This window comes from Miscanthus floridulus, chromosome 6, assembly GCF_019320115.1.
Source record: "Miscanthus floridulus cultivar M001 chromosome 6, ASM1932011v1, whole genome shotgun sequence".
Classification (NCBI taxonomy): Eukaryota; Viridiplantae; Streptophyta; class Magnoliopsida; order Poales; family Poaceae; genus Miscanthus; species Miscanthus floridulus.
Window position 1 is genome coordinate 25,443,437 of NC_089585.1, and position 72,089 is coordinate 25,515,525.

General features: G+C 44.2%; 1 protein-coding gene and 1 pseudogene across 1 annotated transcript; one reads left to right on the forward strand and one right to left on the reverse strand.

The window, feature by feature from the left end:
* Positions 1–26,295: 26,295 nt before the first annotated feature.
* Positions 26,296–32,989, reverse strand: LOC136461891 (homeobox-leucine zipper protein ROC5-like). The gene is made up of 9 exons (XM_066461251.1): positions 32,404–32,989; positions 32,037–32,278; positions 31,786–31,903; positions 30,910–31,632; positions 30,700–30,801; positions 30,352–30,579; positions 28,734–28,911; positions 28,103–28,476; positions 26,296–26,961 (listed from the first exon to the last, which is right to left on the reverse strand). Exons 1-9 carry the CDS (start codon positions 32,509–32,511, stop codon positions 26,608–26,610), a joined length of 2,427 nt encoding a protein of 808 aa, XP_066317348.1. The 5' UTR covers positions 32,512–32,989; the 3' UTR covers positions 26,296–26,607.
* LOC136460371 (uncharacterized) lies at positions 32,683–37,679 on the forward strand (annotated as a pseudogene).
* The last annotated feature ends 34,410 nt before the right edge of the window (positions 37,680–72,089 follow it).

The following is a 72,089-nucleotide window of genomic DNA, read 5'->3' on the forward strand; positions in this document are numbered from 1 at the left end:
AGCGACACCGGGGACTCCTCGCTCCTCGGTGCTCGGACCTCACCAGCTTCACCGGGGACTCCTCAGCGCTTGGACATCACCAGCTTCGCTAGGACTCCTCGGTGCTCGGACATCGCCGCCTACCCCGGGGACTCCTCGGTGCTCGGTCATTGCCAGCGATGCTGGGGACTCCTCGCTCCTCGGTGCTCGGTCATCGCCAGCGATGCCGTTGACTCCTCGCTCCTCGGTGCTCGGATATCACCAGCGACGCTGGGGACTCCTCGCTCCTCGGTGCTTGGTAATCACCAGCGCCGCCTATGACTCCTCGCTCTTTGGTGCTCGGTCATCGCCAGCGATGCTGGGTACTCCTCGCTCCTTAGTGCTCGGTCATCACCAGCGACGCCAGGGGCTCCTCGCTCCTCGGCGCTCGAACATCGCCAGCTTCATCGGGACTCCTCAGTGCTTGAACATCTCCACCTATGCCGAGGACTCCTTGGTGCTCAGTCATCGCCAGCGACGCCGGGGACTCCTTGCTCCTTAGTGCTTGGTCATCGCCAGTGACGCTACAGACTCCTCGCTCCTCGGTGCTCGGATATCACCAGCGACGCTGGGGACTCCTCGCTCCTCGGTGCTCGGTAATCTCTAGCGCCGCCTATGGCTCCTCGCTCCTCGGCACTCAGGCATCGCTGCCTATGTCGAGGACTCTTCGGTGCTCGGTCATCGCCAGTGACGTCGGGGACTCCTCGCTCCTCGGTGCTCGGTCATCGCCAGCGACACCGCGGACTCCTCGCTCCTCGGTGCTCGGATATCACCAGCGATGCCACGGACTCCTCGCTCCTCGATGCTCGGTAATCGCCAGTGCCGCCTACAACTCCTCGCTCTTCGATGCTCGGTCATTGCCAGCGATGCTGGGGACTACTCGCTTCTCGGTGCTCGGTCATCGCCAGCGACACCGGGGGCTCCTCGCTCCTTGGTGCTCGGTCATCGCCAGCGATGCTAGGGACTTCTCGCTTCTCGATGCTCAGACATTGCCGCCTACGCCAGGGACTCCTCGCTCCTCGGTGCTCAGTCATCGCCAGCGACGCCGGGGACTCCTCGCTCCTCGATGCTCAGAATCACCAGCGACGCTGGGGACTCCTCGCTCCTCGGTGCTCGGTCATCGCTAGCGACGCCGAGGACTCCTCGCTCCTCAGTGCTCGGACATCGCCAGCGACGCCGAGGACTCCTCGCTCCTCGGTGCTCGGACATCGCTAGCGACATTGGGGACTCCTCGCTCCTTGATGCTCGGACATCGCCAGCGATGCTAGGGACTCCTTGCTCCTTGGTGCTCGGACATCACCAGCGACACCGGGGACTCCTTGCTCCTCGGTGCTCGGCCATCGCCAGCGACGCTGAGGACTCCTCGGTGCTCCCTTGGTGGTCGAATCTTGCTACGTCTCGTCAATGTGCTATCAAGCTGCTCCATGCTATTTGGATCAGGGTGCTGATCTTGGGCAGCACGTCTGGGGTCTTGATACGCGCATGTCAGACGACGTCGGCAAGCTTTTAGACTTCTTTTCCTTTGACCCTGCTACAAGATTCATTCTTCATCTTCCAGCAGACTTGGGGACTAAGTGGGCACACTTCACCTTGCGGTGAATGTGCTTGCTTTTCATCTCGAGGCTACGCACGGGGACTGGCTGCCTGCTCAGCTGGTCTTCTACTTTCTGACCCTGGCACCACGTGACTACATCACCTACTGTCAAGCTCAGGGACTAGCTGTGGGGGTATGGCCCCTAAGACATGGGCCGCACCATCAGAGGTGGCCCAGCCCACAAGATCAAGACGTGCACAGCGCTACTCGGCGTGCACTGCAAGACATTGTATAGTACCAAATAGGAGACTTTACGTGTAACCCTGTCCCTCTAGACTATATAAGGAGAGGCAGGGGTCCCCTAGTGGACAAGCTACTTGGTCATCTAGATCAATACAATACACTAAAGACACATGATGTAGGGTATTACGTCGATCAGATGGCCCGAACCTGTCTAAATCGCTATCTCTGCGTCTTGTGTCACCATCCGGTTCCTGATTACGCGCACCCCCACCGACAAATCTACCATCGCGGGATACCCCTCGGTGGACTGCTGAGCATATTCTGTCGACACGACTCAATGCAAGTACTCTCTTCTCACCTTAGCCATGGTACCTCGGTCCTCAAACCATCGCTTGCTCTTCACCTTCGCTTAGTCCCTTGAAGCCCTTTCCTTGCTATCTTCACCTTATCAAGCCATACTCAAGTCACATCATATTAAGTATCTATTGAAAAACCATTTCTTCAATAGTATGATCCTTTCTTGAATATCTTCTAGATATGAATGTTGAGATCAATCAAGCTTTAGTTTGATTCACATAAAGACATATATGAATCAACACCAGCATGGTCAAGCCAATTCATGATTCCTTATATTCTCTTCATTTTGGCTTGACACTCCTAATACTCACTTAATTATCTATATACTTCTAGCTTGATCAAAGCAATGCAAAGTGAATTTCCAAATCTTTATCCATACAAGCAAACCAACATAGAGACCGACTTATATCCAATATGAGTTGTATCCTTTGTCATTTAAACCTTTGCTTGGTATTTCTTCACTTATGCATTCTTGACTCATTCTCCAATCCTTGATCAAAGCTAATCTACTATCAAACTCTTCTTGTTCATGCAAAGCAAGCCATTATTGAGACCAATCCAAAATCATCAACTCATGTCTCTTTTAACATTTGCCAAATATGCTTGCTTTCTCATAATACTATGATATTCCTCAACATAGAAGCTATTTCATCAACTCCATTTGCATTGTTGTCTTTCTCTTGAACTATATTGTTTCCGTGATCTTCCAACACAACCATACATAATTTTGGCCTTGATTTGAACATTATGTGGAATATCATCAAGTTTGCCTTCTTGTTGAACCTATATACACTTCTCATTCCACAGTCCACAAGTGTATGCAATAAACTCAATTTCCTGTTCAACACTTGGCAAACTTGTTAGACCTTTAATGGTGTTGTCATTCAATTTACCAAAACCCACTAAAGGGCTAGATGCACTTACAATCTCCCCATTTTTTGTGATTAATGACAACACAATTAAAGCTTACAAGAGATTGATAAATAATAAGATTTTGAATCCTATGATATAGTGACCTCCCCCTAAATGTGTGCATTGAAAGGAATTCAAATTTTGGCCTTAAATGCTAAATACACATATTCAAGATAAAGTGTGGGAACTCTCCTATATCTTAGCATCCGTGGGGTGCAAGGTGTCATCATGATAAATGTGATGCTCATGGCAGTTCATGCACTCAAGAAGTTTCTGAAGCTGTCATGTGAGGCACTTCTGCGAGTGAGCGCGACAATGCCGCACAGTGCAGTTAGAGAAGATAAACAACACATCCTTCAAGGTATGAACATCACACACTAGCATATATGGTCCTTATCAAGAGCACCAGTTTAAACTATCTTTGCACACACCACACAATAAAAATTAAAAAATCTTATATGCCTCCCTTTTACCCCTTTAAATCCTCATATTAATCTCTTTTCCTAAATCCTCATATCAAACTCTTTTCCTTACACTCTCTCCTAATATTTCTCCCCCTTTGGCATTAATCTCCAAAAAGGATCTCTCCACCAAAAGGAGGAAATAATGGTAGACAAATGAGGGCAAGAGGTAGGTAAAAGTTCAACATATAGGATTTCTCTCCTGAGTTTTCTATCAAACAAAGTATGCAACATGTTAAGTCAAGATTCATGAGAAGTCAGTATATTTGGCTCATACCTCACTTAGATGACACTTTTAACATGAGACTGACTCATGCCATCACCACAAGAGATATCAACCAAATATCTAAATAATTCTCTAATCGTCACCACAAGAACAAACTCATGGTGTGACTCAAAATATTGTATACACATGCACACACTAGCATGTAAGGGCCTAGATGCACAAAGGTAGTACAAGAATTCATGGAGCGATATACCTTTGTTCTAAGCCTCATAATCTCCACCGTGATCATGATATTTTGGATTTAGTGCTTTGATGGGCTTGGCATAATGCAAAAAGATTTCATTTGTGCCCATCTCTTTTAATCATGACCTTCATGAAGATTTCACAAAATTGTGCTTGATCTCGCTTGAAAGTCCATTGCTAGCTCTTCTTGTCATTTTGAGATACCAACTGAAGACATATTTCTTGATATACCGAATTAAAAGATTATCCACTAATAACAATTGAAATATGATCTTGACAGTTTTGACACCACTTGAAGGAGAGTCTTTACAAGTTCATGCCAATTAGAATAGATTCTTGTATCTCATAATGTCACCTAAGGAATGCTCATAAAGACAAGAGAGAGCATTAAATTGCACAAGCTAAAGTTTCACAACTAGTGATCATTTTGGATGTGGAAGGCATGTAGATCACTAATTGCAAAACCTCATAACATAGACTAAATTCCCCCTTTTGATAGTGCATACATATATATGTGGAAGGCAAGAACATATGCACTTTTGGTTAATTAAGTCCAAACAAGGGAATTTAAGCTATATTATGGAGAGTAGCTACACAAGAGATAAAATTGCAATCCAAATGAATATGAGAGATAACTTTACCAATTTGGATTGAGTCAATGTAGCATACCCATGAGAAACTCATTCTCACCAAGACACTACATAAATTCACTAGAAGAAAAAATTAGTCTCAAAAGACACAAGACATAGAATGGGCTCCCCCTTAATATGTGCATCAAGTACTCGAATTACTTTGTGAAGTGCACTTGAATCGGTTTAAGAGTCAAGAGGAGTTTATCCTATATCTTATTCAAGGCATGATAAATTTGCAACAATTAAAATTATGCCAAGGAAACATACCACCACCAAGGTAGATGGATCACCACATTGATATGACCATCATAAGTGAGACTTGATGATTTGGATAGCCATAGTTCTTCACTTGATGACTCATGGTGAATTAGAGCTCTTATGATCATCCAAGATTCATATTTGGTTCCTAGTTCTTTCTTTACCTAAAACAACTCATACAGAGAGCAAAGGTAAAATTCATGAATTTTGCAAATAGTGAACTAGGAGTAACCACTCTTTGTTGATAAGATCTTGGGTGATCAATGGGATGGATCATGTGCATATGATGAGCTCTAGAGAGGAGAAATGGCAATGAAAGCCCAGTCTTCAATTATTTTCTCCAACTCATTCAAATCTAGTTCCACTAAAGGAATGGGGCATTCGACAATAAACCAGGAGCACTTGGTTTATAAAGACCAAGACATCCTAGAATAACCTTTGGAACACCCAAGGATTCTATTGGAACCATCCATCCTCCTTTGATGTTCTTCTTTTTCTAATGTGTGTGAGACTATTCAATGTTAACTTTTGAAAGAAACCATTAGTCCCACAAGATATAGGCTTAACTCCCCCTCAATTTATGCATACAAGAGTACACAAAGTACACTCATGCACATCAATAATTATGAGGTCAAGGGAGAAGTTTACACTATATTCCAACTAATCTTAAACTCCTTTAATCTGCATGCAATCCAATTAGTTTCAACTGGTTTCAGTTGCTTCCAATTGATTTCAAAGAGTTCCGACTGATTGTAGTCCATTGCTGCTACTTGTAACTGTAGAAGTCAACTAGTTTCAATTAATTTCAGCTACTGTTTCTGAAAGCCTATAACTGATTTTTTCTAGTTCCAATCGGTTGCAATTACTTGCTGCTTCTTGTATTTTGATTGCAACTCTTTGGACCCTTGTGTGAGTCTTTCTCTTTCATTGCAACTCCTTTAGACCAAACTGATGCTTGTTATTTATACTGATTCTTCATGACCAACTTGAGAGCCAACTTAATCTTGTTGTTACAATGCAATCCAATACAGTGAGTTTTCAGATTCTGTCTTTCTTTAAGAAAAATTCATAAACCTCAGACCACTAGTCCAATATGCATGAAATTTGACTGAGATGTGCACCAATGAATCCTCTAGCTGCTGTGAAAATTTCAGCTCATTTGGACTCCATTTGGTCAGTCAAATTAATTTTCTACCAAAACTGCTGAGGTCTGAAACTGCAGTGCTGAAGCTGATAGAACTCAACTCACAACTGATGTTCTTCTCAATCAATCTTCAAGAAAATTGGGCAGCAACAAGTAATAGATGTGTGTAGCATGCTCACAAAGTTTTAGGTCAATTCATCAGTATTTGAACTTCCAAATCCATGCTTGAAGGCAGCCAACTCAGAATTTTAATTTTCTGGACAGATTTGATAATTCCCAATTCTTCTCTTCGTCTTGTCCAATCTTGAGGTGAATTTGGCTGAGAATACCCACAAGACTTTATTTCCATTCAGTTCTCTTATTGATACTTGTAGTCTTATGAATTCTTCCAATATAGCTTATCCAACTCAACCTCAAACTTGATTTCATCCCAACTGAGAATTTGGTCTCTTTGGCCTTTAGCAACCTCATCTTTCTTCAGGTGAAGAGTAATCATGGGCTTGTGATTTATTTAGTTAAATAGACACAACCTCTTTTTTATTTTCTATAAATAAGCTCAACACAAGAGGGCATTAGTAACACAAGCACTAGTTTCTCATTTAGTAACCTTTTATGTATGGAAGACAAATGGGTTACTAAAATAAAGAAACATCATAACATGAACTAAATCTCCCTTAAACCCTCATACATACTCCCTCCATACTGGTATTAGAAGTCGTTTAGGACATGATTGTGCATACCAAGGAGTCATTAATTAGGGGTAAGTTTTCCCTGTCTACCCCTATTTAATGCAATTGCGGTATGTTTCATATGAGAAACAAACCAACGGCGGACTGGCTAGGCCAGCGTGGTGGGATCAGGGACCATCGCGGTGCAGGTTTGATCCCCTACCGCATCATATTTTTTGCTTGTTTTTGTTTTGCATGTGTTTGCATGGCACTGTGCAGGACATGCATGCTGGTGCCTGGGCGCGTTTTTTCCCATTTTTCCATCGATGGCGCGCTTCGTTTTTTTTTGCGTTTCATTGAACGCGCGCTAGACGTTTTGCCACGCCAAGTTTTCCTTGTTTTCGCTGGACGCTCGGCTGCGACGACAATTGGGTTCCCGTTCGTATTTATACGCCCGGCTGGCTGCAAATTAAAAAGCACAAACAAAACACCCACACAAATGGCTAGCTCACTTGCTACCTTCGATCTAAACATGCCGTACTGGAAGCTGAAGAAGGCAACGCTAGGTTAGACCTCAACAAGCCTGTACTGGAGGATGATAATGACATCGGTAAGTTTGCTTCCTTGCTTCCTTGCTTTTCGATTGAGCCTGTACTAGAGGATGATAATGTTTTTTTTTGAAATAGAGCATGTTGCCGAGGCTAATGTTCAAGTGCACCACCGAAGGAAAGAGATGTCAGAAGATTTGAGAAAGCAAGTTTATCAAGCGTTGTTGGCTAGAAGCAATAACGGGATACTCCACAAGAAAGATACCCTAGATTATTGCTGATCGATTTGATCTACACCTTCAGACAGTTCAGCGCATATGGAGGAGAGGTAAAACACAACTTGCAAACTCCGTCCCAGTTGTGGTCTCTAGTTTAAAAAAGGGTAGAGTTGGTCGTAAGGCAATTCCTATTGATTTGGAAACCTTGCGTGACATTCCTCTGAAGGAGAGGATGACCATACAACATGTTTGTGCCAAACTAAACATTAGCAAATGGAAGGTGCAAAGGTATTTGAGAAGAGGTTTGTTAAGGCGCCATTCTAGTAGCATCAAGCCCTATCTCACTGAAGGTAATAAAAAGACTAGGTTAAAGTGGTGTATTGACATGATTGAGAGGGGGTTGAGTGGTGATCCACGGTTTAAGGATTTTTTTGACTTTGTCTTCATTGATGAAAAATGGTTCTACCTCACCCAAAAATCTAAAATGTATTACTTGCTCCCCGAAGAAGACGATCCACATAGGACTTGTAAGAACAAAAACTACATCCCTAGACTCATGTTTTTGTGTGTTAGTGCTCGGCCAAGGTTTAGAGATGGGGAGTGCATTTTTTATGGTAGAATTGCATGTTTTCCTCTTGTCACTTATGAACCGGCTCAAAGAAGTAATGCAATAACCGTCCGTGTCTGTGGAGATATGGTTATGAAGCCCATTACAAGTATCAAAAGAGATGTCATTAGAGAATTCATGATTAACCAAGTCTTGCCAGCTATTAGAGCCAAGTGGCCAAGAGAAGATGTGGGCAATCCTATTTTCATTCAACAAGACAATGCACCTTCACATTTAAAGTTGGATCATCCATTGTTTTGTGAGCATGCAAAGAGAGATGGTTTTGATATTCGGCTCATTTCTCAACCACCAAATTCTCCTGATTTCAACATTTTGGACTTGGGTTTTTTTCGAGCAATTCAAGCAATTCAATACAAAAAGAATGCAAAAACTATTCAAGACCTAGTTCCAGCCGTGCAACAGGTAGTGTTCACACATGATTGATCAAATTGTTCACACATTTTTCATCATTCCAACAACTAATTTCATCACTAATTTTTGTAGGCAATCATGGAGTATTGTCCACGTAAAGCAAACCGCATCTTTGTAACACTACAAACTGTTTTAATAGAAGCAATGAAGAAGAAAGGCAACAACAACTTCAAGATACCTCACATGAAAAAGGAGACATTAGAAAGACAAGGGCGCCTGCCAACTTCTATCCCGTGCCCACCATCCTTGCTAGATGAAGCTGACACTACACTTGCTGCATTGTAGAGAGAAAAAGCTACTAATTAGATATTGGAAGCTTTAGAACATTGCTGTGTTCTTCATTAGTAGAGACATTGTTGCTGTTATTTTCCTTGCAAGAATTAACTAATTAGAAGTAAAGCTTGTTATCTTACCGTTGCTGTGCCATCATCCTTCCTGGCAGCGAGCTCACGTTCGCACTTCTCGTCAAGCATCTTGAGCACCTATGGATCAAACTTGATATTGTTGCCATGCATCATGACTTTGTCTAGATCGGGGATGAAAACCTTACAGTCGAACTCATCGAGGCAGTAAAGCATGGCGAGGAGCATGTATTCCAAGTGCACGAGACCGCAGCAAGAGCATGGCTAGAAACGCGAGTGTGCACGATCCCACGCTTGGTGGTCCTCATGGATGAGATGACAGCGAGCACAAACAAAAGCGCCCGGCGGCAACGCGTGCTCCGACTCCAGCGCCATGGAGTCTGGCATGAACTTGAGGGACTCCGGCACCATCTCGGAGTCCAGCGGGGAGGAGTCATCCTTGGAAGCCACCTCCGACTCCAGCGGGACGGAGTCCTGTAGCTCGATGAGAAGATCTAGAGCCACAGACTTCGGCGCGATGACCATCGAGTCCGGCGACAAGGAGGCCACGACGAGCGGTGATTCCGAGTCCAGGGCGAGCGGCAAGTCAGAGTCCATGGAGAGGACGAAGAGAGGCGCGGTGTCTCGGCCGAAGAGAGGCAAAAGGCGAGGAAGGAAGGCGAGGCGTGCAGCATTAATTATGTTGGGGAACAAAGCATGCAGCGCGGCACAATTACTCCGTGTGTGGCGCAGCGCAAGTACGTAGGGGCAAAGAAGTCCAAGACCCATGCCTCACCACTCGGACGACTTCTAATCTGCTCTGGCTGATGGAGCGCAGGACGACTTCTAATATTAACCCAGAGGGAGTATTCTTTAGAGTGGAATGGAAATGTAAATGTGCATGGTTGGTCAATTAAGTCCAAAAGGGTAGATTTAAGCCATATTATGATGAGTGGCTAAAATAGATGAAACAATTCCAAATTAACTAGAGAGAATACATCACAATGTTTTGGATTAATAGCCTTCATTTGATAGGACACTTCATTTGAGAAACAGATTCTCATTTAGTGAGACTATACAGATCACTTAGAAAGAAAGATTAGTCTCACAACACTAGTCATAGAGTACATTCTCTTTTGGTAAGTGCTCTAAGTATTTGAATTTCTCACATAGCACTTTATTCATCTAAGAACTTGGGATTTCACTCTATGTCTAGATCATGGCAACAATAGAGTAATCAAATTGAACTATGCCAAGAAATACTTACAACCATTATAGCATGTAGATGCCCATAATATAAGAATGAGAATTTGGCAATCTACCATAAGAAGAGATTCCATCAAGTAGAGATTTCTTGAAATGTGAGTGATAAGTGCATCTACTTTACTTGAGCTTGATTCTTCATTCTTGTCCTTGAAATTCACTTGTATCCTCCAATGTAAGCCAAGTTTCCAAATCCTTCAAACCAACTCACAGTGTGCATGAATCAACATAAACTTGCTTCACTTTGAAATTCTTGGTTTGAAGTCCACCAAGGGAACTCAAGTCATCTATGTTGCTTGGTGTGGGTGATCAATTCAATTCCAACTATACTTTTCTTTCATTACCAACAACCAATGAATATCTCCAAGTGCTTCCTTTATCCACTCCTTTTCAATGTTTTGGTGAGCTCTTGGTTATGGCACTAGAGATTGGTCTTGAGTTGACCATCCATTTTCATCACATAGAAATGAATCACTTCCATCATGAGTTGAGCTTAGGAGTGTTACCCATGGGACAATCCATACTTAGATGTCACTTTCCTCGGCAAGTGTAGCAAATGCGGCGCTTGATCTTGTAAGACATCTTTTTATCTTGCTTCTTGTTTGCTACCTTGCTAATGAGCCTCTTTCTTGATGACACAAGGCTTTCACTTTTCTTGTTAGAACATGAACCAATTTCATGTCCCTTCTCATTGCAACCTTAACACTTTCTCTTGTCTTCTTCTTTGGAATAGTGGCTTGGTCATCAACCTTGTTGGAACACATAGAGGCATTGTGTCCCATGTTGGAACACTTGAGGCACTTGACATGAGCCATCTTCTTCTTCTCTTGAATCTTACTCATGTCTTTGTTTTCTTTCTTCAAGGAGCAATCTCTTACATGGTGACCCTCCTTCTTGCACCTGAAGTAAGTGATGAGAGTCTTCTTTGGTTGAAGTTGCACCTTGGTGGCCTTTGGGGCTTTGCTGTTCTACCCAGGTGTGGCACTGCCACATCCTAGAACCTCTACAGCCTTGAGCTGAACTGCTGCATTTTGGACAGATTGCACTTCTTCAAATTTCCCCTTGACTTTGGCACTGTCGAACTTGTGTCCTTATTGATGGGTCTTGATGCATGCTTCGGTTGATCCCTTCTCAAGCTTCTTCACCATGTATTTATGGTTATCTTGAGAAGGCTGTGCTTTGCACTTGCCCTTCCATTGAATCAAGTCTCTTCTTAGCCTCTCAACTTCTTCTTTGAGCTCTTTATTTTCTTTTGTAATGGAATCATCACAAATTTCTACAAGTACATGCTCAACGGAAGGTTGGCTTGCTTGATAGCAACAATTGTTAGCATATGATAAAATAAATGGAACTTGTGTACAGGTGCACTTGTGAGTGTGAGATTGGTATGATTTTACCATTATTACCACAACCTCATGAGCAATTTCTAGCATGAGATGAGAATCCATAAGCTTCTCATGAGAGCACAAAAGCTCATCATGATCTTCTTGTAAGATCTCATTCTTGCTAGTGAGCCTTTCCACCTTGTCCTTGAGCACATAATTCTCATCTTCTAATTTGGCAATACAAGATAGAGAGTTAATAATACGAGTTTGCTCAATTGACAAGTTCTCATACCTTTTGACCAAACTAGCATGAGAGCACTTAAGCTTTTCATGCTTTTTGGTCAATTTCTCTAAGCATTTGATCTTATTGATGAGAAACTCTTCTTGCTCGTGAAGTGTTTCTTCTTGCTCTTGAATTTCTCTATGAGTTTGAGCACCATCAACTTGTCTTTCTTGCTTAGACGTGCCAAGTGTTGATTGAACTCATCATCATCACTTTCATCTTCACTCTCACTCTCACTTTCACCTTCACTCTCACTCTCACTTGCCACAGTCTTCTCTTTCTTTGCCATGAAACCCAAATGAAGAGTGGCATAGAGAGTTGAGCTTCTTGGTGAGGTGGATTCATCATTTGGCCTCCACCGATCACAATCTTCTTCTTTCCTTCAAAATGTTAGTCTCACAAGAACAAGAGGAAGTAGAAGTACCACATGTAAAAATATTGTTCTCACCAACTATTACATTGCCTTTCGTTAGGTCATATGTTGGCGAGGAAGTGGATGTGGCATGATCACTTAGGCCTTTTGGGATAATCACTTGAGGCTCTTCATTTGTCGGTGAAGTTGAGCACTCCTCAAGTGGTTCCTCAAATGAGAGTGTCTTCTCATCATATTTGGACTTGCCATATCTTTCTTTGAGCGTGGTCCAAATGATATGAGCATCATCAAGTGGTTCACCATCTCCAAATATAACGGCATCAAAAACATCTTCACTCAAAGCACTAAATAAGACATTAGTAGCTTGAGCATTGTTTTGTAAGCATTTAACTTCCTCTTTAGATAAGATGGCCAAATCATCACTAGGAGATGAAAAGCTTACATCTACAATCCGCTCAATATGAGGACCCATGGCCCTAAAAACATCAAGCACACTAGCAGACCAAGATGCATAATTTAAACCATTTAAAAGTAGTTCTAGAGATACCTCCTCACTTGTCGACATCGTCTCTCAAGGCGGTTAAGCCCTAAATTGAGAGCCTAGCTTTGATACCAATTGAAAGAACCTTGATGTCACCTAGAGGGGGTGAATAGGCTTGTTTAAAATAAACTAGTAGCAGAAGTTAAATTCTAGGTGCGACATTGCTGCTCCCAAAGTGTGGCACTGCCGCACTGCGGCACTGCCTCACAAAAGTGTGGCACCGCCGTGCCTGCAGATAAGCTTGAACTACAATTCAAAAACTACCCAAGGAAAAGTAGATCGAGCAAATTACTGATGTTCCTGGGGTAGTGTAGAGCCTATTCCACCACCTGGATGTTGGCGGAAGTGCACGAGCAAGTAGATCAGGACCAAACCCTAGAATCACCACAAATACAAGTGTAGCAATGCAAATCACAAGAACACAAGTGAGACACCGATTTATTCCATGGTTCAGCTTGCCGCTAAGGCTTGCCTATGTCCACGTTGTTGAGGTTGCCACAAAGGTTTTGGGTCTCTTTCAACCCTTTCCTCGTTCTCAAGTCAAGAGAATGAACTCTTGAGATGAGGGGTGATGTCACTAGCTGTTTGGGGTTATTACAAACCTCTCGGGGCTACCATACAAGTTGGCAAGCTCCACCGGCGATGCTCTAGCTGGCTAGGAGCAAAGCTCCAAGAGTAATAAACACAACCGCCGACAAAAACATGAACCAAGTGCTCTAGGAGATGAAGAACAGTTGGAGCTGCTCTCTAATGCAGTTTGGAGGCTCAAACTCTCTTGGATTTGGAAGAGAATCAAAGAGAGAAGCTTGAGGGGCTCCAATGGTGAGTAAGGGAGAGAGAGCTGCTCTCTTCTGTTCTTGGACGAGCTGAATGAGTGGAGTGCTCCTCAGAGACGTTGAGGAGGAAGGGGAAAGGTATAAATACCCCCTAGCCCAAACAGTCACTTAAGTCGTGGCAGTGCCTCTCTTCAAGTGCGGTAGTGCCGCACCAGGCAAGACAATAGGGGTAAGAGTAAAGTGTTGGTTGTCTTTGCTATGAATCTAATGATGCATGTGTAAGTTTGAGCACTTGGTAGCATATGTTAGCTTAAGCATTGTGTCCCTTTTTATAGTACGACTTTTCATATACTCAAATTCAAAATATCAAAGAATTTAAACACCTTTGAGTTGATCACCACATCCTTTTTATAATAGGGGGCTCCACCATCGAATGTATTGTCCTCATTCCCATTATGCCTTAAGCATGTGACTTGAACCATTTTAACCACTTGAGTCTTCAATGTCTTCATATGCCATTTCTTCTCAATATCACTTCATAAGGGGTTGCAATCATCTTTATCTTATCTATTCGAGCAAACACACCTTGAGCATGTGACTTGAACCATTTCCATACATATGAGTTCACCTCAATGGCTTCAAGTCACTTTCACTAATGATTTGATCCTCAACACAATATGACTCCTCATAGCTTGATTAGTTCCTCGACTCAATGCAAGTACTCTCTTCTTCACCTTAGCCATGGTACCTCGGTCCTCAAGCTATCGCTTGTCCTTCACCTTTGCTTAGTCCCTCGAAGCTCTTTCCTTGCTATCTTCACCTTGTCAAGCCATACTCAAGTCATATCATATTAAGTATCCATTGAAAAACCATTTCTTCAATAGTATGATCCTTTCTTGAATATCTTCTAGATATGAATGTTGAGATCAATAAAGCTTTAATTTGATTCACATAAAGACATATATGAATCAACATCAATATGGTCAAGCCAATTCACGATTCCTTATATCTTCTTCATTTTGGCTTGACACTCATAATACTCACTTCAATATCTATCTTCATACTTCTAGGTTGATCAAAGCAATGCAAAGTGATTTTTAAAATCTTTATCCATACAAGCAAACCAATGTAGAGAACATCTTATATCCATTATACATTGTCTCCTTTGTCATTTCACTTTTGCTTAACATTTTCTTACTTATACACTCTTGATTCATTATTCAATCCTTGATCAAAGCTAGTCCACTATCCAACTCTTCTTGTTCATGCAAAGCAAGCCATTACAGAGACCAATCCAAAATCATCAACTCATGTCTCATTTGCCATTTGCCAAATATGTTTACTTTCACATGATGCTATGATATCCCACAACATGAAAGTTATTTCGTTGATTCCATTTGTATTGTTGTCTTTTGCTTGAACTAGATTGTTTCCACAATCTTTCAATACAACAATATACAATTTAATGGTGTTGTCATTCAGTTCACTAAAACCCACTAAAGGGCTAGATGCACTTACATTAATTTTTATAGTAGTCATCAATTTTTCTTTTATGCATGCTACTAACATATCTGCTAATATATTATGATATTAATTTATACATCTAGGTTGTATATAATAACTTATGTACACAAGTTATATAGAATAACTTATGTACACAAGTTGCGTTTGATAACTTTTTTTTTAGATAAGTTGTGTTTTATAACTTTTGTGTTTTCAAGTTTTGGTTATAAGTTATATGTTATAAGTTACATGCTATAAGTTAGTTTGCTACTAGAAAAAAAAATTCAAAGCATATGCAAGTGGAGATCTAGTTTTGTTCGTCTCATCACGTAGAACACAGCAGTGCAGACGGAATTAGAAATAGATACACCATCCAGAAGTTATATCATTTTAAAATAAATATTTTGTGCGGGCCCCAACAGACCTGTGCAGGCACTTGAAAATGAGCAGCGCAGCACTAATTAACCAAAATAGGGAAAGAGGTGGAAATTATTATTTTTCTCCAAAATGGAATTAAAACCTGTTAGAATTTCGTTCTCTCTTTTTTTCAGATCAATGAGCGTTCACGAATTAGGGGGCCTCGCTTCTCCGTTTCGGGCCAGGAAATCAACACGGGCCAGCTTGGCTCAGGTCATTTTAGTGTCTGGCCGTCTGGGCCCAGGGTTTCAATTTTTCTGGGGCCAATTTAAGGTTGGTTCGGCTTCGGCGGCTGACTTGCTTCTCACTTCTGTACCATGTTTCGGCTAGGCACTGCCGCGCACTGAGTCACGCAGTGTGTCTTAAAAAACCTCCCATATTGTGGGAGCCATCTCTGCAGCTGTCACCTGTGTTAGTGTCACCTTCTGGCCATGTCACACTATTGTGATAGAAAAGCAAAAGCACTGTCAACCTGTTGTGCTCGAAGTAAACTGGCAAGTGGTAGCGTGGCATGTAGGAAATGTTCAGCAGCCTTTCATGTCATGTGCTTCTAGTGGAGTACAGTTTCCTGGCCATGCAGCTTGCACGAGCACATGACATGTTTGAGTGAGTGACGTAGGTGGCCGCCGTCATGGTTGTTGCATTGGCTGTCGGCAACCCTGGAGCACGTTGGTTCCGACAGTGAATACGTGTTTCGGAGTCGGGGTCACCAACAGAAATCACGTTGCTTCGTTCTTCCAAGGTCTCTCGCGAGACTTCTGTATTCCAATTCCAAAAGGACTAGCAGTGGTACATTCGGTTCATGCTACAACAGTCAAGTCCTAAGGACAGCCAGGCTTGTTTAGTTGACGAAATTTTTGGCGAAATGATATTGTAGCACTTTCGTTGTTATTTGACAACTAGTATTCAATCATAGTCTAATTAGGCCTAAAAGATTCGTCTCGTGAATTTTATCTAAAATGTGTAATTAGTTTTATTTTTTATTTATATTTAATGCTTCATGCATACATCCAAAGATTGAATATGACGAAAAATCTTGAAAAATTTTGGAAACTAAACACTACCCAAATTACTCGTTGACGCCGTCGCCTCCTTTTCCTTTGGACAGCCGGACCGGAGACAACTGGTGCAGATGACAAACAAAGGCCTTTCAGGCTTTCAGCTGTACCGTCTGTACGTACAGACTGGCTCCGTAGACATAATGACCCTTGACCCGTCACCATCACCGAAACGGCCAAGTGGCGCATGCAACGAAGAGCTGGCATCTGCTGAAAACGAACTGCTTGGTGTTTTACGCCCCGAAACAAATGCGGCGCTGTCATACTGGATGCCCGCCAAGACGAGCAACTGTACATTTTACCGAACAGCAGCTGTACATTTCATGTTGTGAGAGCCCGCCAAGAAGAGCAGCAAAATCGACCAAATTAGCAAGTTAATTACTCGAACCATTTTACTGAACACTACAGGTATATGCAACAAAACAGTAATAAATACTTCAAATAAGGTCTTTGTCTACCATGCATGGGATTTTTTTTTTTGGCAAGGATTAGCTCACTAACATATCAAAGAACATATCAGTCTTATGTTTTCTACACAAATGCTAGGACGTGTGACTTTCCATTAAGGTAGAAAAAGAGACATACAAAGAATTCAAAATAAGGGCGAGGCAATGGCAAGCCTCTAGACTACATCACAAAATGAGGAAAAGCCCTAGAAGGCTGAGAGACCTCTCATGAACACAAGGAAACACTGAGCCAAGGAAACAAAATTACAACGGATTGTTAATGTTGTGAAACAGTGAGGCGAGCAGGCACCTGCACACCAATAGACACCTCTCCACCGGTGATCTCATCTACGGACAGTTAGGATTAGTAGTAGATTAGCAGTTAACACCGTCACCAAAGGGACATGTCCTTTGGGTGGGCAAAGGTTGCGTCCGTACGACACAACCCTTCATATGTATATAATCTTATGAGATCAATGAAAACAGTGATGGTTGTTCCCAGAAATCATTCCATTTACTTTCAACATGTTATCAGCACTTTTGCTCTACTGGACAAGAGGAAGAGAACGACGACGACAGAGGCACATGCCTCTGAACCCCCATCGGTAAGCATGGCAAGAATTGACTTACCGTCACATGTTGTTCGTCAACTGTTCTTCGCCCTTCGCCGCATCGGTGGAGTTCGCCGTGGCCCGATCTGCCACCACGGCCACCATGGACAACGCCGCAGCGTCTTCGAGCGCCTTGGGCCTCGTGTTCGCCGCAACAGTGCCCATGGTCATGGCCATGGTGCTTTTGGCCGCCTCTTTGACTCCGCTGTTCGTGGCTTCCGTTCCAATGCAATTCCTCGCCACCGATGGATTCCTGTTCATGGCCGCCATGCTTCTCCTCCGCATGATCTTCGTCTGCAGAGCCAGCCACCATCTCCTCGCCTTGGCTTGGATGGTGCCGGCCCCAGCAACGCTACGCCACCAGTCCAGGAAGGCCCGGCGCCACCAGTCCAGGAACCCCCGACGCCACCAGTCGTTGAAGCCCCGGCGCCGTCCGTTGATGAAGTGGTTGTCGAGCCCGTCGCTGTCCCCGCGTACATACTCAAGGAGCTAATGTCGCCAGCACCAGCACCGCCTCGCTACTGGTGTGACTTCTGCAAGGAGTACACGCTGATGCCACACACGCTAGAGTACAACTACACGCTGCCATCGCCCACACCGGTCGATCCGACCCAAGTGGTGGCTGATAGTGGCATGCCCGACGGCATCCACAATCCTTGGATCTTCAACACCGTCTCCACGCCGATGCTCCAGCAAGTGAAGACCGAGGACGAGGACATGGTGGCTGCCCCCGGCGTCGGCAACCTCTTCAACCCTGGTGGCACGCGCGCGGCCAGGACCAGTGTCCCGCTGTACAGCTTCTTCGACGCGGCCGGCCCCTCGGCTCCCCCTCCAACGGCTCCTCCTCCGCCCGTGACGCGCGTGGAGGCTGCGACCCGCATGAAGGAGCAGGCTCTTCCGGCGACTCCTCCAACTTCTGCTGAGGGCAGCGCCACCACGCCCCCCTTGATTCAACGCCTCCTTGGCTGCAGAGTGGCCGTCGTGGACAGGCGCCCGGGGATCCGCTGGGGGATTTGGAACCTGGCCGTGCTCGGCCTCCCATTGGCGGAGGTGCTCAACATGGCTAGCGGCGGCAGTGGCTTCTACTCCCCCGATGAGGGGGAGTCCTCCTCGAACTGAAGACTGGCAGCGGTGGTGTAGTGGAGGGCAACGACGAGGTGGTTTGCGGCGGCGGCGGTGGTCTTTGAGAAGACAGCGACGACGAGCGGTTAGGGTTGAAACCCTAACTGCCGTCCGAACCCTCTTTTATGCGTTGCGCGCACGGGATGGGCCGGCCCAAGGCCGGTGCCCTGGCCTCCCTCCCCTTCCCTGTGCCTGCCCGATTGGGCCAACCTGGGCCCAAAATCAAAAATGGGTTCAATCCCATTTCAATGGCCTGGCTGGCTCCTTATCTTCTTTTTATTTATTTTCAGCATTAATTCGTCAATGACTAAGTTAGTCTCTTATAATTATGTGCTGTAAAATTAAGTACTCTTATGTTTAGTCGCTGACTTTAACTATAGTTGTACTTGTGATATTTTATCATTGTAAAATATCCATTTATGATATTATTCAAAGTATTTGTCCCTGTATGTATGACAAATACAATAAATAATATCCTTGTTATTACAAGCATGATCTTGCAAATTATTTATTCATTAATCACTTTTGCAATCGATCATTTTATTTAAGCCCCTTTTATGCTTTTTGACTTTAAAGCACTACGCGTTTAAATAATGGATGCGACATTTTATGTATATTTTCTCATCAATTGTATAACGCGCATGTTCCCTATTTGTTTGTTGGCCATACATAAGGTAGCACCACTGTTGCTACTGCAGGATCTACACTAAGTAAACACTTAGTGACTATCCTCAACGTGCGTACCCAACATCACAAATGAGAACATTTGGTCTACATCTTTTCACAAAGATGACTACCATTAATTCGTATTCCTATTGGCCATACCCAAGGTAGCACCATAGTTGCTACTATGGGATCTACACTAAGTCCACAACTTAGTGACTATCCTCAACGTGCGTACCCAATTCGTTTGTGAATTGACTAAGGTCTACATCATTCTTGATGACTACCTAAAGACGTGTTTATATATACAGCTTGCATAATTACTTGGCATCTACTGTAAATACAGACTATGTTCAATTTGAGGTCTACACTTTTACGGTGACTACCTCTATTATTTTATTATGCACATGAGATCTTTATACCATTAATAATACAAGATTTATCTTGTATCTATCTTGCATCCTATAATTACAACACACCACAACATTTTAATAACTTAAAATGTTTTGAAGGTTTGCCTCGTGTAGGATCAATGACCGTCAAAGAGTTTGATTTGCTTGCTCTAGACGACCACAATTATCCCACATGGGCTGTGGACGTAAAGGTTAGTCTTGCGTCCCGTGGACTTTATCGAGCTGTGTTACCACCCGAAGAGAGTGTTGCACCTCTTGATGATCAACATGTATACACGGCCCTATATCTCATTAGGAGCCATATTCATCCTAATCTTAAGGCTGAATATTTGTTGGAAGAGAACCCACGAAATCTATGGAATTTTCTTAAGCAACGCTATGAACAACAAAAGGCACTTGTCCTGTCTACGACCAACTATGAGTGGACGCAACTTCGCTTACAAGATTTTAAAACTATGAGTGATTACAACCATGCTGTTCATAGGATTTGCTCAAAGTTGCAATTCTATGAGAAAGAACCTACAGATGTGGATAAAATAGAAAAGACTCTGTCTACTATGCTTCCCTCTGAAACGATTCTTCAACAACAATACCGTGAAAGACGTTTCTAGGTTTATTCTGAGCTTATACAGACTTCACTTGAGGCCGAAAAACATTCTGAACTTATGGTTTGGAATAATCAACAGCGCCCCGTAGGGTCTGCTCCATTGCCTGAAGTACATGCTTACACTAAGAATAAACCCATATTTGATGGTGGACTTTCTGAGACCCATCCTTAGGGAAATTCCAAGAAAGGTAAAAACAACGCAGACGCAATAAGAAACCCCAAACTCGTGTTTCCAACAATGGTAAGAACATTTTCAAACACAGGAATGACAAACCTGTGTGTCAGAAGTGTGGTTGTTATAGCCATACTACAAAGAAATGTCGTACCCCAAGTCATCTTGTTGATCTCTACTTAAAGTCTATGGGTCGCCGATGTGCTACACCAGGACAGAAATATGAAGCCCACTTCAACATTCGACCTGACACCACCAGGAATGAGGCTGGTTGTTCGCAACAAGTTTTAATGGAACCAAGCAACAACGACATACAAGGAGGCGAGGATCTTGCTGATACGGGGAATATGATCGTGGAATATGCATCCAATGACATATTTGGAGACTTTGAATAGGCTCCCAATCCCTTAGATTCTAATGTCTTTATGTCCTAGTGATTATAATAGTTAAAATAATTTATGTCCTATGTGTTGAAAATATTTAATAATGTCATCACTATTTGGTTTGAATATCCAATAAATGTAATGTACACATTTGATATTCAATAAATAAAGTATGTATTCTATATATCATCAAAGAGTTTTATATCAAATTCTTTATTTATATATAGTTTCTACGGGGGCCAATCTGATGGAGGAAGAATTATGCCTAGTGGACAGTGGTACCACTAATTCTATACTTAGAGAAACAAAATATTTCCAAACTCTTACAAAAGGACAAGGAAATGTTTTGACAATCGCCGGACGCGATGCTACAATAGTTGGCTCTGGTCGTGCCACTATTGTACTCCCCATGGGTACCCAAATTACAATTGAGGATGCATTATTGTATCCCAATTTAAAGTGTACCTTATTAAGTTATAGAGATATCCGTCAAAATGATTTTCATATAGAAACCCGTGATGACAATAATGAGAAAATTCTCCTCGTTACTAAAAATAGCGGATATGGCAAACGAATTGTTGAGAAAATTCCCTCTTTTCCATCCGGATTGTACTACACATACATCAAACCCGTACCGCATGTTGCGTACAAGGTAATTTTTCAGAATGTTGAAGCATTCAAAATTTGGCATGAACGCCTTGGCCATCCTGGTATAGGGATGATGCGAAAAATTATCAACAATTCTAAAGGTCATGAGTTAAATACAGCTAAATTCCTAAAATATTCAGATTTTATGTGCACTTCATGCGCTACAGGGAAATTGATCGTACGGCCATCGTCCGTTAAAATCCAAAATGAGCCATTAAAATTTCTTGAACGCATTCAAGGAGATATTTGTGGCCCCATACAATTAATATCTGGACCGTTCATGTACTTCGCGGTTCTAATAGATGCATCTACTCGATTGTCTCATGTGTGTCTTTTGTCCACACGTAACCATGCATTTGCAAAAATTATTGCTCAAGTTATTAGACTTAGAGCACATCATCCTGAACATCAAATTCAATCAATTCGAATGGACAATGCTACTGAATTTTCCTCAAAGACTTTCAACGATTATTGTATGGCTTTGGGAATTCAAGTTCAGCACTCTATCCCATATGTCCATACACAAAATGGTTTAGCAGAATCTCTTATTAAGAGAATTAAACTCATTGCAAGACCGTTATTACAAAATTGCAACCTACCAACTTCATGTTCAGGTCATGCAGTCTTACACGCTGCTGACTTAATTCAATTGCGACCAACTGCATATCACGTAGTCTCCCCATTGCAATTAATACGTGGGAATATGCCAAATATTTCTCATCTGCAAAAATTCGGTTGCGCTGTATACGTACCGATCTCAATGCTAAGCGTACTTCTATGGGCCCACATAGGAAACTTGGTATCTATGTGGGATATCTATCTCTATCAATTATCAAATACCTCGAGCCTCTTACAGGGGACTTATTCACGGCCCGATACGCTGACTGCATATTTAATGAGGACCATTTCCCGGCATTAGGGGGAGATTTCAAGTACCAAAACGAATGCCAGGAAATCATCTGGAATGCCCAAGGCATTCTCCCCTCAGATCCATGTACTCTAGAGACTGAACAACAAGTTTAAAAAATCATAAACTTGCAACATATTGCAAATAACTTGCCATAAGCATTTAATGATTATAAGGGTGTCACTAAATCCTCTTATCCTGCTAGCAATGCGCCCGAAAGAGTGGAGGTACCAATAAAAATCATTCAACTCCCACTTCCAAAGAAGAGGGGGAGAAGTACGGCCGCTCCTAAGGATAATGCTACAAGTTAGCGTCCAAGGATATCGAGGGCTAGATCCTCCAAATCAGTAAATCCAAGCCAACCTTAAGTTGGTAGACACCCAATAGTGAATAAAAATCCAACATGAGGACCAAATCCACATCCCGGATCAACAATGCATCCAAATTCTGATCCTGAGATATTGGAACACCCTGAATCCATAGTTTTGGGAAATGTTGAGTCAAATAATGGGGTGAAAGAAATTTTCATCAATTATATACATTCTGGAGAATCATACGATCGTAAGACTACTGTTGTCGACATGTACTTCTCCGCAGCAATTGCAGAAATCTTTCTCAATGATCTAGATCCCAAGACCATGGCAGAGTGCAAAAAGCACTCAGACTGGGCTCAATGGAAAGAAGCAATTCAAGCTGAGATAGCCTCGCTCACTAGAAGAGGGGCATTCACATCTACAATACCTACACCTTTTAAAGTCTTTCCTGTAGGCTTTAAATGGGTTTTTGTCCGGAAACAGAATGAGAACAATGAGGTGGTGAGATATAAAGCGAGACTAGTAGCACAAGGGTTCACGCAGAGACCCGGCATTGATTACAATGAAACCTATTCTCTAGTAATGAGTGGAATTACTTCCCGATACTTAATATCATTGGCAGTTCAAAATCATCTATCTATGCAGTTGGTGGATGTGGTGACAGCATATCTATATGGGTCACTTGATTCAGACATATACATGAAGGTTCCCGATGGAATCCAAATTCCTAATCCAAACACAAATCGCAACATGTATTGTGTAAAACTACAAAAGTCATTATATGGCTTGAAGCAGTCGGGACGAATGTGGTACAACCGACTGAGGGAATTCCTTCTAAAGAAAGGATACTCTAACAATGATGATTGTCCATGTGTTTTCATTAAGAAATCTCGAACGGGATTTTGTATTATATCCGTGTATGTTGATGATTTAAATATCATTGGCAGCCCAAAGGATATAGATGAAGCACGCAAACATCTAAAGAGGGAATTTGAGATGAAGGATTTGGATAAGACCAAGTATTGCCTAGGCTTACAACTTGAACACCGTCCTTTAGGGATTTTAGTACATCAATCAGCCTATATCCAAAAAATATTGGAGAAATTCAATATGGATAAATCATACCCTAATAAAACTCTGATGGTTGTTCGTTCCTTAGAAATAGGGAAAGATCCATTTAGACCACGGGATATTGGGGAAAAGATGTTGGGACCAGAGATCCCATATCTTAGTGTCATTGACGCACTTATGTATCTTGCAAATTGCACCAGGCCTGATATCACATTTGCAATGAACTTACTAGCTAGGCATAGTGCGGACCCAACTCGCCATCATTGGACGGGAGCGAAGTGTATCCTCAGATACCTTAGTGGAACAAAGGATCTTGGTTTATTCTTTAAGAAAAATCATGATCCCAGTATGATTGGTTATACTGATGCAGGTTACTTATCTGATCCCCATAACAAAAAATCCCAAACAGGATTTATATTCCTACATGGAGGTACAACTATTTCATGAAAGTCTTCTAAGTAGACTCTGACAGCGACCTCTACTAATCATTCTAAAATTATTGCTCTATACGAGGCATCACGAGAATGTGTATGGCTTCACAGAATGATTAACCACATACAACAGTCATGTGATATTGGTTCAATTGAATCACCTACAATTATCTATGAAGATAATTCCGCTTGTGTTACACAAATGCAATCAGGTTACATAAAGAGCAATATCACTAAGCATATTGTTACTAAACTATTTTATCTCCATGAATTACAACAAAACGGGGAAATAAACATCTTACAAATCAAGTCATGTGATAATCTTGCTGACCTATTTACTAAGTCCTTACCAACTTCTGTGTTTTAAAAATTGGTACATGGAATTGGTATGCGGCGACTTCAAGATTTGCCAGAATCAGGGGGAGACATCTCCTAAATGTTGACCTGTACTAGCATTATATTATACTCTTTTCTTTCACACGTTTTACTTATAAGGTTTCTTGTTAAAGTTTTAATGAGGTAATATTAACATAAGCATATGTCATATTTTCTATTTTCTCCACCAGGGTTTTTGTGGGAAATATCAAAGACACATATTGCCCTCACAACTCATACATGGTTTTTTCCCTAAAAAGGTTTTTCATGTGAGTTATCCAAGAGGCAATACCAATAATATGTCGTCATATTTTCTCCTAATTTCCCACTGGGTTTTTACAGGAGTTTTAGCGACATATCAATTTATATTGCTTCTCATATTTTTCCAGAAATGGTTTTTGGAGAAGTAATCTATATGTCGTATCTCCAATATTTTCTCCATTGGGGTTTTTAATGGGATACCAATGACATAGTGATTTATTTAAATCACACTCATATATGCTATTTTCTCCTTATTTTCCTACAAGGTTTAAAGGAGTTTTTATAGCATATCTATACATACATATTCCTTAGATTTTTCCCACAGGGTTTTTCGAGGAATCCAAGCTTACGGCTGCATTGATCTTAAGAAAGATTCGATCAAGGGGGAGTGTTGTGAAACGGTGTCTCCAAGCGAGCAGGCACCTGCACACCAACAGACACCTCTCCACTGGTGATCTCATCTACGGACAGTTAGGATTAGTAGTAGATTAGCAGTTAACACCATCACCAAAGGGACATGTCCTTTGGGCAAAGGTTGCGTCCGTACGACACAACCCTTCATCTGTATATAATCTTATGAGATCAATGAAAACAGTGACAGCTGTTCCTAGAAATCATTCCATTTACTTTCAACAGTTAAAAGCCCTTTTGCAGTGAGAAATGTGTTCAGACTTCAGACACTTTCGTGGGGCTGATGTTGCAATTTTTAGAAAGGGCCCTAAAGTTCAAAAAAATTTGTGTTGGGGAAAATGGTGCACAAATTCCAAAATTAGCAGCTAAAATATTACATGCGTCTAATTTCATCATCTACAAATTGGCACCTCATTTTGTGTGTTTTTTATGGAAAACGCAGGAGAGCTACACTTCATTATATTAAGAAGAGAGTAAAGGGCAAGAGCCCAAACAACGCCACAAACACGCACGCACTCACACCTCACCAATTTCTAGGATTACATTCGTGCCCGTGACAAAACTACATAGGGCAACCACTACAAAGCTAGTCGCTCTAAATACCGGGGAGGAGGGCAGTCAAGAACGATAGCCCTTAGCCCCTGCCATAGACCACAAGCAGCGCTCCTGACCAGCTGTGATCAGAGCACTAGCTAAGTTTGGAGATGCTCCATAAAAAACACACCCCCATTTTCTGTGTTTTTATGTGCCTTGTAGACGTTTGATGCAACAGATGGTCTCCAATCTCTATGTTTTGACCGAGAGCCACAGAGCACAGTACAAGAAAATCAGTCAGAGCATCACCAAATTTCTAATCCCTACATATATATTGCAGAATAAATTTTAATTGATATAGCTATATAAGCATCACCAGGTAAACCACTACACCACTTTATCGATCAGACATTATTGGCTGATAGTTTGATGCCTAGCTACACTTACGCATGCTACCATGACCTATGGACGACACCACTACAACCCAACATTTCTGAGCTCTCAAGTTTACATATAACATATAGCTTACCTCACAACAGAGAATGGACAGTATATATATTATAATAACTAAACAACGAGCTGGCCAAAAACTCAACGTTTGATTCCCTGATGAAACGACGGGACTGAAACATAAGATTGTCCACTATGCAAAGGTCCTGTATCAAACAGCCAGGTTGCCAGGGAGAACAAGCAGACGATAGAGACCGAGTCAATACCCGAACCACCACCATTGCTCTGTGCTAAGGACCTGTCCGAGCTGGATCCTTATCACCTAGCAAAGGTTTCTTTCCAGCACGAGGTTCGTTCTTGACTCAGGCTCGTCGTCGGCGACCACCCCCCTGCGGCGACGGCGACACTCAAGCGTCGCACTGCAGCGCTGTCTTGATCTTCTTGATGGTGCAGGATATAAGGTTGTTCACGGTTTCTACTGATTCCACGGTGAGCTTGGCGGTCGGCTGGCTGTTGACGAGTATCTGGAATGCAACGGTGAGTAGCGAGCCACCTGTCTTATGCTCGGCGCCGACACTGCTTGGGCCGTCGGGCAGGATGGCGAACCCAGACGGCAGCAGGGCAACGTAGGTGGAATCCCCGCCGTTCATGACGAGCTGCATCGCCGGGATGTCCACCGGAGCGTACACGACCATCGAGCCTGATGCATCAGTGCAAGTTTCCTGGAGGATCAACATGCTGCTCTGGTTGGCACTCATGGCCTGCAGTGAGAAAAGTTACAAAACTTGTTCACACACAAAAAAAAAAAAAGTTACAAAGCATGAGAAACGTTTGGCAAAACTTCAGAATGCCCGCACCAGAAATTTAAATAAAATAAAAATAAAATGTTGAAATAGTATGGCACAGTATTATTGATGAATGATGAGAGATGCCAATAGTTAATGCTTGACGCGTAAACATTAAATAAGCGTCAGCATGGGGTTCGAGGATGGCCGGATAATGTATTCACAAAATCCGAAGAATCATGCAAGGGAAAAAAGAAAAAAAAAACAGAAAACTGCAAGACATGGACCGGCTTTTTTTATCCTAACAATTTGTACGCACTGAACAGTACAGTACAACTGCACAAAGTTGTCAACCCCCACACCTTTCCAAGCAGATCTGCGCGCTGTATGGTCCCACTTTGTCCCTTTCCACTGAACTCGTGAAAAAAGTTCGGTGCTCCCCAGTTCTCACACTAGCCGGCTTTAAAGCTTTTGGACAATGATCACGGACCTTTTTCATCTCCCAGCAGTATCTGATAGAAAGCTGACAGACTTTTGCTGGTAGTTTTCTCCGTGTCGTTATCGGTTTATATAGGATATAAAAACATGCTGAGAAAGTGTTATTTTATGTGAGACTTCCCATAAATTACTTGTGGCTTTAGTAAGCGTCAGGATTATTGCTCACTTCCTTTTTTTTTTGTTTGCTAAATTTTAAAAAGTGAGCTGTGGTACTCTAGTCTAGACCTTAATTGCCAGAACGCAGAGTGTATTGGGAAACCTCGATCTGAAAGAAGTAACGTTCATGTTTCCAGAAATTACGTACTCGGGGCAAAAACCTCTTCTAAGAATACTATATCATATTCCTTCTCTTATTCATCGGAAAAGAGTTTTCAGGACAGTTAGATCGTGGAACAGAAATCGTGGAACGTGGTACATTCCCTTTTTAAAGAGAGGGTTTTCTACTGCAGGACAAGTTGTTCCCCAGTTCCTAGGACAAGGAACGTGATACCGTACCATGTTCCCAGGACGAGGAACGTGACACCGTACCACGTTCCGGTTGACACTGCTCTACATATACCATTTGAAAACAGCGGAACAGAGTGCAGTGGTAGTAGTGACAATAAGCAGTAATACTCACACTGGCTCTGAGGAGGGACACCGAGTTTCCGTGCTCCTGCCCCTTGGCAATGTTAGCCATCCCCTGCATGGGGCCTCCGTTGCTGAGGATGTCCCACTCTGCGCGCAGCTGCTCGTCACGTAGGAAGTTGGACAGCTTCTCCGGAGCCACGGGCACCCACACCGATGTGGCCGCACTTAGCACCACGCCCGGTGGCTCCCCAGGCTCGTCCACGCTCTTCCGTGCCATGACCCGCACATCCTCCCCGATGCTGCCTGCCGCACCGTCCAGCTTGCTCCATTCACGTGCAGACGACGCGCTGACCCCAGCGCAGAAGTTCTGCGTCATCCGCCGCGCTAGCTTCAGCATGCTTCGCTTCCCCTCTTGGGTTATGACTGCACCGAAAGCCGCACATTATGATAACTAGTCATGCATGCATGCCCCAAAGTTAATTAAAGCTAGCACCTATGTACTGATCCATAGATATTTTTACATCTGGTGAAAAGTACTTATATATATCCCTTGATATATTTTTTTTGAAACAAACAATGCAGATACTATTGAACTAACAAATGTTTACTCTGTATATGTAAGCAGTCCTTTACAGGCTGTACATGGAAGATGGCAACGAAAGGCTCAGACTTTCCTGTACCTGACGAGTCATTTGCTGAAACTGTATCAGGGGACATGAGTATGGCCAGGCATTCACACTGGCGCTGCAGCATTGCAAGCCACCGCCTGGCCCCAAAGGCCAGCCCGGACCGGAGAAGTGGTCTATAGAGCTGGTGTACTGATGCCTCATCGTATTCTGTATGCTCGACCCATGTGACCTACAGGGTAAATGCATCCGTTAGTCCATAAATGCACGCCCACATGCAATTGTCCGCAAGGGGGGCTCTCTGCAGAGCAATACGGCACTTATGTGGGAACACTGTAGAGATCGCAGTCCTCTTTGTAACTTGTGAAGTTTTTTTTTTCACGGTGGGTCATATGGGTAGACTTGAGGAAAAAAAAATGGGGAGCTGTTTGCCCGTTAAGCAGTCTCGAGATGTGAAACCACATGGATCTGTGACCGTTACCTGTGCCTTGATATGATCTAGATAGAGCAGACCACAAAGTGATAATATAAATCAAGATTTCATTGCACATGGATCAGATAACAAGTTTAGCATAAATCTGACACGCGTTTTTGAACACTGTCCCGACTCCTAGCTTTCGTATGGCAATACAAATCAGTCCTAAAAAGCTCCCACACTGGGCTCTTCAAATAACCCAAAGGTTCCCATATACTGGTGTGCATGATAAAGAAAGAATGCAATTAGTTTAATTTATTTTGTTTTCTAAAGTTCTTGGATTAGGCAATAACATTTCAAAATAAAACCTCCAAAATTCACAAAGTCGCTTTTCTTTCAGCTTAGTGTCTGGCATAAAATTCTATAGTATAACTTTATATTAATTCCGTCATCAGTGGCCCAGATCAAGATCATGTCAAGACTTGTGCAAAACCCGAGGACACAAATGTTGACATCTTTTAACCCCGATACATGAGTCCATGGTCCAAAGTTCAACATACAAGCAGGGACAGATTGATTAAATTGCGGATAAGAAGTTACCCAAGGTGCTCCAACCGAGGGGTACGTGGAAGCATCTAATCCCCTAAAAAAACCAGTGTTGCGACTAAAAAACCACAAGGAAACATGCTTGGGGAATAGTGTTGGATCCATGAAACACTTGATTATTCCTAAACTAATTGTTTAGCCCCCCTCCTCGTTGACCAAGCAGTTTGTTTATTTGGGTTGTGGGCTCATGACCCTAATTAAACTATTAGCCCTTGACTTGTGAACACTATGTTGCATGGGCATCACCAAACCACACCATTAGATTAATAGGACGCTATAAAAGAAACGTTGTACGTAGTCCCAAGTTCTGAGAGTGAGGCCGGTGTGGAGGTAGTGGAGAAGAAGTGGAATTCATTGTTAGTACTAAGCTCAGGAGTAAGCTCTGACCGGTTACTTGATGTAAAAGTTCAGAAACTTTACAGAGTAACAGTCACGCTAACTCGATTAGGCCCACAGCTGTAGCTCCTATTAAGTAGGCTCTGTTCGGCTGCCATTATAAGCTGGCTTATCAGTTATGGTACAGTATTTTTCTTCTCAACAAATCAGCCGTATAAATCAGCACAAACAGCTTATAGACCAGCCGAACAGATCCTTCTCGACATGCGAACACTACAGACAGAAACAAAGTAAATGGATTTTGGTTGCTAGTACCTTGCAGTAGCCATTGGGAGTGTCTTGCATCACACAGCCAGAAGGTAACCTCCTGCACCTTATATTTCCGGCGTTGGATGCTGTTGCAGAGTTCTGATCTCTCACCAATCCATCAATGGACACGTCCACTACTGCCCATGCACCCTCAGCCAGCTGCTTGCAAAACCTGAGAAATGTGACCTCCCTGATGGGCACTAAAGGTGAGAGCACCTGTAGCTCAGCCTTCATCTGTTGCACCAAAGCAAATGCAAATTGAATTTAGGAAGTATTCAGAAGCACTGCAGTCACTGGCCACTATAATACATGTGCATATGATCAAGCCCAAGGAGGGAGCTGTTTGGCACTCACCAGCAGCAGCGCACCATTTCTACTTCCTGCAATGCCGGATGTCACCTCCTCTAGAACTGTGGCCTTCGCGATCATGCACGAGAACATGTCCGACCACCGTCTCTGCAACATGGATGGAGGAGAAATGCCATGTAACATCAGCAAAAGTCTTGGTACTAGGCAACAATGTTATGAACCGAAATTGCAAAACAAAATGAACACAAAACAAACCTCGTCCATAAGGGTCTCAACAAGAGCAAGGCTGTTGTCGATGATGACGAGGCCAGACTCCCTAGAGGCCTCGGACACATAGCCGACAGGCTTCATGCCGACGCACGGAAGGAACGAGTTGGCATACTCCTCAAAGTTGAGCAACTCCTTGGTGGGAGAGCCATTGAGGCTGGGAAGCCACAACGGCTCGTCAATCTGTGCCAGCTTAACTAGTTCATCCATGGCGCTGATCGCAAGCTCCAACAGCATGGACCTGTCGATGCCCACCATAGGCGGGACAGATCCGGTTGTCCTTGCAGGCGTGATCACCGTGCCCAATGGGCTAGACACACCCCCAGCAAAGTCGCCCATGGAACCAGGCATGGTAGCAGCAGACGGGATAGACCCAAGGCCGTGGAGGCCGCCGCCGACCGCCAGCTCGAGCGACGAGCTGGGCATGGGCAGCGACAGGTTCGGCTGCAGCATGGGCCCGCCCGAGAGGATGGACATGGGCTTGCCGAGGAACTTGGTGGCGAGGGCATAGACGCGGCTGAGCTCGTCCTTGAGCCGCGCATTCTCGATGCACAGGTGCTGCTCCTCCAGGGACACCTCCCCGAGCATGGCGGGGCTCCCGCAGCTGCCGCACATCGGGCTGCGCATGGCCTCCCGTATCGCCATGTTCTCGGCGCGCAGCTTGTCGTTCTCCTGCTTGAGAAGCGCGTTCTCGTGCCGCTCCAGTTGCGTCTTGGCAGGCGAAATCAACGCACGGAACGGATATAAACCATGTCAGGATCCAACGAAACCAACGGGCTGAAAAAACTGAAATCGGGGCGAAGGAAAGAAAAAAAATGGTACGATCGGTGGATGACGAGACAGTGAGTCCGTCCGGCCGTTTACCTTCATCTGCGTGCGGCGGTTCTGGAACCAGAACTTGACCTGGCGCGGGTCGAGGCCGAGCCGCTTGCTGAGCTCGCCGCGCTGCTTCTCGTCCGGGTGAGGGCACTCCTTGAACAGCCTACACACGCGAACGCAACGCAGCACGATCCATCCATGCATTAGAGGACAAACAAACCCCGAAACGAAACGATGCGAATGCAGGCATGGCACTATGGCGGCGAGAAGGAACGGGCGCGGCTGTGCGTGCTTACCCTTCGAGCTTCTGGATCTGCTGCGGCGTGTGGCGGTGGTAGCGCTTCTTGCGCTTGCGCGGGTTGCCTGGCTCGGCGTCGTCGTCGTCCTCGGCGCCGCCGGCGGACATGGCGTCCAGGTGGTCGCTCCCGGAGCGGCTGTCGTTCTCGGCGTCGGCGTCCCTCATCGCCATCCCGCCGCCGTCCCCGGCGGCGCCGCTCCCGGGGAGCATCCGGCCGACCATGCCGCCGCCGGCGTTGTCCTGCGAGAGAGATATACAACACCACATTTCGTTTCGTTCGTTCAGGGAAAACGGAAACCAAATCACTCGAAGGTGAAGCGGAAATGGAAGGAGGAAGGAGTGGGAGCAGGCAGGCAGGCGCGTACCAGGCCGAGGGAGAGGGCCGGCGAGGACGAGAAGCCGGTGGAGAACGGGAACTGCATCCCTCCGCCGCCGCCGCCGGCCCCGCCGTCGAATAGGCTCCCGAAGCTCATGTCGCTCCTCCTCCTACGCTAGCAGGAGAGCACGGGATCCGCGCGCCGCGCACCGTCGACTCCTCGGCGGAATCCTAGCCGCTGCGCATAAGGGTAGTAGTAGTGATGAGACGAGAGGAGCGAGGGGTCGACGGTCCAGCCCCCCGCGCGCGCGTGAGTCTGTTCCGTGAGATGGAGCTGCTGCTGAGGTCCGCAAAATCCCAAACCCTCCACGGCGGGCGGAAGGCGGAGGCAGGCAGGGAGGGTTAGCGAGGCGCGGCGGATTTGATGACTGATTAAAGAAAGGAACGGGAACGGGAACGGGAACGGGGAGGGTCAAAAGAGCAAGTGGAGGTGGAGGGGAGGAGAGGAGAGGAGAGTAGACGACGAGGCGGGCGCAGGACAGGGAGTCGTCCAGCCAAGGAAGAGTCCCGTCGTGTGGACGCATGAAAAGGCTGGGATGGATGGGGTGGAGAGTGGAGACGGCGCTGACGCTCCCTGTCCTCCCTGAGTCGCTGCCTGCTAGCTGATGCGCGCAGGAAGAGAGAGAGAGAGAGAGAGAGAGAGAGAGAGAGAGAGAGAGAGAGAGAGAGAGCGCAGTCAAAGGGGGCGGGCCGATGGGGTCGGGGGTGGGGGCCGTGTGATCTGCTGGATCCGACGGGGGTTTGGTGCGGCGATTCAATGCCGAGGCAGCCAGCCAGCCATCCGGGCGGGGGAGACGACGGAAGGGGAAGGGAACGGAACACCGGGCCGAGGCCGTTGGGGCCGGCCGTGTGAATGCTGCGCTGCCGAGGGGGACCGAGCGAGCTGCGCAGGTGGGGGCCCAGGCGCGCGCCTGGCAGAGGCGTTATCACACGAATATTGAGGCGGCGCTGCTCCCGTCGTTCGTTCGTTCCTTGTTGTTTGGTGAGAGGTACACCGTCGGCGTCTTGGCTCCGCTGGATGGATGGACCGGGGGCCGCTGTATGGGGGCGGCGCCCGCTGCTCAGCAGGTCCGCCTCACGATCACGGCCTCCTCTTCCTGTGCTGTGCATCTACCATGCCTGTTTTTGGAGAACTCTTAATGCCATCGGGCTGGCTGGCCAGGCCTTCGATCTGTTATCATCAACACACAAGGGGGGCTCAGCTCGATCAAGAAAGAGGTGACGGAGATGTGGAGGTGCACTCATCGCTAACCACGGTCGTTCTACTAGCTAATATGCAATTCTCGTTATCATTTTCCGCGTGGTTGGATCGTTGGAAATGGGCGCCACATGCGCATTTCACATAAATGTCCCATCGTCCAACCATCGAGGACATGGGCAGCGTGTTCGGCTGGCCATATATATATGGCTGGCTGGCCCCCTTCTTTTTTTTTAGCTGGAGCAGTATTTTTCTTTCACAGAAAACCAGCATAAAACAGTAAACATCAGCATGAACAGTACAGATTTAGTGCCAGATTTTCAGTATGGCAGCGTGTGTCCGTAACCCCAATTGGCTATATATGTTCCATATACACGATGCATGCACGTTCGAGAGTATCTAACAAAGTATCGGTGTTTTTTTAGCAATTTATTATTTTATGTGATAGGCATACCGAGGCCCTTGTGGTGTGCATGACTTCACAATCTTAGAATGTACTGATTTAATGTCGCTCCTGCAAATATTTTTGTGGTGACTCCCTCGTATGTATACATACATATATGCGAGTAGATTGTCCTGACCCAGTGTCGCTCCTAGAAATGTTTCATGTACGTGGTGAGTCCACGTATGTACATTCATGCGAGTATATGTGTGTTGTGTGCTGTGTTTTGCAAAATAAAACTAAACATACCTTATTTTTTCCAAAAAGATTGACTTGTTGAAAGTGAAGTGATGCCATTATAAGTAAGTGCTCTGTCATGAAAAAGATGGAAAAAAAGACACGTACGGAGTACTAACGTGGAATTGTGTTGGTTTTCTTCCTTAATCTCTTACAACTAAAAAGAACAAAGTGTGGACATCGTTTTGGTGCGACAATTGCCTTGGTTCGTCCGTTTGCCACCCCATGCGATCGATCCCACCTCCGTACGACAATCACGACAGTTGTTGATTTTCCTTGCATGAGACCCGCGTGCGGTGGCAATCATGGCAGTTTCCTTCCATACAAAAGGAAGTGCTCCCTCGCGCGACCATTTCAGCGAAACTACTATCAATCAATCAAATAAAATCAAATAAGAAATTACTAGGTAGCGTCTAGAATGTACATATTCCCTGAAATGAAGCCGTGACGTTAGCATGGTCTCTGAAATATAACTTTCTTGCATGCAAAAAGGAAACTACTATCAATCAATCAAATCAAATCAAATAAAAAATTATTCTCATCAAGAGGTTATGATTTTTCTTCATGCAAAACAACCGAACATGACTATCTACCACGTTGCGGTGGCGGTCGATCCCTGCAGTGGCGGTTGCGCCGCTGGCTGACGGGAGGTGGCTGTTCACTGGCCTTAGCTAGCAAGAGGACAATCTCACCCTCACCCGCGTCGTCCAGGAGCTAGCAAGAGGCCAATCTTGCGGGGTCGATTGCGCCCAGGCCGAGCACTTCGCTGATCGCTGCTGATTCCTCCTGCTTTTTGCAGGAACAGGCATATATGATGCTGCCGGTGGCGAGTACGTGATCTCGAGGCCTTTCGCATGCCCCCTGTAGGACACCGAGGAGCTCGTTGAAATCGGTGATTGTGAGTGTACAGACCAGTGTCAAAATTCAGTCAACCTTGATAACCGTTTTTTCCTATTTTTGTATGGTGCTTAATCTGCCGTTATACCATGGCGAGCCATTGAGCAGGATGATGTTGGGGACGATGATGAGGAAGAAGATGATGGGGTTCATACACCGTTGATATTTTCTATCTAATCTTTGCATGACTCGATTGCCACGTGTAATTTTGTACCTTCGGATAGTTTCATAAAAAATACTAAGATTATTGCTGGTAATAATACAAACAGGGACTGTTTAAGGTAGTGAAATATCTTACCACATCATTTCTCTGAGCTCTAGAATTAATAAGGTGGTAGTATGTACTACTAAATCATAATCTTGAGATGGTAGCCATAATTGGCTTCTTGCTAGAAAGAGATAGAATGCTAATCGAATTTACATAATCTTGTGATGATGTTCCCACCTCTGTGAACAAGCAGGCATGACAGTTTGGAAGAAACTAGCAGTGACTTGATATTTATCTTCTATTGGTGAAGTGAAAGCAGCAGCAACTGTTGGATTATTTAGATAAGCAAGGGAAATGGTTGTTTTTGTCTCCCTGTTTTCTTATGCTCAACAGACTTAATTTATGACTATAGCGCTGGTTATTTATGCATTCCATTATACATCAATGATTCATTCGTGATTTGTTGCCTGTAGATGTAAAATAACAATCATACTAATATCCATTGCTTTAATATTTGTCTGATCTTTTTATGTTTAAATGGTGTAAGTTTTGTTCCTTTTTTCTTTGAGATGGATTTTTTTTACTAATAACCCGCAGATGATAAAGTAGTTGAGGGCAGAATCAAGGATGATAGCACTGTTGAAGGCAGAGCCACCGATGACAAAGTTGTTGAGATAGAACAAAGAATGATGAGGACATTGAGGACGGAATAAAGGATGATAAGGCCATTGAATGTCAAGTCACTAATGATAAACCTATTCAGAGCAAAGTAACTAATGGTAATACCATTGAGGACAGAGAGATTGAAGGTAAAGCTACTGAAGAGGCAAAGGAGATCGATATTTGGATGAAACTCCGAAATGTGATCAGATTTGGGGCACTGACTATGGAATTGCTAATACTGAAGAAAACCTAGCTGATAATGGCAACTAAGTTTCGTATGAAAATAATGAGGCTGCTCTTGAGGTTTCTCTCTACTTTGTGGTGCTAGAGCATGGTTGTTCATCACATAAGTTTCATATGCTAGCTCCCCATTTATCTAGGATTTACATTCATGCATAAAAAATTTGGTCCTCAGATAGGAAAGCTTCAGTTGCAAAAAATTCAGTTTCTAGGCTTCTGCTTGTTTCAAAATCTTGTGGCAATGTTGTTTCAAGGTAAATTATGACTACGCTCTACCGTTTGTTTCCCTTATTGTTGTTAGCATCAATTCTTTCAGATCAAAATTTAAGAAGTAAGAACCTAATTTTGATGTAGGTTGACATTTTGGCTATCAAACACATTCGTCCTGAGAGATCGTCGCACAAACATTTCGTACTTCACGGCACTCAAGTCCATTTAAGGTTTTCGGCACAAATGGTGCAAAGAAACCTGAGAGGAGTTTTGCTACAACACGATAGAAAAGTAACTACAATGGCAAGTATACCCAATATCATGAAGCTGCTAGATGATTGGCGCGAAACTAGCACATTGTAAATGCATTGGAGAAGATGTGGTGGCATATAAAGGTTAACCCTATTACTGTCTTGGCACTTTCCAAAAAGCTGAGTATGGCTCCTGTAAAACAGTGATGAGTAAAACCTACTACAAACTAATTCATTTTTTAGTTTTCTGAAGGATTTTCATTTCACATGCAATGACACCCCACATGCAAACCCCTATAGAAGATTTGTCAAATCCAAAGATTGGGAGGTTGTTAGGGCTTTCTGGGTGATTAGCAACATAGGAGTTTTTCTATTGATCTCTGGAAAACTGCATTTGATGATGCATTCAGTAGAAGTTGTCCTCTTCGTGCTAGTGGACATGAGTGTGGATGTTTACCAGTGTTGGCAAAATTGGTATGCTTTTAGATGCTGATTTTTGTTTATTTGGTAATGGTATATTTTCATGAATTTTTTTATGTTTCTATCAGGTGATGGAGCATTGCGTAACTCATTTAGATATTGCTATGTTTAATGCCATCCTTCGTGAATCAGAGAATGAGATACCCACGGATACTATATCTGACCCAATTGTGGACTCAAGAGTTCTGCCGATTCTAGCTGACGACTTAAGCTTTGGATCAGGCACACAACTTAAGAACTTTGTATGTGCTTAAATTATGAAATGCTTGCAATTGCATGATGAACAAACAAACAACCTAGAATAGGGACTATGCATGACACCTCCCTTGCACTATTGATTGTTAACACATGATATATACTTCTGTAGGTTGGGAATTGGTCCAGATGGTTGTCTGATACATTTATAGTTACCTATCCAAATCTAATTATCTTGTTTTGAAAGATATTACCTTTGTCTTTTTTCATGCATGCTAGGGCCCTTAAACTGATGATTTATAGTCAAGTTAGAAGGTAAAATACTAATGATTTCTTGAACTTTATAATGGTCTATACAACATGAAGACTTATGTAATATTGGTGTTCCGTACATCGTACTTATAGGTAATAGTACAACACATGTTCATATATATGTTATCGTAACATTGTTTTTTTCCCGTTGCAATGCACGAGCATTTACCTATGTTTACATATATACTCGAACCTATGTACAGAATGGTATGGAGATGCGGCGGAACTTATTCATGGATTTATTGGCGCACGAAAGAAATGAATATCAGAGATTTCTTCGTACTGATATAAAATATTATCTTAGCTGCATCACGGAAAGATCTATACAGTAGAGCCTGTGAGCCTGCGACGTCGCGCTCTCCGTGACTGTGTTAAATTCATAAACCTTACTTTTTGGATTAAATGTCACTTTAACGTTGGTATTTAGTTTTTACAATATTGTTATCTTATCGTGCGATCCGTGTGTTTTTAGTACAAAATGTTAGCTATGTCATAGCAACGCACGAACACGCTACCTAGTAAATCAAAAGCCTATATTACCTACTCCACGGATAAAAGAATGTTGTTTTGGACAATGGTAGGTCTCAGGATACAACTTTGACTAATACATTTAATTTGCACATAAAATTTAAAAATCATAGAGTTGCAAATTACAAAGACATTTTCCAAACAAAAATCCAATGATATTGTGTAGATGTTACCAATTCAAATATATTTTTTTCTTAAATCATTGACGGATAAACTTAAGAGCTTTGTTCACTACATGCTTTCTAAAACTTTGTACATTTATGAATGATTTACTTACTCAGAACAATGATATGATGATAAACACTAAATCATGAAGTTCCACACGCTTTGCCAAGGACTAGGTACCATGCACACAATATACATACCCTGATTAGTTTGTTTCCACCGTAATTGTGCCACAAGATCTATTTTCACCATGGTATAAGAAATCAGAAAACTAAGAAATGCTCCTAAAAGCTAGCAACTAGTATCGCCTAATTTTTGTTATGCCTCAGCAGAGTTTCTATGTTGGGAATTCTTCTTGGTAGAAAAAAACAAGGAAAGTAGTAGTAGTAGCTTAAACTAATTTACATTGACTAATAACTCAAACCCAACGGTATATCCACTCAACATCCATGCATTTTATTCCAAAAGATTTCTCGAGAAATTTCAGAGCGTACATATACATAGAGAATTTTTGTTGTTTTGCTATACAACTGCTACATTAAAAGATATATTACTCATAAATTCCAATCGAATAGGTTTGAGATGATGGGACTACCGATATGGTGTAACATCACACCACCACGGACAACAACAATGGTATCCACAGTGCGCTTTCAAAATGAATGTCATGATGACAATCGTGTGGATGCTCAACGAGCTGACGATTTATTTGTGTCTCGCGGTATGAGAGAATATAATAGATATTATGTGATCCATGGTCATATGTACTGAGGTGTGATTGCGAAGGTCGAAGGACATAAGATATGAAGCCCCTAACATGTCAAGTCAAATACTCTTAATAACCAGTCTGATTTTTGTATAATTTAATTACCTTTTCACTGTACATGCATGGCAACCATAACCTGGATATTTTTATGTGTCCTCAACAAGTATGTCTTTTTTAGGAATGGTATGTTTAAGAGGACAATATTTACTTTGGCAGAGTAAATGGCGGTGGAATGTAATCAGCTGGAACCAATAAAAATTAATTTCTACCCAAAAAAGGATAATGGCTAGATGGCTCTGGCGGCCTCATGCCAACTTTGGTGTTTTGACAGTTTTGACGTCAATTAAATCAATCCTTATTAGGCTATGCCTTCCTATATCTATTTCATTTTAAGAAGCACTCTCATGGACAGCTAGTCTCAAGTTTGCAACTTTTAAAACATGCCGAATGATGGTGATTGCATATAATATGTCCTGCAGTCCTGGCACCAAAATATAATCAAGGTGCAGTTGTAAAATACGCTTCCTTAGCTCATCGATCTGTACTTCTTGCCATGTTTTCAAGGAAAAGGGCGAAGGCATCCCCTTTTTCAAATATAAATCCAGAAAATGGCGCATTTCCCCTTTTTCTCTTTTCTTTTTTTAAAAGAACTGTTACAATAATTTTCTAACTCACTGGCCTGTCATCCAATTAATCTTTTGCTTTTAGCATGAAAATACAGGGTCTATGGTAATTAAGATTGTTTTTCATTATGGGATAAATTGTAGTTGCGTGTAGGGAAAGATCGCCTACATTACGCTCATTAGTGAACTTAGTTCACCTATGTTTAAATTATATAAACTTGTTATAAGCGTTCGTATTTTATTATAGATTCTTTTTTAAGAAACAATGCTACTAGCCATTATATGTGATCTACAACTTTATATAGTTGAATTTTTTTATTGGAAAATGTTTAGAGTTCTAAAATATTATTTGAAGTTCATCTATTTAAACTGTTTAGAGTCCTACAACTTTATACAGTCTTTGACGCACATCTTAATTTGACTACATATTCCTTCTAGATCGTATCACGTTTTGAAATCCTTCAAATTTATGAGATTTTGCAAGTATTTTAATACAATTCTAAAGTACAAACTTACATGTTTTCAAACTAATCATTTAAAAGTTGTTGATCCTTGTAGTTTTTAAGGTTTGGCTACATCTCATCCTAAAACCCCATGTCCTTTATAAAGGGGTATTTTATCTCGGCCGCACTAAAGTTAATTGACTTCAAACCTTTGTCATTGTTCATTAATCCTAAGTAAAGTTGTACATTTAATAGAATTAATAACATTATGTCGGGGTTATAACCCCGGGTATCTCAAGGCATTGACTAGATGGCGGGCCGTCTAGCTCACAACGCAACAACAGACAACGGCCCAAATGACCAAGGCCCAGCAAAAGCCAAACAGGCCAGGCCAGGCACTGAGGTCGAGGTTATCCACGACCCCTTCCACCTGCCTTGGTCTCACCACGCTCGCAAGGCATACGATCTCTCTCCGTTGTGACCTCCGATAGATATAGAAAGAGGTCGCGCCTTGCCAAACGAGCCTACCCTGATAGGGGCAAGCACGCCGCACTGACCCTGTAAGGACCAAGGTGGTAGTAGTCACCTCAGCCCGGTCAGACCCCAACCCTATGCCAAGCTGCACCAACAAGACAACACCGCCTCAAGGCGGTAATGGCGGGGTATGATGACCGCCGACTAGGTACGGCCCACCAGGCAGGTATACGGGCCTATCCACCACGGAATGGAAGCCACGATAGGGGTCTCGACACAGAGGCCGACCTTGCCGGATGAAAGCCCCGACCCCAGGCATGCATTAGAAGACGGTGTAACTTACAAGCCAAGTTAGCTAGGACCTCCCTCAGGCCCTCGACCCTTCGGTCGGGAGAACCTCTCCTTTGTAACGAGCCCTGGCCCGGAACTCTATATAAGGGCAGCCAGGGCTCCCACATCCATACATTCTCATTCATCGTCCTCTATCACTCCATCCATTCACCATAGCAGCAGGGCTCCTGGAGCTTCTATTCAGGCCACCCCTCGGCTAGCATAGGTTCTACCACCTCTTTCACCATTCTTGCACCCCCATTGTAAGAACTTCAGAACATTCAAGCAAGGAACACGCACTCGATCTTCTCTGAGACTGGACATAGGGCTCCGGCCTGAACCAGTATAAATCCTTGTGTCTACTGGATGCTACCATCGTCTCCCTAGAGCAGCGCGGCAATCGTATAAGTTTACTAGTCTGGTTTACGAAACACTGATAGTTGGCGCACCAGGTAGGGGATAGTCGCGCACTCTCGATTATTGAGAATGAAGCGATGGCTCCCTACACTCGCATCGGACTCACTCTTGGCGCGGCCCCCGGTGGTCGCATCCGATTTGGAAGCCTTGAGTTTGTTGATATCGATGGGCCAGCTCCCATCAATGGTCTTATCCCCAATCAAGCTCTGCGCTTTGGGGACCTAGACTTCATAGCCGACCGTCTAGGTCAGCTACGACTAAGCAAAGAGAATGCGGCTCCACTACACATCTCAATGCCTGATCATGGGCCGGCGCAAGCCGGAGGTATGGTCATCAATTCTAGTGCGCTAGCATGCTGAATCAACGCATACCTTGAGGCCAACCCCGAGCCAGAGCTGAGCCGATGCATGTTTTACGTGTTGGTAAATGCTTTCACCCAACTCTCCGGAGGCAGGCCCTCGCCGCTAGAGGCCGAATTCTAGAACCCCAGTACTCCACTGCCCTTCGAGATGAGGATCATGATCGCTCTCTTCGAGCGAGAGCTGGCCAGACGCAATGGCCGCACAATGACATCGAGTTCCCCTAGGTTCATGGGGATGATGGAGCGGGACCCGGAGTCCCTCTACGACCTCTTGCTGGCAACCCCTGAGGGCATGGACTCCGAGTCTAATTTTGAGGGAAGCTACCCTCCGCCGAGGGAGTGCAACATGCTGCACCTCTTGGAGGATGGGGCAGCGCCGGTAGAGGACGCGGAGGACAACACCTACCCGATTCCATGCACCCTCGGGAATAGGCCGAGTATGACCAAGAGTGCCTGGAGCGAGCTAGGGTGCGAGAAGCTGATCAGGCCAATGCACACCGTGACCATGGGTGCCTTAGCCCTCAACACCTTGACGCGGAGGGGGCGCGGGCCTGCGCGCTGTGTTCATGACCAGATCCAATAGGGCAAAAGGGAGACACCAGTCTTCCCTTACGCCAGCCAGAACATTACAGTAGCTGCCATGATCATGCGGATGGCCCCTGAACCCTCAATCGATGAGGGAAAACGCATCCATCAGGAGCTGCAGGACCTGCTAGAAATCGCGGTGGTGCAGCAGGCCCAAAGCTCCGTGAAAAGGCGGCACCCCAGAGCCAGCTTCGTGCACATCTCATTGGCACACGACGCCACTGTCGCAGAACCGCCCGGAATATAGTACTAACAGAAAGCAATGGTAAACTCCCGCTAAGTCACATGGTGGTCCACGGGCTGCATGGTGTTGAAAGTATCCCACCAAGCACTGGTAGATCCTAGAAGCTACTGTGTGGCAAAGCCCACCTTCTGCTCGTCAGTCACATTGAGCAGCTAAAACTTCTGCTCCAGAATACGAAGCCAATGCTTTGCGTCTAGAGGCTCAGCAGTCGGCGTGAACATGGACGGGTGTGTCCCCAAGAAGCCCTAATAGGAACAGGGCCTCTTGGGACCACAAGCACCACCGACGTTCCCGCCATTACCACCGAGACCTCCATGGGCAAAGCCACCAATAGCCTGTGCCAGCATCTCCAGGGCACGGGCTGACTTGCGATGAGCAGCCAACATCTCAGCCATCATCTCGGCATCGGTCATCGGAGGCGGTGGTGGTGGCGGAGGAGGAGGGCCAAGGAATGGGGCCTCGTGGCTCTCCCCGTTGGCATTGCCATGATCATTGCCACGGCCATTTTCTCTCTAGTCTTCACCAAGACCACGGCCCGTCCCAGCATTGGTGCTCCCACGACCATACCTTAGGTTCATCTATAAATAGATAGGAACCCACCATTAGGGACAAAGCCTCCATATTTAGAAACAAAAAGTTAAAGAGATGATAAGGCCCAATAAATGGTTACTAGTGAGACTTTTCCTTACGAGCTAAAGCATTTCTCTTTATTTATTATCCTATCAATTTACTATCCAAAAATTATACGTGTGGGGGAGTTTAGTTTAAACAAGATCCTCTTTTCATGATGCATGGATTGACCTATTCGTTCGCTCAAGCTGGAATACAGCGGCATTCGTAGAGAACTTTTGGCACATCGTACTCTCACTTTTCGTAAGCTAACGATTCTTACACAGCATAAGTTAGTGTACCTGTAGAAGATTGATTAGATAAAACTAGTGCCACTATCCTAGATAGACCATATTACAAGGGCTTATACTTATTTACATAGTTTATCGCATCCTACTTTTCGCAAAACTTTTGTTGGTCAAATTTTAGGTTTTGAAAAGATTTTTTTAAACCCGTAGACTCATTATTGTCTCTGATACTACCTGTGGTAGAACCGCCCAAAATAACACGCTTTCAGAGGTGCTCGTCTTACTCTAGACACTAAGCACCCTAAAAGTTAGCTACATCGGATAGTTCCATCGAGCACACCCCAAGGGAGAACTTGAAACAATCCACGTTTTACATCTAGGATCCAATAACAAGTACAAGCTTACAATACTTAATCTATTTCATATGACAAGAGTTCTTATAAATTATTTATTACAATACCACAGTTCAGAGTGCGATAATTAAATAGTGGAATAAAAATAAGCATCTAGCGGAAACAATATAAGGATCCGTCTATGCCCACCAGAAGAATCCTCCACACAAGAGCTACTCCTCAAGCTGCACCTGCAACAGGGGTAAAATAAACCCTGAGTACACAATGTACTCATAAGACTTACCCGACTAGTGAGAATAGTTTTCTAACTCCAAGGAATATGATAGGCAATATGGGTTTACTATTTTCTTTTTGTTTACAAAAAGCATTACTAATAGTTCATCCTTACAGTCAAGTTTTATTAGCAGTCATGATTGCTTCATTAGCTAACCATTCTAGGTAAACACCTGTTCTACTTTCAAGCAAGGGTTGAGCCATCAGAACCATTTTTCCATCTTTCATCTTCCATTTCTTACTATGGTGCTAGATCATAGCCAAGTCGTACCGTCTCATGGAAATGGCGATTCGTGAACCAATGTATCCTAGCTGGGTACCCCGAAACACATGCCCCATTTGTACCCCAGGCACAAACAAGACTAACCCGTTCCACTCCTGTCACAGGGTCCAGATCCCCATCTAAATTTGGACTCCAAGCCCTCACACTTGAGACCTAGTCTTAGTATGGTGCTTAGACCTCCACCTTTCCCTGCCTCCAATCAGTCAGTTCGGAAAGAGCCAAAACCCACGACAAGAGCGTAACAAGCCTTCCTGCTCCCATAAGCAAGTATGTGCTCAGGATAATAAGTCTGTGACCTGACTACCATCCATAGCAACGGACGATCCTTAATCAACACGAATAGGGAAAATAGTGTAAGCAAGATAAGCCCCGTTGGTCATGGAACACAACCTGTTACACCCACCAATATCCATACCATATCCCTGCCCTATCTCCATTTTTCCTTTCATCATTTTATCATGAGAGTAATTATAATAATCACCTATTGTGAGTAACGGCATGTTACTCATGCTACCAAAAAAACTAAGCATAGCAGCTACTCAAACCTGTACTAGTAGGACTCATAGGACAGTTATATCTATGCATGTGGTTTTCATAAAATTCCTATAATGTAAATGCACACAACATGTATAAACAGTGATTATCAAAACTAAGGGTTATGCACCGGGGCTGGCCTTGGGCAGGCATGGTGTTAGCTAAGTCAGTCAGTGGTGGCTCTGGGACCTCCTCCTGCACAAGGATCTCCTCCTCGTACTCCTCGACAATCTCCTCGAACTCATGATCGCTGATGGTCATGATCTCTGCCAACTTGTTCTCTACATGCATGCGATGATGATGCAACACTTAGTATATATGCAACAACAACTCTTAAAATAAGAATATGCACACTAAGCTACTAAGCTAGCTCTAATGACTAAGGTACTAAGCTAACTATCATCTTTACCAAGCAAAGTATTAGGTTCAACTAACAAACACCTCGCTTTACAAATGAAGAATATATCTTTATTTCTACTAATGATTTAATGTATATTGAAACAAAGAGCATTTAACTTCCCTAACGATTAATCTATTCTAAAGCTACAAAAATTATAGTGAGCACATAATGATACAATGAAGCTACCATAAAAATTTTAGGACCAAAACTAACACCAATTTACCATAAAAATTCCTACAATATTTAACCTAACAATATTAATAGCTCCTGGTATCAACATGTATACATATGAACTAAATACACTAACCGATAGAGCACAAATTTAGGAACCTAACAATTTTTTTTCACAATTTTTGGACACCTACATGATTTTATATGATTTACCAAAGATCAGTTCCAAAAATTAAATTAGAAAGCTATTTCTAATTCTTTATGAAAAAGTGTGTGGGGTATGACCCTGGATACCCATGGCAGACCACATGGGCTACACCCCTAGGGGCGGCCCAGCCCACAAGACGAAGCCTTATAGGGCACAGCGCTGTTCGGCGCATCCCACAAGACACCGGAAAGATATCCTAAAGATACTATGAGATCTGTTAGGATATATATGATCCCATGATTCCTGTAATCTGTTATTACTTTCCGGTTATCTCCTAGATCTAACCGACTTGTAACCCTACCCTTGGACTATATAAGGTGGGCAGGGACCCCCTCCAAATGCACGTAATATCATACAATAGCCAATATAATCCAACAGACCATAGGAGTAGGGTATTATGTCATACTAACGGCCTAAACCTGTCTAACTCGTGTGTCTCTGTTGTCTTCTTATTCTCGATTACATGCATCTCTGCCGATCAATCTACCATCGTGGGATACCCCTCAGAGGATTGCCGATGATATTCTATCGATAGTTGGCATGTTAGGTAGGGGTGTGCGTTCTATTTCCATGTCGAACAAGATGGTACGTTTTGTAGGCTCTTTGTCCTTCCCATGGCCTGGCCAGACCTTCATGGTTAGATTGATCTCATGGATCATCAATGCTGACGGAGTCAGAGAGCTCATCGAGCCAGTATAGATCAATACTACGCCGATCACCCCAACACCTGTGATTGTAGATCTGATCTTGAAACCACCTTCGAGGTCGCTTTCACTGACAATTCATCGCCCGCTCCCTCGCTACCAGAGGAGATAATCAACAATGATGATCTGATCACATCCATCGATCATGTTGGCCAGAAGCTCGCCGATTGCCTCTCCATCACAGAATCGACTCTGACCACTCTGGTCCAGCACCGACCACCCTCTAATTTAGATCTATCAGAGGCAGATCGGGAAACTCTAGGGGTTACGGCCCTACCCTTTGGGCTCACCAGCGTCACCGCCACCTACCAAGATGCCCAAAGGGGTAAATTCGTTGACTAGGTTGGAGATGTCCATCGTCTCATTGACCAGATTGCCAACTAGGTCCTATCAGCTGTCAATGTGCTTCACATTGGCCGATGCCCCGAGGCATCCCTCTAAACCATCCTGGAGGAGAATCCAGACTCTAAGTCCTAGGGCTCTATGGAGACTATCGTTGAAACCACCGCCGAACAACCTCCTTTCCCTCCCTTCTATGGGGGCGCAATCTTCAATGTCAGCATCGATTGCCCCCCATGGGAAGGGGAAACCAAGGAGGACCACGTCGCTCGAGTCAACAGGAATGTCAACCGTGCGCAGCACTAAGCAACTGAGGCTGCCCTTGAGCTAGCCATGGTTTAGGTCAACTCACAAGGAAGGCCACGCCAACTCCAACGCAACCTCAACGATGAATTTGTCTGTGTTGACGGCCACGACGTCTACAAGACCCCAAGCGCCAACTTGACCATGGCCACCAATGAACTCGCTCGGCTCCTACAAACACCAGAGGTCGCTAAGGTAACCGCCATGCTTAAAGCAGCACACTACCAGGTCAATGAGATCTACCAAGATCAGAGACCTTCATACTCGATGAGCTCGATTCATCGATCTGCCATGCCAAGATCTGATCACCGCCCAAGTCATTTCATCGACCAGCACCATGACAATAGACAACCCCTTTAGGGGGAGCTAGGGGCAACCGCCTCGAACACCCTCGCTAACACGACTATGACGTCGACCAGGATGTCTGAGCGCACCTCAACAATCTCTGAGATGCGCGACGATGTATCGACGAGTGCCATTTTGGTCGCCATGAAGAAGAAGTACACCGCTGTCAAGAATACGAGTAAGAGTTCGGTAATCTAGACTCAGACCTCCGGCTACTGAACATTGGCAACATCGTAGATCATGACGGCGATAATCCCAAAGGGCCCCTAGCATTCACGAGGGCACTCTAAACACTCTAGTGGCCCCATGGCTTCAAAATCACTAGGGTCGAGCCCTACGAAGGATGGATGAACCCCACATCATGGCTATAGCTTATGTCACTGCTGTGCGCGCCACCAGGGGAGATACTAGCGTCATGGCAAATTATCTTCCCATCATGCTCATGCCAACTACGATGAACTGGTTCAAGAGCCTCGCCCCGGACTCCATCGGATCTTGGGAAGAGCTAAAGAAGGTCTTCATCGACAACTACGTGGCTATGTATGCTCGGCTAGGCACCAAGCATGATCTGAACCACATCTACCAGAAGCCATTCGAGCTCCTCCATAGCTACATCAGATGCTTTTTTGATATGAAGAATTCTATTCCCAACATCACAGAAGCCGAGGTCATCAGTGCCTTCGTCCAAGGACTCAATCACCATGACCTCCTCTCCAAGTTCAACCACAAGCCGCCCATGGGGATTGGCAAGATGATTACGACCGCCAACCAGTACGCTGACACCGAAGAAGCCGAAGTGCGCTTCAACAAGGATGCGGGCACTCATCGCCCAACTAGCCATAGTGACGATCGACCTGACGGTCGACGCCACAGCGACCGCTGCTATGACGACCGTAGTCACCATCATGACAGCGGTCATGATCGGCTAGAAGGGTCCAAATCTGGTTAATATTGCCATCGTTGACCAGACCACATCATCACCAGTGTTGATGAACCTCGCGCCAAATGCAACTATGATGAATAGTACAAGAAGATCCTCGAAGGCCCATGCCCCCTCCACAGAACGCCAAGCATAAGATGAAGGATTGTGTCGGCTTGGCTAAGGAGTTCTAGGCTAAAAAGCCAAACAACGACGAAGTCGGAGGTCGTTGACCACCTAGGGGTAGCAACAATGCCTTCCAGGATCATGACAAGGTGGTCGCCACCATCTTCGAGGGCCTCGCCTCTGCCGAGAGCAGACGAGCTCAGAAGCTCACCACCCACCAGGTACTCGCCGTCAACGCGGAGGATGCCATTGCGAACCCCAGCCATCACCCCTAGTCTGAGGTCCCCATCACCTTCAATAGGACCGACTAGTGGGTGGACATCCCTTACACTGGGCGTTTCCCCCTCATCCTTGATGCAACTGTTCAGAAAGTGCTTTTTCAGAAAAGTGCTCATCGACGATGGGAGCGCTTTGAACCTCCTCTTCGCTGGAGCCCTAACGGAGCTGGGCCTTAGGATAGGAGATCTCACACCCTCTGACTCCTTCTAGGGTGTGGTACCTAGCAGGGCATCCAAACCGCTTGGAGAGATCACCCTGCCGGTACAGTTCGGCACGGTTAGCAACTACCACGTCGAGCACATCAACTTCTACGTCGCTGACTTCAACACCACCTACCATGCCATACTTGGTCGGCCAGCTCTGGCCAAGTTCATGGCCGTACCGCACTATGCCTATCTGGTGCTAAAGATGCCTTCGCCTGTAGGAGTCCTGGCCATATGGGCCAACCTCTCCATCGCCTACGCTTGCGAGATAGAGAGTCTCGCCCTCACCGATGCCACTGACTTCTCCATCCAGATGGCCAACGTGGTCACCGATGCCAAGATGGTGCCCGCCGATGACCTAGAGATCCTAGCACTAGAACCTCCGCGTGCCTCCGCCAAGTCCAAAGAAACCAAGGAGGTCGGCCTCGACCTTTATTGTGGCAGAACCACCTAATCTAATGCCTCCCAAGAGTGCTCGTCTTCCATTAGACACTAAGCACTCGAAGGAGAACACTAAATTACATGGTCCCGTATGGCACACCCCAAGGGAGAACCCAAAAAATCCACATTTTACATCAGGATCACAAATGAGAGAATAAAGCTTACAACATTTAACCATTTCTTACATCACTTTTATTACAACCTCAGAGTATAATATTTATTATTATAACAGGGGAATGTAATCATATTATCATAGTTATGAACAATTTAATTTTAATAGCAGAATATAAACATGTGATTAGAATTACAGCGGAAATACACATCTATTCATGACATGACGAAATATTAGTATATAAACTATGACAACATATTGTGAGACTTTCATTTATAAAAATATTTAGTGAGAGTTATAAATAGAAACTATGATCGCAGTGTAAAGGAAATCCTCTCTAGGCCCACTAGGAGGAATCCACACACAAAGGTCAGCTCTAGCCTCCACCTGTCACCTGCAACAGGGGAAAATAAAACTCTGAGTACTCAATTGTACTCAGCAAGACTTACCTGGTAGAAGGAAAGAAAAGATTACAAGAATATGCAAGGCTATCTGGCTTGTGAGTTTATTGCATCTGCAGGGAGCATTACTAAGTGTGTGTCCTTATATTAGATTTTTTATTAGCACTGCATTAGTTCATTAACTAACCAGTCTATGTAAGCACCTATGCTACTTTCCAGCAGGTGATAAGCACTCCGAGTTCCTTTTCAGCACCTTCCATCTTCCAGTTCTTACTATGGTGCTAGACACGAAACAAGCCATACCGGATTGCTCGGTGATTCGTGAATCAGTGCCCCCAGCTGGGTACCACGAAAACACACGCCCCGCTTGTACCCATGGCACAAGTAGGACCAACCCATCACCCTCCTATCCTGAGTGTCTAGGTCCCAGTCCAAACTAGGACTCCATGCCCCCGCCCCTGAGTCCTGGACTCAGTGCGGTGCAAGGACCTCCTAACCCAAAAACCACCCTGACAGTCGGTCCGAAAAGAGCCGGATCCACGACAAGAGAGCAACAAGTCTTCCAAGCACCCATACCCAAGTATGTGCTCAGGATAATAAGTCTGTGACTTGCCTTAGAGTCTTATGCAATGGCCGGTCCTTAATCGACACCGATAGGGAAAGCAGTGTAACTAAGCTATGCCCCGCGTCCCCAGCGACACAACATCTTACACCCACCAATACCCAAATCATATCCCTGCCCGGTCATCATTTTTTCTTTCCACCATTTATATTTTCTAAGTGATAATAATACAATAATATATTTTCTATCTCTCGCGAGTGACAGTCAATCACTTGACTTCTACCGGAGTCCTATAGCATAGCATTCTACACGATCCTGTAATACTAGTAAGACTCATAGGATATATATATATATATATATATATATATATATATATATATATATATATATATATATATATATATATATATATATATGCAAGTGGATTTCATTCTACTCCTGAAAACCTAATGCACAAATATAATTTAAAGTTTAGAAAAGTAGGGGTTATGCACCAGGGCTTGCCTGGGTAAAAATATAATCAGAAGTTAGCTTTTCATCATGGCTATTCGACCTCCAAAGGCACCATTTCTCTAGCAACTCCCGATGACTCCGTGATCCATCGACGTCGCTATTATGATATGCAATGCAAAGACGTAATTAATCAACTACAACCGTGATTCGTAAAATATGATTTACGCCTCTCAAGTTAACGAGCTAGTTCTAACGATGACCGTATTTGGCTACATATCCATGTTGTCGAATCAGACGTTATTTCCCAACAATCGTTTTAGTTATACAATGTCAAGTTGTTTCTTTATTTTATTCTATCGATTTAATCCTTGTTCGAAATAGAGCATCATTAGCTACCTAGCAAACTAATTATTTTGGAGCCACAAAAATTACATTGAGTACCTAATATTGCTAGGAGCCTACTGTAAAAATTTTAGATTCAACACTATTACCAATTTATCACAATAATTCCTACAAGTTTATATTTTTACAATATTAAGTATCTTAAATTAATTATATAGCTTCCAAGAATATTATCAAACTATATGAACAAAATACACTATTGGATGGATGATGATTTTAGGAACTCAACAAAACTAGTTTCACCATTTTCGGACAACTATACAAATTTATATTGATTGTACAAGTTTATTTCTGAAACTAAATTAACAATTGCTTAGAAAACTTAAAGGGCCAGCGGCCACCTATTCAGCCCAGCGGAAAACTGCACACACATGGCCCAGGCGCGGAGGCACAGGCCGGCCCAAGTGTGCGGGTGTGAACGACCCAGCAATGCGAGAGCATTCCGACCCAAGCGGGGCGAGTGGCCCAGGCGCGGCGGCCAGAGGCTGACCCAGTGCGGGCGAGCCCCAGGCGCGCTCAACCGACGTGGCGGTGGCCCAGTGCGAGCAGGCTTACCCACGATGGAAAACCTAGCGGCGGCAGCCCATTTTGCAAAAATGCCCCTGCATTTTCTCTAAACTAACCCATAGTCCAATATATACTATTCATATGAGTCACGTATTTTCGTAGAAAGGACCCTATATAAAATTTCTTCTTGGATTCATACCCTTCTCACCTTCCTTCCTTTCCCATGAGCAGAGCAACAGAGGACGACCGACTCCGGCCAAATCCCATTGGTGGAATAGCAACTAGACGGCACAGGGGCAGCCTTGGAGGTGGAGCGACGCAACAACGGGGTGCGCCGGCGGTGTCATTGCGGTGGAAGACGCAGCCATGGTGGGTGCATGCGCAAGATGGCAGCACAGGGCCATGGGGGCTTAGTTGCGCCTGTGCGCACGATGGCCGAGCAGCGGGGAAGGAAGGGACGATGTTGTGGCGTGGTGGCACCGAGGAGCAGCAGGCCCAGCATAGGGCTGGGGCCACGCGCGAGGGAAGGTTTGGCACTGGTGTGGACGCCCATGCTGTGGACGTGGCCCAGAGAGCCACAGTTGGGAGACACGGTGACTGTGGCTCAGCGAGGTGCTTACCGTACTCGGAAGTGATGGCAGCAAGTCCAGGGACAGCCCAAGACGGTCTAGCCATGAGCATGGGCGGCCATCAGTGGGGACTCTGCGGTTTGTAGCCTGGCGCAATGGTGTTCCCAGGCGGCATGCTGGCCACGACGGCGAAGGTGAAGCAGAGCCGCGCATGGATAGCAGTGAGACGGCCTGGTGCAGCGACAGCGGCGGAGAAGGCGCAACACTCAAGAGAGGGGAAAGGGAAAAGACAACGGTGGGCGATGATGGCTGAGGCCCAGCGGCGCAGTAGAGCGGACAGAGACCAGGAAAAGCAGACGTGTGAGAGAGAAAGAGCGAGGAGCCATGCGGCTCATCACCACTTTCATAGGCGCGATGTGGGATAGAACCACGTGTAGGTGAGGTGATGCAATGAACCGGTAGCCAGCATAGCCAGGCCGAACAAACCCACACGCACGTATATGTTACACGTGGCCACATCCCTAGTGGATGCTCAGCTCGGCAGAGCAAGCAGAGATAGGGCAGACCGGGCAGGGCAGCAGAAGCAGCACAACAAGGTTAATAGTTCAACGAGACAATGGAGGCAGTGGTTACTCGATGGTGCATGGCAGAGAGAGAACATGGCGTGGCAGGGGCAGAACCACATGTGGCAGCATGAAAAAATGGCAGCAAACGATGAGACAAACAGGGAGTGATGGAGGGAAAACAATGAGCGACTAGACAATCTTCCCAAGCAAGGACGCGAGAAAGCAAGCGCACATGGCCACTGCGGTTACTTGGCACGGTAGACGTGGACAGAGGCAATCAAGGTAGAGAGAGAAGCAAAAGCAAAGATGAGGAAGCAAGGATGCAGATGGATGAGGAGAGTTTGCACTGCCGCGCCATGACGGGAGACGAGACGGTGAATAATTGCCATGCAACGAGTACGTTGTACACCGGAGAAAAAATTAAGCTGATGCGCTCTCTTTCTTGTCAGTTCATGCTTAACAAAATAAACCTATGAGTATAAATATATATATATCGTTCTACTTATTAATGAATTTTATTTTATTTATAAAAGTTACTTTTCATGCTTAATACAACAGAACAAACTGTTCGCTAGAATCATTGTTCGACATTCGTAAATATCTTTACGCACTGAGTAATTTAACTTGGGCGTTTATTTGAGTCCACAAAACTATGTCCCATGGGATTCGCTTATCGCATCAAGTACATTTTAAATCCAAAAATTCTGAGAAACTCATTTCAAAATTTTTTACTTAGGCCTAAATCACGGTGCTAAACAAGATCTTAACACCAGAGGTCTTACAACCAACCCCCCTTAAAAAGAATCTCATCTCGAGATTCGAAGCAAGAAATAGAAGAGGGGAACGCGATTACATTTCGTAGATCAGGGATTACATGAAAGATTACACGACTTTGAATGCTAACCACACCGAGATTAGGAATACATGTTTAAGAGCAACCTCATACAATTGAGACTTAATCTAGAAGTCGAGATAGATGAGAGCAATGGAGAAACAACAAGATAATAAGTATCCAAAACATGGTGCGCTTCCTGCATGAGCGGGCAGAGGATGAGGGAGAGGAGAGGAGAGGGGGTCCGCGTGACAAGGCAGGCGTGTGGGCGGCCATGTTCCCAAAAGGAGAAAAAGAGAAAGGGAAAGGGGGTTTGGTACGAGGGACAGGCATGAGAGTCGGAGCCGACCGGATGCCAGGAAAAGGAAAAAGCGCATAGTGCACAAGGACGGCGAGTGTGGCATGATGTCGTGGCCACATGAGAATGGGGAGCTAAGGGCCCGATATAGACAGCGTTCGTAGGGCACACAACAAAATGACCCAGCACGATCAACTAAACATAGGGCTTGGGATATGACATCCACTCAGGCTTTTACACTCACTCCCGACTACCTGAGTCTAACTTTCCTTACTGCTCTTCTCTTGCTTTCCCTTCCTTGTCCACAATGTGTACCAACCGTTGTATGAACTGAGATCACGACATACACGCTTCCTCCAGAACCACCTCCTCTTGTTTACTTAGAGAGAACACCATTTCATCAACCCATTGTGGATTTCCTGTTTGAACACCCAAATATTTCCAAGAAAAATATTTGTAGCAAAAGCAGTATGGCGGTGTAACTTGGCAAAGGTACTTGGTTAACAACATCGATACCAGTGTGTGCCGAGCAACGTCATGATGTGGCAGCTGTTCCATAGGGAGCCCTCGGTGTCGTTGTGGCACCATAAGCTATTAACCAGGCAACTACTACCAACTTACATGCGATGAAGGCGGTGGGGTCATAGACCACAGAATAAGGGGATTATTGCAAGGAAAGATTCAAACAACAAGGGTTCCCTTCACAACAAGGGACAAAGAATTCAAATCCAGCGGTGGATTTGTTTTTAAAGAGATTCAAATGTTCTGCTGGGACATCCATAATTAGTCGATACAGTGTCCAATGTTCTCCAATCACGGCTGGTCTGCTGGCAACTGAATGGTAACTTCTCTTGTAATCACTTAATATCATCCTTGAAAACTTTAAGCACATCTAACGAAACTTAAGGGTAGATGAACGCAATAAACACAACAAAATAACAAAATGCATATTCCTATTGGTCTTATATGTGTACATCATACAAGCATCCAGTCTCCCATTGACGACACATCATTCACCTATGGTTGGACGATCTCAACAACTACGGACGACAAACAACAGGCAAGAGTACAATACCAGAGGACAGCGACAAAAAACACTACTACTACGATTACAAGCAATCCCAAGGCGGCTAATCTATTTGAGACCACGCATCTTCAGTCCTCGGCTCGGCAGATTCTTCTACTACCCTAGCTATGGATCCGCATCTTCTCAGGGTAATGGCTGAGTGAGAGGAATCAAGGGCTCTACTTCTAACACTTCCGAGGGTGGAGGTGCTGGCGACACTACAACACCGGTTCTCCTTCTTTCTGGTGGGTGGATAGAGATCCCTTCCAAGATTGGGACATCCTGCCTTTCAACATTCAGTGTCCTCCGCTTGGCCCTGGTGACAAGATGGGCATCACACAGCTGATGGACATGCTGATCTTTAGCCTCCTTCAGAGCTTCCGACATGACAGTCTCTCGGCTCTCAGTAGCTGCAGCACTAGCATGCGCTTCGGTGAGCTGCACCTAGAGCATTCGGGTGAAGATCTCGGCTTCCTCCGCTCGCCGGAGGTAGATCCTCAGTTCCAAGGCTTGCTAGTCATACTGCTCATCCATAGCAAGTAGGTACATGGTCAAGTGTACCACAGTTGGACTATCCTCTTACGCATCCTGCCCTTGCAAAGCCTCCATGCGAGCCCTCCATGCCCGTCGATTCTTGTCCAAAGGTGGAAAGAACTGCATGGGGGTACAGGCAATGGGCTCTTCATAGATCTGGCAAAGGTACTGCAAGGCTTTGTGGGCCATAACCTGGTAGGTGTCAATGAAGCTAAACCTAGTTGCGGCCACACTCTAGGCTTCAGTGAGGTTAGGGAACTCTTCACTCTTCCCAATGTAGACGGTAACCTCACACCGCTCGGTGCCATGCTCCTCATACTCATGGCCCTCATACTTGGGACGATCTTTGACTAGGAGCTTTTGTGGGGTGGCATGTAGGATTCTAGGAAAACCCTCAATGTTCAGGAAGTAACTACTAACCTAGGCTCCTGCCATTTAGCGGTGGTGGTGAGGAAGGCTGAGCGAAAAGCTTGCTCAAAAGAAAAGCTAAGTGAGCTAAAGTGCGTTGAGTGGTGGTACTAATGGCTAAGCTAGGCTCTACTTATAAAGGCAGAGCATCCAGTGGTGTTGGCGTGGTTCACCAGGGTTCTTGTGTGGGGTCACTATGAATGAATCAACCAAATTTTTCACATGTTCGAGGTGAGCAAGGTCCGAGGCCATTACTGACTAGTACAACTGTAGGGAAAGGGTCTGATAAGAGTGTAGAAAAGGGGTATGGGGAGACGTGGGTCACAATAGGTGTGAACCATGGGCGAACATAGAGCATGAAGCCATAGTGCAGACCTAACTCTGGAATAGGAACGAGTCAGTCGTGCACAATACGGCACGCGTGACACCTATGGATGGCGTATCTGCAAGTAATACGAGCACTACAATGCACAAACAGAATATGCATGAATGCACGCCCTATACGTCCTTTCACTATTGCCAACATATAGGGCAACTGTTCTCAAATTTTTGGCATATCGTTCTCTCCCTGTGGCTAGTCGGTACTATCAGACTATGCTCGGGGTCAGTGTACCTACAGAAAAATTGATTAAACCTACCTAAGTTTGTAGAGTGCCATCTATCCTAGATACATAACCATAGTAATAGGGCTACTTATACAACTTTGCAGTTGAACGCCCTAACTTTTTGCAAAAATACGTTGTCAAATTTTAGTTTAGAAAAGGCTTTCGAAGCTTTATTTCCTCATTTATGCTACGATACCACCTATGGCAGAACCGCCTAATCTAATGCCACCCAGGAGTACTCATCTTTCATTAGACACTAAGCACTCGAAGGAGAACACTAAATTACACGGTCTCGTCGGACACACCCCAAGGGAGAACCCAAAAAATCCACATTTTACATCAGGATCACAAATGAGAGAATAAAGCTTACAACATTTAACCATTTCTTACATCACTTTTATTACAACCTCGGAGTATAGTATTTATTATTATAACCAGGGAATGTAATCCTATTATCAGAGTTATGAACAATTTAATTTTAACAGGGGAATATAAACATGTTATCAGAATTACAGCGGAAATACACATCTATTCATGACATGATGAAATATTAGTATATAAACTATGACAACTGATTGTGAGACTTTCATTTATAAAAATATTTAGTGCGAGTTATAAATAGAAACTATAATCACAGTGTAAAGGAAATCCTCTCTGGGCCCACCAGGAGGAATCCACACGCAAAGGTTAGCTCTAGCCTCCACCTATCACCTGCAACAGGGGGAAATAAAACCCTAAGTATTCAATTGTACTCAACAAGACTTACTCGACAAAAAGAAAGAAAGACTCCAAGGATATGCTAGGCTATCTGGCTTGTGGGTTTATTGCATCTGCAGGGAGCATTACTAAGTGTGCGCCCTTATATTCGATTTTTATTAGAAGTGCATTAGTTCATTAACTAACCATTCTTTGTAAGCACCTGTGCTACTTTCGAGTAGGTGATAGGCTCTTAGAGTTCCTTTTTAGCACCTTCCATCTTCCAGTTCTTGCTACTGTGCTGTTGACACCGTTTTTTTGCACGTGTCAAAATAATCGGAGTGGACTAATCGGCAAGGGGAAAGTTATTGAATACTTTGATAGCCAATGAAAGCCAGTTTGTAAAGATAGTTGCCGATAGCTGGTGATGGTCGATGGAAAGGTTGATTTGGGCTCGGGCGTTGCCAATGAGGTTGGAGGTGTTATTGTCGATGCCGATGAAGGGAGGCTTGAAGACTACTGCCGATGAAACAGGGAATATGCCGATGAAGGAAGACTTGAAGACTACTGCCGATGAAATAGGGAGTTTGCCGATGGGAAGGAGGACGGTGAGATTTCCATCGTGATTGAGGCGGACAGGGAAATAGATAGGAGTTGATTTCCTTTTCTATATTTGTTAGGGTATGATTCATGTAAGAGTCACGTATTTCCTTAGATATGGGATTGGTGTCCTAGTTGTGTTTGGTTGTATCTCTTTAGATCAGGGTATAAATATGGAGTAAGGAGCAATGTAATAGATAATATCAATCAATATCAAAACCAATTTTTACTCCTATTCGCATCTACTTACTTTTCGGCGACTTCGTCAATTTGCATATTTTTCCTTTTTTACGAGTTCTCATTGATTCGGCGAGCTGCATCGTTTCAGTACGACCTTCGGCGATTCTTGAGTTCCGCGTGAGCACCTCTTGGCCGTGACTTCCGGGCGTATCGCTGTTGTCAGGACCAAAGTGTTCGTGTCTTCATCCTTGTCGATTAGCAGGTCAAATTGGCTGGCACGCTTTGGATATCGATTCGGGTATTAGCCCTTTGTGTTTGCAGATCTACTTTTGCATCAACACATCTTTTGGCACGCTCGGTGGGACCACTCAATCAATATGTTCAATTCCGAGATCGATTCAGGGAACATTATCGCAGTATCAGAAGAAGATCTCAAGGAAGAACAGAGGCAGGCTATGGAAAAGGCTGTAGAAGAATACAAGCAGCTTTGTCTGAGATCGTTTAGCTTGAACAAGAGTGGACAAGTCATCCAGAAGCAAGATTTGCCGTTGCCTCGGCAGGTTACCTTTGACTCCAATCCTGGTAAACTTCAAGAGATGGTTAATTCTGCAGTAAATCATGCTTTGATTAATCATTCCAATGTGCTGTCCAATACTGTTCATAATGCTGTGGTTCGAACTCTCAAAGAAGGACAAGCGGCACCACATTACGTTGGGCCTGCCTATCATCAACCAGAGCCGGCATCTGTCAAAACTCCATCGGCTCCTTCGGCCGTTGTGGGTACAGAAGTCACTTCCCCTCCAGTATTGGCAGGCTCACCTAATATTCAATCTACACCGATACAATCAGATCAGGTACTACTAGGAGGGCGAGTTCAGCTTAATATAGATCTATCGGCATCAGCTATGTCAGGCCCTGTGTCTCAGAATAGCCAGATTCCTACTAATTGGTGGGGATATGGCATGCCTCCAGAGTCATCTGCTTTCAATCCTAGATTACCTCAAGTGTTTGATGCAGTAGGAAGAGCGCCTATACCATCGGCCGTTTCGCCGATGGCTCAAGTGCCTCAATATGCCGCAACTACTTCTGTGCAACCAACTCCAGGAGGTTTCCAGATGCCTATGGTTCAAACATTCAATTCAAGTCCATCGGCGAGCTTACTGCCGATGCAGCAGAAAGCCCCTGCTATGAGTCAAACTGGGGTTCAGTTCATGCCTCAAACCAGTTATAATTATCCAACAATACCAGCAAATTACCAGCCATCGGTAAGTTTTGTACCGATGAGTTCTAATAATGATTGGTCAGGACAGTTACCTGTTCAACATACAGTTCAGCGAAATCAGCAGGTTGCAGAGATTCAACAAGGTCATATGCAAGCTGGTTTCCAGAATCAAGCATCAGCAGCCCAGCCGATGAATCCTTTCCAACAGGCTAATGGGCCACAAGTAACGGCAAATATGCCGATTGCTGGAGATCGTGGGCTACAAAGATATGTGGAGGGATGTCAGCAGGCACCTCTTGTAGAAATTCAACCAGTTCGTCAGCAGGAGGCTGATGCTTTTTGGGCCGATAAGATAGCAGAAATTATGAAGGATCAGTTTGGGATAAAGCCCAAGGTCAATACTTATTCTTATCGGACTCCATACCCTCCTGCATACGATTTAATTCCTCTCCCAAATCGGTACAAGGTACCGGATTTCACTAAATTCTCTGGGCAAGATGATACATCAACAATGGAACATATCAATCGCTTCATTATTCAATGTGGAGAGGCAGCTAACAGAGATGAATTAAGAGTTCGATTATTTTCATCATCTTTGTCTGGATCAGCATTTACATGGTTTATTTCATTACCACCAAATTCTATTATTACTTGGGTTGATCTAGAAAAACAGTTCCATAAGTACTTCTTTGCTGGAATCCATGAAAAGAAGCTTACCGATTTAGTAAAATTGAGACAGCGTAATGATGAATCGGTAGAGAAGCTTTGTACAAAGGCTACGAGATGTAAAAAATAAGTGCTACAGCCTGGTGCTGGATGATCGGCAGCTTGCCGATCTGGCTTTCCAAGGGTTATTGCCACATCTTAAAGACAGATATGCTTCTCAGGAGTTTGAAAGCCTCAGTCATCTTGTGCAAAGGATCTCTGATCAAGATACTAGGGTTTTTGAACCTAAAAAGAACTGGAGTAAAAAGGTATCATTTGTTGAAGAAGTAGGAGATTCTGACTCTGATGAAGAACCAGTTATCGGCTTAGCTGAGTGGGTTAAGAATAAAAAGCCGATATCATGTCCCTTTGGTCAAAAAGAGCCAGAAAAGTTTACCTTTGATATCACCAAGGCCGATAAAATATTTGATCTTCTGCTTCAAGAGGGCCAAATTAAGCTGTCACCTAATCATGTGATCCCATCGGCAGAAGAGTTGAAGAAGATTTTGTACTGCAAATGGCACAATGCAACTTCACACAGTACAAATGAGTGCAAGGTATTCAGGCAACAGTTACAATCGGCTATTGAATCTGGGAGAATTAAGTTTGGTACTTCCAAGGCCCAGAAGCCGATGAAAATTGATCAACACCCTTTTCCAGCAAATATGTTGGATGCCAAAGGAAAGACCAAGGTATTGACGTCAGAGGCTGCTGAGAAAAACGCGTCAGTGGACCCCCAACATCGGATAACTACCGATGATGCAAAGAGTAAGGGTTTGCTAGGAGAAAGCAGTAGTTCCAAAAATCCTCCTCGACCTGGTATTGTGATTACTCATCGAAGGCAGGAGGGTTGGCGTCAACGTAATGACCGATATCGACAACAGCAAGAAATGAGACGTCAGGAAGAATGGAATCGACATAAAGATCATTGGAGATGTCCGTTTTTCATCCATTGCTGGGAAGAAGGTATTAAATTGCCAACTGTTGAAAATTGCCCTGAGTGTAATGGTTATTACGGAGTCAATCGTTCAGAAAGGAGGTTTCAACGTGGTAGTCAGGGTTTGTCTATCAACAAGCCGATCAGAGGCAGAGCATCAGTGCATGATCGGCTGGGGGCAGACTTAGTGTACATGAGAGGCTTGGTAAACGCGCTGGATATTTTCCAAGGAATCAAGAGGAGCTTGAGGAGATGGCAAACGCAAGAGTTCCCGATGAGGAAATATTCTACAGGGACCCTAATATACGTCATGTAGAACCAACTAGGACTTGTTATTAGCCGGTTTGGAAAACCAAGTTTCCTCGATGGTGCCCAGAGGGTCTGACAAAGACGCAGAGAAGGAGGATGCAACGTGAGCGTCAGGAGGATTTATACCAAGAGGAAAATTCCTCCAATGAAAGGCCTGGTCATCAGCAGTGGCAGGTAAAACACAAAAATAAGGGTCCATCGGCAGATGTTAATATGGTATTCATGTTGCCGATGGAGTTTCTGGCACTATCTGATAATGAGGAAGAAGTTGTTCTCTCTAATCAAGTAGCTCAGCTAACACTAGATCCAATGATGGCTGTTTTTGAGAAACCTACCGATGACGAGAGACAGCATCTTAAGGCTTTATTTGTGAAGGGCAGAGTTGATGGGCAGCCTGTGTCTAAGGTACTTATTGATGGAGGGGCTGCGATTAATATTATGCCTTACATGATGTATCGGAAACTTGGTAAGGGAGATCAAGACTTGACCAAAACCGATATGATGTTGAAAGATTTTGAAGGCAATGTGTCACCGGCTAAAGGGGCAGTGTGCGTTGAATTGACCATCGGCAGCAAAACCTTGCCAACAACGTTCTTTGTTATCAACGGCAAGGGTGCATATAATCTGCTTCTAGGGAGGGATTGGATTCATGCTAATTGTTGTGTTCCTTCTACAATGCATCAATGCCTCGTACAGTGGATTGGGGATAAGATTGAGGTCGTCCCTGGTGATTCCTCTTATATCATCGCATCGGCAGAATCAGATACTTATGAGCGAACTAAATGCATATCAGGAGAAGCTTGGGAAAAAGAGTTCCTTAGAGTTGCTGATTATGAAATTCCACCGATCCAAGCAGTCGGTTCTGAAGAGGAGTTTTAATGGATAGGTTTGCCGATGATGGAAAATTAGGTCAAGGATTCACATCGGCAGATGGTTTAGTAGAAGTAGATATCGGTGATGGTGATAGGTCAAGACCTACTTTTATTAGTGCTAAGTTAGATTCCAAGTGTAAGCAGCGAATAACAGATTTGTTAAAAGAATATAAAGATTGTTTTGCTTGGGATTATACTGAGATGCCTGGATTAGACCGATCGATAGTTGAACATCGGTTACCTATCAAATCTGGATTTCGGCCACATCAGCAGCCAGCGCGCCCATGCAACCCTAATGTACTTCCTGACATTAAGGCCGAAATAACTAAATTAATTGAAGCAAAGTTTATTCGGCAATGTCGATACGCAGAGTGGATCTCTAATGTGGTTCCTGTTTATAAGAAAAATGGAAAACTTCGTGTCTGTATTGATTTCAGGAATCTCAATAAAGCCACACCGATGGATGGCTATCCAATGCCGATTGCTGATTTGTTGATTGATGCTGCGGCTGGACATCAAATTATCAGCTTCATGGATGGTAATGCAGGTTACAATCAAATATTCATGGCTGAGGAAGATATTCCCAAGACTGCTTTCAGATGTCCAGGGCATGTGGGGTTGTTCGAGTGGATAGTCATGACGTTTGGTTTGAAAAATGCCGGTGCTACTTATCAAAGGGCTATGAACTTTATTTTTCATGAGTACATCGGCACATTAGTGGAGATCTACATTGATGATGTAGTGATTAAGTCTGGAGATATCACAGCACATTTAGCCGATCTGCGAAAAATACTGGAGTGCACAAGGAAGCATGGATTGAAGATGAATCCTAATAAATGTGCATTCGGTGTATCGGCAGGACAATTCTTGGGTTTTATGGTGCATCAGCGGGGCATTGAAATCAGTAGAAAGTCTATTGATGCAATTAACAAGGTAATTGCTCCTGCCAATAAGACTGAATTACAATCTTTGATCGGTAAGATTAATTTCATTAGAAGATTCATATCTAATCTGTCGGGTAAGATCAAGGCTTTCAGCCCACTACTTAAATTGAAAGCTGATCAGGAGTTTGTATGGGGAGTTGAACAGCAATTAGCCCTTGATGAAATTAAGAAATATTTATCAAATCCTCCAGTGCTAGTTCCACCTCAACATGGGAAGCCTTTCAGGTTATATTTGTCAGCTGATGATACAGTTATCGGTTCAGCTCTTATTCAAGAATTTGAAGGGAAAGAACGTGTTATTTATTATTTGAGCAGAAAATTAGTGGATGCTGAGACGAGGTATTCGGCTATCGAGAAATTGTGTCTGTGCTTATACTTTTCTTGTGTCAAATTAAGGCATTATTTGTTATCTGCCGAATGTACGGTCATATGCAAAGACGATGTGGTCAAGTATATGCTGTCGATGCCGATATTAAGTGGTAGAATCGGCAAATGGATTTTAGCATTATCAGAATTTGAACTACGCTACAAATCAACTAAGGCAGTTAAAGGGCAAGTGATGGCTGATTTTGTCACTCAGCATTGTAATACGGTGGATTCTCTGGGGATTGCTCCCTGGACACTTTTCTTCGATGGGTCCACATGTGGTGAAGGAGCAGGTATCGGCATTGTGTTAATTTCACCTCAAGGAAAGAAGTATGAGTTTTCATTGCCGATTGTTGCTACAGCGACAAACAATCAAGCTGAATACCAAGCCTTGATAAAGGGGTTAGAATTGTTGAAGGAGATACGTGCCGATGTTGTTGAAATCTTTGGTGATTCTATGCTAGTTATAAATCAATTGGCTGGAATTTATGAATGCCGAAGTGAAGCTTTGATTTTGTATTATGAAAGGTGTTTGCAATTATTGAAAGGATTTAGAGATTTTCGTCTTGAACATATCTCTCGATTGCATAATGAGGAAGCTAATCGACTAGCTCAGCATGCTTCAGGGTATCAGCCTATTCAGGAAGTGCTAACATCGGCAGTTGATACCGATGACTGGAGGAAGGAGATTGTCGATTATTTAAAGGATCCATATAGAAAGGTTGAGAGACGTATAAGGTTCCAAGCTACTAAATATGTGCTCCTCGATGATGAATTATATTATCGAACTATAGATGGAGTTTTACTTAGATGTGTTAGCGATGATGAATCGAAAAGCTTGATGGGTGAAATTCATGAAGGAGTATGTGGGGCACATCAATCGGCTTTCAAGATGAAATGGATGATCAGAAGGAATGGGTACTATTGGCCGACTATTCTTGAAGATTGTTTTAAATATTTTAAGGGATGCCAGGGGTGTCAAAAGTTTGGTAATATTCAAAGAGCGCCTGCATCGGCTATGAATCCTATAATCAAACCATGGCCGTTCCGGGGATGGGCTATTGATCTCATTGGTCAGATTTATCCGCCATCGAGTAAAGGACATAAATTTATTCTGGTTGCTACCGATTATTTCACAAAGTGGGTTGAGGCAATTCCTTTAAAAAAAGGTGACATCGGTCAATATGATTGATTTTGTGAAAGAGCATATTGTTTACCGATTTGGTATTCCTCAGACTATCACTACCGATCAGGGCACTATGTTTACATCAGGAGAATTTGATGAGTTTGCTGTAGGTATGGGGATTAAAATTTTAAATTCTTCTCCATATTATGCTCAAGCTAATGGTCAAGCTGAGGCTTCTAACAAAGGGATCATCAAACTCATTAAGCGCAAAATTGAAGAAAATCCTAGGAGGTGGCATACAGTATTAAATGAAGCCTTGTGGTCATATCGGATGTCATGTCATGGTGCAACCAAAGTAACGCCTTATCAGTTAGTATATGGACACGATGCAGTATTGCCTTGGGAAATTAAGGTTGGCTCTAGACGAATACGTTCTCAAAATTAGCTGACAGCCGATGATTATAATACTCTTATGAAGGATGAATTGGAAGATGTGGCGGGTCATCGGTTAAGGGCTTTAGTTAGTATCGAAGAAAATAAGAAAAGAGTAGCTAGATGGTATGACAAGAAGGTGAAAGTAAAAGGGTTTGCCGATGGAGATCTGGTCTGGAAGTTGATTTTACCGATTGGGACTAAAAGTTCAAAGTTTGGAAAGTGGTCTCCTAATTGGGAAGGTCCATATCGGATAAATCAGTCTATTCCTGGTAATGCATATATTTTAGAAACCCTCGAAGGGGTTGTGTTTCCCAGAGCGTTAAATGGAAAATATTTAAAGAAATATTACCCTAGTATCTGGACAGATGCATAAAGTATAAGTGCCGATAACAGTACTATCGGTTAGAATTATGCAAGGGTGTCAATGTCTCATAAAGTGCCGATACAATAAATAAGATTACACGTTCAACAAGGATTGGATAGCTAATATCGCACGCAGGCGAATCTGGTCGGCTTCCTCCATTTCTTTGATATCGTCATCGGCAGCACCCTCTACAGGCTTGAGTTTCTTCTTCATGGCTAAAGCTTTGCGAGCTTGGATATCTCTTTCTTGCTGAAGGGCTTTGACGGCATTGGGTAGCTGGCTTTCTTCTTGTTGAGCATGAGTTAAGGCTGCATCGATTTCTTTCAATTCAGCCAATAGAGCTACCTTCCTTGCTGATAGATCCAAAATTTTCTGCTTAAGTGCAGCACCCGAAGTCTGCAAGTTGACGATGCCCTTGTGCTTCTCATCAGCGATTTGTTTCAGTTGTAGCATCTCTTCTTTAAGTTGAGCTTGAGCTGCTCTATCGGCAATGCGCTGAGCAGCCCGTTGATATTGCAGTTGGCGGCTTTCTAAGTGAGCTGCTGGGAAGAGTATTTCTTCAACATCGGCAGGGACCTGGCCACGAATTGTTTTGAAAATTGCCTTTGCGGGGTCCGAGTCATCTACCAGTTGGGCGGTTCCTTGCTGTAGCAAGTTCAGGAGGGTTTCCAACTTGGATTTAGTCTCTGCCGATATTGTTCCCAGCGCAAGGGAAGAACTTGTCTCCTCTCCATCGTCGTCAGAAATGTCAATGGCAAAGGAAAATAGGCTGTTCGGGGAATCTTGTTCCTGAGAGAGAGAAAAGGAGATCAGTTAGAGGTAAGTATGAGTATTGTGAAATCAGCTAGGTTGATCGGTTTACCTGTTTCAAGGCAATTTCCTGTGCTTGACTGGAGGAAGCAACCTGGAGTATGTCGTGTGGGGGATCGGCTGAGCTTGCCGATGGGATATCCTCTGTGACTTCATCGGTGGTGGGCTCTTGAGGTATGATGACCGATGACATTGGGGCAGATGTAGGGATCGGCATAGACCTTTGTCGTTTTGGCTGTGCTTCAGTATCTGTTGAAGCTTTGCGCTTTGCTTGAGCATCGGCAACGATTGGCTGGGGGGCATCGACACTTGTTGGTTGTGAAGCTTGGACATCTGGTACGTTTGCCGATGTACCCAATTGTTGCTACAAAACAAGTGTAAGATATGATATTTAACAGATAAAATGTAAAGTCAAGAAGCTACCTCTGAAGGAGTGGTGCTTGATATCGGCGGAATTGCCGATGACGATCCAGTAGCAGCTCTTACCCCCTGATGATTAAGGTTAATACAGTGTGTGATCGGCATAAGTGAAAATAATCAAGGTTGTTACCTTAAATGCTTTGACCAAGGTTGTAGCAGCGGCCGATGGAGTAGCCCTGGATGTAGCCAATTTGGACTTAGAAGTGATGGTCTTGGTACGAATCTTCTGGTGGGTCAAAGCGGCTAAGGTGGGAGCGTTGTAGCCGATCGGCGATGTTGGGGAAATAGGCCGGAGATTGAAGGGTTTCCCACTTTACTCACCGATGGTGCTGGGTTGTTAACCTGTTACAAGAGAGTCAGTTACTGATATATGAAGGGAAAAAGCAGAAGGGAGTTAAAGGAAAACTTACCCGCGTCATCAGGGATGGCATATTCAGGGTCGATCATGTGCCGATATGTGTGAACAGAAGTTGCGAACAGTTGTTCTTTCCACTCTCGCCACCATTGCTTATATGACTCCGGTGGATGAAAGATATTGGTGTCAGGTGGATATATCAACATCTGTAGTATCGGCATCGGGGGAGAGTTGTACTACCTTGTTCTAGTCTGTTCCGCAGGTGATTGTTTCCCTAGGTTTGATCACATCGGCAAAGCAGAGTTTGATTGGCAGTTGCCCAAAAGCCAATTGGGCGGGATACTGCCGATGGGTTTGTAAAATTCATATGTAATGTTGGTGTTTTTCCCCCGCTGCCGAATGTGTTTACTGGAATTGCCCTGGGAGTGATGATAGCCATCATGAGCTCATTATCTTGATTCAGAGTGTCATCGGCAAAGTTGAAAAGAAGGGGGAATCTGTTTTCTTCGTCGATATAAGGCACCCAGGCCCTATGATCACGAGAAAGACCATTGTAGAAGCTTTGAAAGAATCTGCCGATTTGGTCTTCGTTGGCTTCTGTTCCAGGAAGGACAATTATGGCTTCACCAAAATTGAGGGGTGAGCGTGTTGCCGATTCATCATCCCCAAGCACATAGTCTTCAGCAATTTCTCGTGGGAATTGTTGAGCAAAAAAGTCCCATTGCAAACGTTTGTGCATATGGGCATTCAGCCACATGTTGATAAACCACCACGGGCCTCCCAGGTTGCCGATGGGTTCGCCAAGCAAAAGTTTCTAAGACACTTGATGAAGAAGATGATAAGTGGAGCTCAGAAGGTATCGGCCAAGAGGAAACCTTACGCCATTAGCCAAAAGTTCAGCTGCAGGGAGGAAGGCGTTGGTTGGTCCTACTGATCGACCACAGAAGATAAATTTTTCTAACCACATATTCAGGAATGTGGCATGTTTCCTCTGGCTAAGTGTCCCGGTTTTCTGGTATTCTTGAATATATCCTGTCCAACCGCCGATGTTGCGGGTATTCACCCTATATTCAGACTTTCTACCATAGATGGAGCCTTCATCGGCAGTTGAGATGTCCAAGCCAGTAAGCATGTGGACATCGGCAAGGGTAGGAGTAGCTGGGCCATGTCCAAACATAAAAGTATTGGTCGTGTCTGACCAGAAATAAGCAGCTGCAATTATCATTGATTCATTTTTCTGCATATCGGCAATAGAGAGCCTGATGCATTGGTCTAACCTTCGTTCTGCCCAGTATACTTGCATCGATCTATTAACCCTCAAGTACCAATCTTTCCACCCTTTAGTGGTTTTGGGCCAAGATCGGAATGTGTCTTTCCACAAATTCAAAGAGAAATTTTGGGCTCTAAAGGGGATTCTGTTAACCTCTGCATTGATCAGATCGGTTGGATCTGGGTTGCCCATTGGTCCAAGGCATTGGACGTGCGGCTGATCGGTTGGGATAACTAATTTGTTGCGCAGTTCCTAAGGTTATGGAATCCAGAAGACAGAAGAAAGAAAAAATCACCAACTAAATGAATTTGCAAAAAGATCAAGGTAATGGAAGTGGAGCGAACCGCGGGGACATCGAAGTTGATGGCCATTGTCTTGAGGAAGGTGGAGGTACGAGCCGGAAACTTGAAGTTAGCGCCGGAGAAGGGTTCTTGTTGGTTGAGGTCGCGCGGTTGTTCGTCGGAGTCGCCGCCGGAGAGAGAGAATGCCAAGGATTGGAGGCTGAAGATAGAAAATGAGGGTTCCAGAGAAATCTATTTATAAGCTGCCCAGAATAAGGGTATTTTGGACTTATCTCTATGTCGCGCGCATATAGGTCAAGGCGGTTCAGAGGGATATGGTAACTGTTCGCACGATAATCAGGGGATTGTACAGATGAGTTGATAACAAGTAATCATGGCTTGGAAGGGATATCAATACATGATATTTTAATTCTGAAAATGGCAGCATTATCATGTTAAGATCTTGTTGATGGGTTATTGTTTTGGTATCTTAACCATAATCAAGGCAAGAGTGGTTGGCGATTGTGCGATATTTACTGAAGTGCGTGAATCAAGATTAGATTTGATTGGATTTGATAACAAATCAAGTTTTGGCTTGGAGAATGAGTTACGGTAATCGGGCAAAGGCAAGCGTTATCTGGAGTAAATTTCGGAGCATTAATAGTTTTATACTCCGAAATTGGGGGGCATGTGTTGACACCGTTTTTTGCACGTGTCAAAATAATCGGAGTGGACTAATCGGCAAGGGGAAAGTTATTGAATACTTTGATAGCCAATGAAAGCCAGTTTGTAAAGATGGTTGCCGATAGCTGGTGATGGTCGATGGAAAGGTTGATTTGGGCTCGGGCGTTGCCAATGAGGTTGGAGGTGTTATTGTCGATGCCGATGAAGGGAGGCTTGAAGACTACTGCCGATGAAACAGGGAATATGCCGATGAAGGAAGACTTGAAGACTACTGCCGATGAAATAGGGAGTTTGCCGATGGGAAGGAGGACGGTGAGATTTCCATCATGATTGAGGCGGACAGGGAAATAGATAGGAGTTGATTTCCTTTTCTATATTTGTTAGGGTATGATTCATGTAAGAGTCACGTATTTCCTTAGATATGGGATTGGTGTCCTAGTTGTGTTTGGTTGTATCTCTTTAGATCAGGGTATAAATATGGAGTAAGGAGCAATGTAATAGATAATATCAATCAATATCAAAACCAATTTTTACTCCTATTCGCATCTACTTACTTTTCGGCGACTTCGTCAATTTGCATATTTTTCCTTTTTTTACGAGTTCTCATTGATTCGGCGAGCTGCATCGTTTTAGTACGACCTTCGGCGATTCTTGAGTTCCGTGTGAGCACCTCTTGGCCGTGACTTCCGGGCGTATCGCTGTTGTCAGGACCAAAGTGTTCGTGTCTTCATCCTTGTCGATTAGCAGGTCAAATCGGCTGGCACGCTTTGGATATCAATTTGGGTATTAGCCCTTTGTGTTTGCAGATCTACTTTTGCATCAACATGTGCTAGACAGGAAATAGGTCGTACTGGATTGCTCGGTGATTCATGAATCAATGCCCCTAGCTACGTACCCCAAAAACACATGCCTCGCTTGTACCCAAGGCACAAGCAGGACCAACCCATCACCCTCCTATCCTAGGTGTCCAGGTCCCCATCCAAACTAGGACTTCAAGCCCCTGCCCCTGAGTCCCGGACTCAGTGCGGTGCAAGGACCTCCTAACCAAAAACCACCCTGATAGTCGGTCCAGAAAGAGCCAGATCCATTACAAGAGAGCAACAAGTCTTCCAAGGGCCCATACCCAAGTATGTGCTCAGGATAATAAGTCTGTGACTTGCCTTAGAGTCTTATGCAACGGCCGGTCCTTAACCGACATGGACAGGGAAAGCAGTGTAACCAAGCTATGCCCCGCGTCCACAGCGACGCAACCTCTTACACCCATCAATACCCAAACCATATCCCTGCCCAGTTACCATTTTTCCTTTCCACCATTTATATTTTCCAAATGATAATAATACAGTAATATATTTCCTATCTCTCGCGAGTGACAAGCAATCACTCGACTTCTACCGGAGTCCTGTAGCATAGCATTCTACATGATCCTATAATACTAGTAAGACTCATAGGATATATATATATATATATATGCAAGTGGATTTCATTCAACTCCTAAAAACCTAATGCACACATATAATTTAAAGTGCAGAAAAGTAGGGGTTATGCACTGGGGCTTGCCTGGGTAAAAATATAATCAGAAGTTAGCTTTTCATCATGGTGATTCGACCTCCAAAAGCATCATTTCTCTAGCAACTCCCAATGACTCCACGATCCATCGACGTCCCTATTATGATATGCAATACGATGCAATGCAAAGACGTAATTAATCAACTGCAACCGTGATTCGTAAAATATGATTTATGCCTCTCAAATTAACGAGCTAGTTCTAACGATGACCATACTTAGGCTACATATCCATGTTGTCGAATAAGACATTATTTTCCAACAATCATTTTAGTTATACAATCCCAAGTTGTTTCTTTATTTCATTCTATCGATTTAATCCTTATTCGAAATAGACAATCATTAGCTACCTAGCAAACTGATTATTCTGGAGCCACAAAAATTACAATGAGTACCTAATATTGCTAGGGGCCTACTATAAAAAATTTAGATTCAACACTATTACCAATTTATCACAATAACTCCTTCAAGTTTATATTTTTACAATAGTAAGTACCTTAAATTAATTATATAGCTTCCAAGAATATTATCAAACTATGTGAACAAAATACTATTGGATGGATCATGATTTTAGGAACTCAACAAAATTGGTTTCACCATTTTCGAACAACTATACAAATTTATATTGATTGTACAAGTTTATTTCCAAAACTAAATTACAATTGCTTAGAAAACTTAAAGGGCCAGCGACCACCTATTCGGCCTAAAGGAAAACTACGCACACACGGCCCAGGTGCGGAGGCATAGGCCAGCCCAAGCACACGGGCGTGAATGGCCTAGCAATGCGGGAGCATGCCGGCCCAGGTGGGGCGAGCGGCCCAGGCGCGGTGGCCAAAGGCCGGCCCAGCACGGCGCGAGCCCCAGGCGCGCTCGACCGACGGCCTAGGCAGCAAGGTAGCCCAACATGGCGCGGCGGTGGCCCAGCAGCGTGGCGTGGCCCATAGGGTGCGCACGCCCTACTGACCAGGCGGCCCAGTACGAGGGGGCCGACCCACGATGGAAAACCTAGCAGCGGCGGCCCATTTTGCAAAAACTCCCCTGTGTTTTCTCAAAACTAACCCATAGTCCAACATATACTATTCATATGAGTCACGGATTTCGCAATAAGGACCCTGTATAAAATTTCTACTTGGATTCATACCCTTCTCACCTTCCTTCCTTTCCTAGGAGCAGAGCAATAGAGGAGGACCAACTCCGGCTGAATCCCATCGGTG

Coding starts and splice junctions, on each gene's coding strand:
- LOC136461891 (XM_066461251.1), bottom strand. CDS start 32,511: ATGAGCTTCGGGAGCCTATTCGACGGCGGGGCCGGCGGCGGCGGCGGA. Junction 30,802..30,909: donor TTGAGACCCTTATGGACGAG/GTTTGTTTTGTG, acceptor TCCATGTTGCAG/AGACGGTGGTCGGACATGTT. Junction 26,962..28,102: donor TGTCCCTCCTCAGAGCCAGT/GTGAGTATTACT, acceptor TTCTCACTGCAG/GCCATGAGTGCCAACCAGAG.